The following is a 72,089-nucleotide window of genomic DNA, read 5'->3' on the forward strand; positions in this document are numbered from 1 at the left end:
AACAGCACCATGCGAAAAAATTCACTGAACAAAGGGGGTTTGGCTTCATCCGACATGGGTTACTGAACGCTAAGTCCATAGGGTGTTTTGATGAAGATGGGATACACCTGTCTAGAGTGGGAATGGACCTGTTCTTGCTTGATCTGGGGGAGGCCTTGGAATCAGCAGGCTGTAGGTCACTAGGCCTATTGTGGTGGGAGGCCCTGGGGTGATGTGGCCACACCCAGTGCCGTGGCGGAGTTACAGGGTGATCCAGAGGCTGCAAGGTACAGAGGGGTACCCTCTGCATGAGCACAGCCAGAGTGCTAAGGCCGAATTTTCCCAGGGAGGTCCTCGCGTTGGACCCTCGAGGAGCGACTGTGCACTCTCAGTCCTACGGGCGGTTGTGAACCTGAGCAACCGGGGGTTGCCTGGAATGCTCTACCCCCCTTCTGGGGGGCGTAAGTAATGGGGTGGACTGGCGGTCCACCGGTGGGAGGGGTTATCCCCTACCCCAAATCTGGCAAACACTGATTGGCTAGGGCCACGGTGTAATTTGGCTCATGAGGTGGGAAGGCGGCGAGGGGCTGCCTGCCCTCGGGTCACCCGTAAGATAACCCACCATGTTGGCATATTTGTCACGCAAATAAACCTGCAGCAATTTTCTCCATAAAGAAGGTGTCTGGTCTGTTTATTTCTCCAGGTTATTGTTGTGGGAGGAATGGGGAGTGTTGCCGATTTTGGCACAAAGGCATCCTACCGCCCTTGACCCATAAACGAGGTGAATCATTGCCATTGCTTGCGGGCAGAATCTTTCCCAATCCGGTGACACTAGCTCCGAGCCAGTGAGGCACTCAATAGCCTCCATTTGAACGACCACCAATTTTTATCACACACTGCCAGTTTCCAAAGAGAGTACAGAGATACAATTACTAAATCACACATTTGTAAAAAAGCACGTTTCCACTGATAATAACACTCACACTGTAGCACAGCAGACCCAAGAGCTTACAGCTGATTGGCTGCTCTTTCTCTCCCTGTCACCATTGTGACAGTGCTTTCTGCATCCGGTAACCCCCAAGGCTGACAGTCTGCACAACCGGCTTTCTGCTGCTCAATGGAGTTGTGTACATATTAATCAGCGCCATTTGCATGTTAAAGGCAGGCTCGGGTGGGGGTTGTGCTGCTTGTGTAACTGACAGACGTGCAGCTGTTGTCTTGCGACCTGTCCTGCTTCCACGCACCCGATATGTCATATGCTGTACTTATAGGAGTACAACATGTTTTTTGTTGATGAATCATGTTTATATATTATTACTGTTTTTTCTACAGGTTACTCTGCAAAGATAGTAGCCCTTGGCTGTTTGAAATTTCGAATGTAAAACAGAGTGAACAATCAAGGGCGCAACTTTCGTTGGTGCAGCGGGTGCAGTGGCATCGGGGTCCAAAAGCCTGAGGCCTTTCACAGTCCAGACCTTGGCCAGGTTGTCCGTTTCCTTCCTTGCACTAGGGCCCATGACACACTGGCTACTTCAGTGCCGCGCAGGCGCGGCAAGCGGGCCGTGACGGACCTGTTCCGTCATGAGCACAGCTCACCCGCGAGCCATGACGGAACGGTTCTGTCAATAGCGTGGAAAGGGTTAAAGGAAGACCAATGCTGATCCTAATGAATTTACTAACTACTGGCTTATCTCGCTCCTTCCCCTTTAGGGTAAGGTTTTGGAGGGGCTTGTTAACAAACAACTTTCTTCTTATCTGGCGGACCACCACTTACTGGACCCCATTCAGTCTGGCTTTAGAGCTTTCCACAATACAGAGACCACCTTGGTGGCAGTAGTTGATTCCATCAGACTTTTATTAGATGCTGACACTCCAGCTATGCTGACTTTACTCGATATGTCAGCTGCCTTCAATACTGTCTCCGATTTCATCCTGGTTTGAAGACTTTATGTGACAGGTGTTTATGGAAAGGCCTTGAACTGGTTAAAAAATGTTTGGGAAAATAGGACCCAGATGATCTCACTTGACCCTTTTAAATCTTGAAACATGTTCAGGGCTAGGGGTCCCTCAGAGCTCCTTTCTGAGACACATTCTCTTTAACATCTATTGGGCCCCCCTTCCCAGATTGTTAAATCTTGTAGCTTTGACAAAATATCTTATGCAGACAATACTTATTTAATGATCTCATATGGGCAAGATCCAGAGAATACCAAAATGAGATGCATGAGGAAGATAGCCGCTTGGATGACTCTCAATTGTCTGCAACTGAATGGAGACAAGACAGAGATTGTGCTGTTTGGCAAGGCACAAGCCTTCTGGTCTAAAGACTTGTGGCCTTCTGAGTTGGCAGCAGCTCCTCATCCTAGGAGGGCAAGCAAAACTGTGGTTATGTCCATCTGTGGCACTTGCACTAGCACTATGCACTTGCTTAAAAAGTGTTTCAGTGGTTCCCGTTGAGGTCTAGGATAAATTGATTCAAGCCCTCATTATGAGTCATCTTGACTAAGGCAACACCATGCTGGTGGCTGCAAACAAAATTCTTCTTTCCAGACTACAGGTAGTCCAAAACACTGTGGCACGCCTGGTCTGTAAGCTTCCTCCAAGCTCCCTCTGTGCCCCCACTTTAAAAGCCCTTAATTGGCTACCACTCCCTTTTCAAACCTCTTGGTCTTGTTTACAAATGTTTGGCAGGCAGGGATCCGGCATACCTGGGAGCAAAGCTTACTTAGTACTGCCCGAGCACAAATCTCAGATCAAAGGATAAAGCTTTGTCAACTTCCCGCCACATCCGTACTACGAGATATGTCGGTCAGTCATTCTCCTAACTTGCCCCCCACCATTGGAAGAAACAACCCCACCACATTCATGCTTGTTCCAACTTTAGTAGGTTTAAAAAACTTCTGAAGACTTGGCTCTTTTGATCAGTCATACTGTCTTGGTTCTGTGGAGCACCGACATACCCTTTCGGTAGTGAGTCATTTGCGCTATGCTAAGTGCTTATAAGATATCGTAACATAACCTTACATGAGAGGAGAGCACCCCAAACTGTTGAGCTGCTCCATTTCCCTACAGCTTATGAACTTCAAAGTGCAACACAGACCTGGGAATGATCCTGCCAATGCAGAGGGTCTTTCCAGATTATTCCACTTAGATGATGATAATTACCAGGGTGCAGGTTAGTTGCTTATCACCATTCATATTGAGGGGGCCATTATAGCGGGCAAGGTGTCAGATTGCTTATGCGTGACATTTTTACAAACTCAGTGTAATTATGAGTGACATTCAACGACTAGGAGTGAGACTTTCTCAGGAGCAAAAAACAAGTAATGAAGACGAGGGAAACATATACATTTCAGAAATTACACGCATATGAGCAATGAGAAATTCTAAGATCTTCAAAATTCTGCAAAGCACCAGGAATGGAAGGGCACTAACTGACATGACACACAGCAATGCAAAGAAATGCCTCTTTTTGCATGATTACCCCCATGTTTTTAGACTGATGCTGACTCTGAAAGTGCACGGAGTCCTGCCAAACAGGCCTCCGTGCCAGTGCTCTGACCCTTAAAAAGGTATATGTCTAATTGGCTCACCCAAAATTACTACACGTTAACCTTGCTTATAAGTACCTAGCATATGGTACCCGGGGTACCTAGGGCCTGTAAGTTAAGTGTCTCTCGTGGACTACTGCACTTTTTGTACCACCACTAATATGACAAAACAAAGCATGAATCCCAGCTCGTCATTGCAGAATGGCAGAGTGGTTTTTAAACTGCTAATTCGATTTTGCTATTTAAACTAATGGCAAAGCCCAGTACTTCGTTTTTAATATTTAAAGGTCACCCCTAAGGCAGGCCTACTCAGCCCTAAAGGTAGGATGCATTATATTAATAAGAAGGGCATTTGTGTTAATAACTTTACATGCCCTGACAGTAAAAACCCTGCATTTTTGCTTTTACTACTGCAAAGCTATTATCCCCATTAGCGAGTATGGAGTTCCACGCTGGCAACCCAGCAGTGCTAACTTACAAATGGGACTAGTTCAAGGTATCAAAATAATTTTTGCAATAAACCCAACTTGTAGCTCACGTCAAATATAATGTAACTTTAGAACAGATGTCAACTTTAGAAAATGGCCATTTTGTTGCCCAAAGTTTCCAGTGGCCATTTACAAATGCAAACAAGCTGCTTTCCATGAGACAGCTTTCTAAACCCCTGGGGAGAGGCCAGAATGATTCTCAGGAAGAGAAACAAAAGAACCGCAGTGGAAAGAGGTGTGACCTTATCCTGGCAGGATCGCTCTAGTGGTTCTGAGCCCAAACGGCGAGCCTCAAAAGGGAAGTCGCTCCTTTGAACGGCAGATGGTAGCCACACATAGAGGTGTCTGCTCTTTTGTTTTAGCAGATATTTTGGCATCTCGGACAGAGAGGGGGAAGCCATTATCACACAGGTTTTTCCAGAGGAGTGTAGCCTCCAGGTACCCGTATCTCTGGGTTAGGCTTTTGACCTCCAATTGAAGGGTTCTTCTATGTTGGGAGTGGAAAGAATAGTGCATTCTGGGCTAGCTAGATGTCACACCTCACAGAAAGTCATTATCAGACAGACAAGAACCTGGGAACCCCCTGGCTAGTTAGTCCCCACATTCACCTAGACTCTTATTGGACATACAAGTGGCACCCCTTGCACCCAGTTTTCAGATTAAATCTGTACTGGAGAGAGGACTAAAGATGGATTTCCCCGCTGTGCCCTGGACCAGCAAAGAGAGGCTGCACCAAAGGCTGAATGGCTCCTGATGCATCTTTGGCTTGCAAAGAAGGGACTGTGCCTGTGGTGTCCCACTCATTGAACAATTGTCCCGAGCCTCAGACAGAGAAGGTGATTCCAATTGGCTGACTCCCAGTTACAGAATTGAACCATAAAATATGAGAACCCTGCACCCTTGAGATCCCAGTGCCAACAAGTCTGACTGCTGCTGGATGGTGAGGTACCACCTGAGAGACCAAGTGCCAACCTTCAAAATTTGCACCTGAGTCTGCAGTGCCAGAGCAAATCGCTGGAGTGCAGTTCAGTCGCCCAGCACAAAATTACTGCAAGTTCAAGGGAACCATTTGTTTTGCTGTAACCGGAGACCATTTGACCAGTGGCAACTAGTTTTGTGCTGGACTTCACATGTACTTCATGGGATGTTGATCCCTGAGGCCAAAGTAACCCTCATGCTCGTGGACCAAGGTCTAGCCACAATAAGACCCTTGACACAGGCTCAGAATCCTTGAGCAGCTTCAATGGTCTGCAGCTCTTGATTCAGTACATTACATTGACTTCTATTGCGGTTCTCCAATAGCACCTGGAACTGGACTGGAGACTGCTTGAAGCAAGAAGTAACTGTTCTACTGGACCTGACCAGTCTCTGTCACTAGCTCCCTCTCAGAGTTATTCCCCACCATAATGCCCATATAGCTGTTTTCAAATCACTTTTCATGGCTAACACTAAACCGCGAGTTGTGGTAGGTTACAACAATTTATTGCATTGAGTAAAAAGCTGTTATTTATTGTTTGTTTGTAACTTTATTTCACAGGAACCCTTCGGTAGATTTTTTTCATTGAGGTGTCTATTTAAGGATAATAATCTACCTTATTTTGATACATTTGTATTGGTTTTCTTGGTATTTTATTGTTTTCGTACTTTTTAATGCTTTACGCTTGTACTGATGATAAAGCCTTGCCTGCTCTCAGCCACAAATAACCAGGACTGCACCAAGGCTTTACAAATGTTCCTGACTTTACCTGATACAGAATTGTGCCTTTATAACACAGTAAAGTCACGACACCAAATAAACCACTTTCCTCAGAGCAGGTCATCAACACGCGTTGTAGTGCTGCAGATATTCACACCCAAAGAACCAGGGTGAGTTCCGCAAGCTCCCTGGAGGACCACTGCATCTGGGCAAGATTGAAGCACAAGATGTGCTGGGAGTAGCTGCCCAACCCCACATGTGCTCTTCCACTGCACTGGAGGGTCCTGAAAGCAGCATGGCTGGCCCTCCAAACTCATCTGGTGTAGTGTAGTTCCTATAGTACCCCTGCAGGACCTGCGCTTTTGGATAGCATACAATGTGGGCCTGGTGGCAGACTGATTCTTAGCACCCCCAACACGTTTTTGGCAACCTTAGAACACGACAACCCCGATTCCTCAGACTTGTGGAAACAATGTACTACTTTTCGCTCAGTCACTTGTGCTTGCTCATTTGGTCTCAGATAATTAAACTGGAGAAACAGTTGAGAATGTTTACAGTAAGAATTTATTGCACAGTTGTTCTTCTAGTGTAAAATATATGTGCTGCGACAACTGTTAAACAGTAGCAGAGATATATGATCAGCAGTACAGTGAATAAAAAGGAATAATACAGTTCTACCATTTTGCTGTAGCCATGAACATATACATGAATTTAAAATGCATTTATAAAATAAAGTGCATACTCCTACGATGCCTGTCTAGATGTACCTGAGTGTACCATTGCATGTGAGTAGGTGCGAAAGAGCCAAGAATCCTGCTAGGACTGAGTCAAACCCCATTACCTGAATAATGAGAGTGTGGGACCTCATCCTAGTCTCGAGTTGGACACCCGCAAGGGATGATTAGACCACTGTTTGCATGCAGGAGCCTCAGCGTCTCTGGTCAGTGTGTCGGCCTGGAAGTCCCGGTTCCCTCTAACTACTGATAGCAAGAAGTGCTATATTTATACAGAAAAGTATAGAGTCCCTTTGTCCCTTGTGTCTTGTGTTAGCCATTGATGGGTATGAAGATGACGTATGGGATGAACCATTTACGTAGAGTTTATGCAAGTGGATTCTAGCCCCTGCCTGGTTTCCTAGACCTCTTATGAATATTTAATCATACTGGATGAGCACATCGAAGATGGTATAGGAGGCCATTGTTCAGGAAAAACCCTCCTTCTGTACCCAAATCACAGTTTAAAGAAGGTTCAGCCCTCAGCGCCCGTTATTGTGGAGAATAGGGAACTAATGTAGGTGAAAGATTATGCCTATATTAGGGCATCTCAAACCATGCCTATATTCGGGCATATATATGAAACATAACACCCACTCCTCTTACCAGTCAACAATAATAAACAACGACAGCAAACTACTAATTCATACTAGGCGGTAGCGCATATAATTGTCAGTGAGCCACATAAAAACATTTTCAAAAATGTAAAAGCCTATTAAAAACATTTCTAAGAGGGCAAAAATGTGTAAAATCAGTATTTGAATTTGTACCCAGGCTAAAGGTCTAACTGAGTTCATTTATAGAATGTAAAACTCTTACAAGCATTTTAGAGGGCCATGCTTACTCTAGCAATAGTGTCAATCTAGTAGGAAATGTTCCAAATGTAATCAGAGTTGAAATGAAAAAGGAAACTCTGAATTCTTTCCCAGGACACGATGAGCCAATTGAAGATTAAGTGTCCTGGCTGGGAGACGCAACATCACAGTCACTTGCTGTAGGGGACGGGTATTGTAATATTTCACACAGTACGTCAATGGAGCAGAGATGATATTCAGTAATGCCCATAGATGGCACATCAGCAGCCGGTGCTGTAGTCAATACCTCAGTGCCCGGAGTGCTAGTTGTAGCGCTTATTCTGGTGTCAGTGCTAGTGGTGGCTGAGCTGATGCTCACCCCTGTTGTAGCAAAAGGCACATGCGGGTTTTCAAGAAATGCATTTGTTAGGATAGGAATCCGCTGAGGAAGCAGCCAAGTGTGTGACCTCAGTGGTTCCAGCCTCATGTTCAAGTCCACTGGCGTCTCCGAACCGAGTGTCAGACAGATATCCAACACGCATTCTTCACCGCAAAACAGGCATCGAGGAACAGGTAAGATGAAGTCCATCCAGACTGGTCTAAACGATAAGAACAAAGAAGCACTCAGTTCTCGTCGTAGGCGAGGCACACCCAGATGTTGTACCATGCGCTCACGGTATCTATGCGCCAGAAGCGCTTTCACCATTTTATTTGTGATTGGGCCGTCTAGTGGGTATCAGGTAAATGACAGAGAGGATTACAGCTATTAAAAGCAGTATCAGAGGTACACCTCCAAAGATGTTTCCAAATACGGAGTGTATAAAATTTCGAATAACTCCGAGGACTGTTTGAAAGGTGCTAAGAAATCCAGACCCTATGGTCTTAAATAGGTGTACAATACCACTTGTATCTGACATATTAAAGATATGGCCCACCATTTCTGCAAAATGAATGGGGCAGTTTGTACGTATAAGCACCTGTATCTCAGTTGAGGTTCTTGCTATTTGAAGTTCAAAGGTTTCTCGAGCGGAGGTTAAGGGTACAGTTTGCTGTAAAAGGATGGCTTTCATTCTGCTCAAAGTGTCTAATTGTAAAAAAGAAACATTCAGCGAATACCATAGCAGCACCTCCCTGACTAAATTTGTCAAAGGAAACAATACTTGCATACAGCAAGTAACCCTGGAGTTCACAATGACCAGATAGGCAATGCCCGGAAGCATACCACAGCAACCTTGATCATTCAGCATCAAGCAACTCCCATTCGAGAGAAGCTCTAACACCAGTGTAATTATGGCAACTGGAGTTTCTTTCACGTGGCAGGACAAGTTAGCTATTGACCCATTACAAGGTCTGTGCAAAACAATATCTTGGTACGTGAGACAACCACTTAAAGCATTCTTGCAGTTTGTACCAATTAGAAACACTTCTCGATCCCCACTCTGGCATCGAAATCTATATGGTAATTCCCAGGATTCCTTAATGTATTCTTTACCAAATTTTTCATATCTGCCTGTCTTTACTCAAGGCAATAATGAAAGTGAAAGGTTGTGATTGGGAGAGTGATGTGGCCATAAATTAGCCATTCTGTTGATGGGATTCTGCCACTGTGAATGGTAGCCTGTCCAGTTTTTCAAAACGTAGCATTGTATATTTAGCTTCCCTGTGTGCCATATCTATCCGTGTGTCTGTTAGATTGTATTCAGAAAACAGAGACGTACTGTTTATAAAATGTCAAGGCACAAAGCCTGCATGCAAAGATTGCAGCGTCCAGCTTAATAACATAATAGAACATAACTGAGATTGGCCGTGTTGTATTATGGCTAAATTCTGTACCAGTATGTTGATAGCAAAAGATACAATGTTTCCCTATTAATATATCCTGGAGGCCAAAGTTGTTAAACCATTGTCTACCACAGCTAAAGCTTTTTCTAAATTTATATGGTCTATTTCCCGTATTCTCTCTGTGGCCTCTTGTTGGGAAATCTTCCAGACTTCATTATAGGCAGCAAAAATGCCTGCATATATGAAACATTTATGACGTGTTTTCCTGGGTCTAGTAAAAAGTCCCTAAGATCCATGTCATGTGAGAGTAAAGATAAGTATTGTCTCACTTCTGCAAGTGTTGAGGTTTCTAGCCAATCAAGGCACAACTTCCCAACAATATAGTAACTGCCAGATTCATGAAAACCCTATTCTGTGAATTCTAAATTGCGATTAATACCGAATCGCAATTTAGAATTCGCATAATGGGATTTATGTAAATCTGCGATTCGCATTCGGCCGCAAAAGCCGATAGCGATTTCCCTGAAATCACAGAAAATTCGCAAAACCGGTCAAATTCCGTGTTGAAATTGCGATCTCGCTATTAGCGAGATCGCAAAAGCAGGAAGTCGCATTTCGAGCACAGTGATGACATCACAACCAGGAAGCAGGCTGTTCCCTCCCTCATTCAGAACACTGAGGCAGAATTGGAAGCAGCACAGCTCACAGCTCCACTCCAACCACCTCCAGTTTTTGCTTTTGGATCCTGCAGGCTGCAGCTATGTCACAGGAAGCACCAGGGCCCAGTGACACAGGGAGAAAGCGTAAATTGAAATTCTCCGAACAGGAGCTGGAATATCTAATCGATGGAGTCTGTAAAGACCATAACAAACTTTTTGGCACGGACTCCAGGAGGGTGCCAGAGGCCGAGAAACGCCGACTGTGGTTGCGCATACGCGCGAAAGTGAACTCTGTTGGAGTAACACAGAGATCAATAGATGAACTCAAAAAGAGGTGGTACGACCTCCGAGGTCGTGCCAACGTGAGGGTGGCTGAGAGGCTGGGTGAGCGCCTTGCAACTGGAGGGGGAGAGCCTACAGTCCCTCCCAACACCCCATTGGAGGATCATGTTGAGGACACATTACAACCTGAGGCATGTGTGGGGGTAACCCGCCTGGACTCATCCCGACCCACCCAAGACAGCCAAGGTAAGTGCCATGCGACTGCGACCCTGTCCCCTAACAATGACCATGACCCTATAGCTACTAATAAACCCCAGCCATGCAGCCCATGCACACCAGAATATCCCTATAGCATTGTGGGACATGTAGTCTGACCACAATGTCCTAAATTCCCATGCAGCCAGACATGTCCTAATGTACTCAATGCAACAGCCACTCTGGGAATTGTAGCCAGCATGCATGTAGCAACCTCACATGTCAAAGATACATGTAATTAATCAACGTCCACTTTCCATCACAGGTGGCGCTGATAACACCAGCAGCGAAAGTGAGGGGCTGCAAATTGACGACACACAAGAGGATCCTGAGGGTGAGGAAGAAACATCCACACAACCAGCTCCATCTGCCCAAGCACTAGTGCCAGCAGGCGTACCACCACCTGCAAGGCCAGCTACAACAGGCGCACCACCATCATCAGCAGTGAGACCCATGCCAGTGGCATCGGCAATCCCAGCAGCTGCAAGACCAGCGACACAACGCACACCTACTGTGCCCACCCAGCCCAGCAGGCAGGTCAGGGAGCAGCGCCAAAATACAGCACGCACCGCCAGGAGGGGGATGACTGTGCGTGTGCCAGGGCTCTCAATAGAGTACCGCATGCTGTGCGTGCACCAATTACAGGCACGGCACTTTGCAGCTATACACCTGCAGCTGCACAATACAGGCAGGAATATTGCCCATCTGTCCGACCGGATGGACCTGATGACCACTGCTATGGAGGAAAACACTGCGGCCCTGGTTAGGCAGCGAAACCTATGCCGCCGCCGCCATCGCCAGCTCCTCACACGCCTCACGGCGTACACGCGCTCCAATTATGTTATTGGGAACGCCACTTCCCAGCTGGCCCGTAAGTCTCTGACCATGCAACTCCAGATGGTCCAATGCAATCAGGACGTGGCACGGGCACTGGAGCAGGTAACCACTGCTGTTCAGGCTCTGCAGCCAAATGGCCATGGCCATGCAGGAGGGGATGACACAAGTGTGGGGACATCTACTCACAGCAGCCTGTCTTCATCACATGGTAGTGTTCCACGCCGCAGCAGCAGGCCCACTGCGGCATCACGTGCTCAGCCGGAGGACGAGCCCGAGAGGCGCCTGGGAGCCGCGCGCCGGAGGCGCCAATGACATTGATGTCCATAGGGCAGGGACATGCTGCTGACATAAGCATGCCCCCTCCAAAATGTCGAGTAGTATGAAGCAATACTCCTCTAATGTTACAGTTTGAACTAATGCGATATTATTGTGCAACCAACAATAATATTTATTCTATGATAATACATCAGACTCATGTCATTATTTCCAGTGTCATGCAAGAGTGAAGTGTTGGGTGAGGGGAGTGGGTGCACTAGAAACAGTTCATTGTGATTTGGTTGCGCCGTCTGTGTCCTTCAGCAGGATTTTCCCCGCGTGCATGACGCGCATGTGCAGGTGGGCGTTGGTCCCCTTCAGACTCACTGCCAGAGATGTCAACAGGGATCCTGAACTTGGTAGCAATGTTGTGAAGTATTGCACACACGGCCACAATGCGGCAGCAGACCTCAGGACTGTATTTCATGGCCCCACCTGTCTTGTGCAGTATGCGGAACCTGCTTTTCAACAGCCCAAATGTCCTCTCAATACAATTCCTTGTGCGAATGTGTGATGCATTAAATCGCCGTAGCTGTGGTGTTGCAGGGTTGAGGTATGGGGTGAGGAGGTACTCACGTAGAGCGTAGCCGCTGTCACCTGAATGAAAGGAGCAGAGGGTGAGTGCCTGTTCTGCACAGCTACATGATCATAGTGTACAATTTTGGGGCATGTGTACTTACCTAGTAGGTGACCTTCCCCAAAGTCTCCCCTGGCCAGTCGTGTGTGGATGCCGCTGTGCCTGAAGATGAAGGAGTCATGTGTGCTCCCCAGATACTGTGCCACAATGTCCGTGATGAATGTTTTTGCATTGCACACCATCTGGATGTTGAGGGAGTGGTAGCTTTTCCGGTTGCGATACATGTACTCCGTTTCTGCAGGTGGGCAAATGTGGATGTGCGTACAGTCAATACATCCTATGACGTGTGGGAATTGAGCTACATTGTAAAATTGCAGCTTGTTCTCATTGAGGTCCTGTTGTCTGGTGGGGAATGATATATAGTGGTGTAGCCGGGTCAGCATAGCATCCAGGAAACTCCTTAGGAAGCGACACATGGTGGGCTGTGATATCCCCCCTGCAACAGCGGCCATCCCCTGGAAGCTTCCGGAGGCCAGGAGGTGCAGGCAGCACAATACCTGCACATGTGTGGGCACGGCATTGGTCCTCCTTGTTGGGTGCTGCATCAGAGGGGTCTAGGTCCTGGATGAGCTTGATTATCATAGCCCCACTCAGTCGGTACTTAGCATAGTTTTGCTCCCTGGTTTGGCCCAGAAGGGTGACCAGCTGGCGGAATATCCGCTCCTGTATCCTCCGTCTGTTCCGTGCAGCTCGCTGCAGCCTTCGCCGCCTCACCCGCATGTAGAGTCCAGGCATTGTGGGAATCCCCAGGCTCCAGCTGCATGTCCTTAAATGTGTTTGGCCAGCCCTGCACCAGTTGGGAGTTACTTAACCATTTTTTGAAAAAGCTTTTTTTTTTTCCTTACTGGTTACCACCTGATTTGAGTTCTTCTTAATTTGCGCCTTGCTATTTGCGATTTTCTCATAATTCGCAATTAGCGAGTTTTCATGAATGGCAATTGCGACTGTTTTGCAACTTCGCAATATTATTCGCAGAATCCATGGGTTTTTGCAATTTCCGATTCGCAAATGCTCATCCTCCAGGTTTCTGCGAATTTATTAGCGAAGTCGCAATTTTTTTTATAGCGAATTCGCTTTTTGGGAAATTTATGTTTCTTGAATTCCTTTCCGTCAAATTGCGCTCGCAATTGTGAATTCGCAGCTATTGCGATCGCAATTTGGCTTCATGAATCTAGCTGTAAGTCACTACCCCCGGATGTTTTCTCTGTACATACCGTGGGTTTGGCCTATGGATACTGAGTCTCTCGGTGATGCTCAGGAATTGCTTGTGACAGGTATTCGTGTCTAAGGACCAAACCAACCACTGTTTCCAATTTGGGTCTGTTCTATTGTACTGTAGTATGCCATCTACTGTTGCCCCTTCTTTTGTAGTTGAATTCTGCCACTCCCATATGTCGGTGTTGTAAATCTAGGGGTGTTCAGCTCCTTGCTCTTGGCTAGTCCAAGACAGGATGTCTGTTGCACAGTATCATTTAAAATGATAATCTACTGTGGAATGAGGCATGCTCTAAATAGTGCCTCTGTACCCTGGACTTGCCTTTCCCTCAAATCCCAGACTGATTTTAAGTCAATTTCGTCTTTCCATAGGTCGAAACCCTGTTCAGACAATTGGGACAAAAAGGAAGCAGAGTAAATCTGTTTAGTGTTTTGTCAACATAATTTTCAGTGCTGATGTTGGTGCAACCTTTTAGTAATATGAGGCTGGATCTGTGGTGTTAAACCCTTAAAAGTATTAAAATTTCTGTGCAAATGTTTGTGAACTACTTTTTGGTGGCGTTGGGCAATGTTCCTACTGATGGTACTCAAAAACATTCCTATGTGAAATGGATTTGTGCAGGAAATGATGACCATAATGTTGGTAACAGTACAATGTGTCATAATCTGAAATACCCTCTAACATTTCATTATTAGAAAATGATGCAGTTTTCTCTAAATCAGACAACATGCTATTACCTGATTCAGTGTCCCAATCATCAGAAAATGCATTTGAGGTAATGATATCACTTAATGAAATTTTAAATATATGATTAATTTTTAAAAGCTCGGTCGGACCGAATATGTTATAATCAACCTTGTCCCATACTATACCATCCGGTATGGAACCTGCTGTAATGTTCACTCATGACAAGTCTCTTTGCTCACGATGTGGCTTCAGTAGTATGTTGACCTTTTGGGCAGTGGAACTTCGTTGAAGATAGAGTCCATTAATAAACCTACTAAAAGTTAGTACTCAGCCAAGCAGGAAAAGAAAAAACAATATCCCATAAATTATCCAGAGTTCAATCCAAGGCGATACCTGATATGTCTTTTTTAGAAAGTGAAGAAAGTTCTTTATTTGTTGCGCGAATGGTGTTTTGGGTGCCGTCATTTCCGGCTCGCTTGGATCCAAAGAAAACGTATCAAAGTTCATGAAATACCCAGAAGCAGTTCGATCAATTTTTGGAATTGCATCGGGATTAGTTTAAATGTTATTTTGCTCTTGACGAGGCGTGTTGATGTAGACTTCTGTGTTAGGTCTAAGTGCAACTTGTGAATTATTCTAATGTTCATTTTGAATTTGAATGTATAGTTCAACTGGAACAAGTTCCATAGCATTGTTGCTTAGTTCTTCATTCCTTACAGGTAGCTCTTCAAACGTGATGAGTCTTTCTGTTTAAACTTCTTGGATTGTAGCGAGAGGAGAGTGTCTGCTACTGTGGAGACCACAAGGCCTACTGCTCATTATTGGCCACATAGTGTGGTTTGATTAAGGCAATTGAGACAAATCTTTTCTCCTTTTTCCAGGCAAGAGGCGGCAAAAGTACAGTTCTTTTTTCCTTGTACTGCAACTGGTACATGTGGTCTGTATGAAGGTCCAAATTCCTTTTCGTCTGCAATTTTCTCTCTGAGCAGATCCCCGACTTTTGGGACAGGTCTTGCTGTGTCTGCCTTGACTTCCCCAGTATAAGCACAGAACAGGAGTAAACCTGTTAACCCAATTGAGACTGGGTAGTAATTGCAGCAACAATACAACTTCTTAACAGTAATATCATCTAAACAGACAATTTAAAAAGAGAGTAAATCACATAGCACAGGGAATAAGAAACAAGGGAGACCAAATGATAATTCAAAGTTGTTATTTACATAGAGAAGCACGGAAGTACAACTAGATTGCAGTAACCATAACAACCAGGTGTGTACTGGCAATGTGTGAATGAATAAACGGCGCAGTGACACATATAGTTGTGAAAACAATGTGAGTCGGCGCAAAGTGACCAATAAAATGCCACAAATGGCGTTGCAGGGTTGACCCTGCAACGCCATTTGCGGCATTCTATTGGTCACTCTCAAAATAACAACATTTTATGTATAGTTGTAAATATCTTATTCTGACCTTCACTGATCATTTTCACTTTGCGCCGCCTCACGTTGTTTTCACAACTATATGTGTCACTGCGTCGTTTATTCACTCACACATCAAGATCAGGTACCCATATTCGTGTCCCAAAGAGGACTTCATATGGAGTGACAGCCCCTAGAGTTCCTTGGCTGGTTGTTTAACGCCCGCTGTATCCTATAAAGGTGTTTGACCCAACTACCGTCCTTGCCTAATACCCTAGCTGTTAAAGATTGCTTTAAGTCCCGGTTTTTCCTCTCCACAACCGGATTTTCCTCGGGATGGTACGGAGAGGACCGCAATGCTACGCCCCTTCCTTCCATGCCCTCTTTGTAAGCCCAAAAGCTAAATGCAGGGCTGCGGTCAGAATGCAACATGCTAACTGCGTATGTGAGGATAAAGACTTGCAAATCTTTGATAACAGTTTGAGCGTCAGCTGAACGCTGAGGCCATACCCATAGGAATCTCAAGCAGGAATCCACTGCAACCATGATATATTTGTAAGCCCCGTCGGTTTGTAAGGGGCCGCACTGGTCCAAGTTCACACATGCGAGTGGTTTGTCTGATTTTAATAATGGCGACTGCGCGGGTTTTGCTACCATGGAGCCTTTCATCTGCTGGCAGATGTCGCAATTCAAGACATAGTCTTCAGTTTGCCACCAATAGCGCTGTTTCAGTAAAGAAATAGTCGCTGTAAAGCATGTGTGCGCAGAGCCCAAACCCTTGTGTGCTGCTAGTATTAAACCTTGCCTACGATCCATATTTTCTATTACCCTATCCCCCACTCCAGGAATCTGAGCATATGGAATTTTTTGTGCATCTAACTTGTAGGAGTATTTGAGTGGAAATTTTTAGGTACTGCTGTGCTGCCTTTGCGTGAAGCAATGACAGCTACCATAATCTCACCGTCTATTCTCGTTTTGGAACGAGTGAGTTCAGCTACGGAAGCCGTGCGAACAGACCCCTATGCGGCTTCATCAGCCAATGAATTCCCTTCACCGTGAACGCCATCACGTTGATGACTCAGCGTATAGATCATGTGAGTCCTTGGCAGTTTGTTTTTTAACTCTGCTACCTATTCCCATGGCGTTTTATGCTTAATTGTGACACCTTTTGCATTTTTAAACCGGTTTTGCTCCCAAGGATATAAGTACTCATTGTACGACTGTACACAGTAAAATGACTCACACACAATTAGTGTGGGGAATTCATTATCCGTATATACAAGTGCCATTATCAGCCCTTTTAACTCTGCCAACTGTGCCGTGCAGTCTCCTAGAGATTGCGTTTTTGTGCAACTTGGATAGAACTTTCCATCCTGCATGCGACCTTTAACTATTGCAAATGCCGAGCTGTATTACTGCTTACTTTCTATGGCCGGGTGCGCAGATCCGTCATTGTAAATTATGTATTCATACTGATCTAGAGGCAATATTTCATTAGGTAGAGGATATTCTTGTTCGTATTGCAGGAATGCTTGTGTTTTTAAACTTGGATCAAATCTGTATTCAACGTCCGCTGCATATGTATGTTTAAGGTGAACAGGAACATGGTTGGAAAATGCAGGAGAAATTATACTTTCTCCCCTGGGGCACTCCATTATGAATGCTGGCGGCCAGTCTTGTCCAGCTAACAGGATGTCATAAGCCGATGATCATTTCTATCAAAAGAGACCTTTTACTTTCCGGGGCTCACCCTTTTATATGGTGTGAGAAGTTGGCCTGATGTATGATGTTCACTATTCTAGTGAGCACCTCGTATCAGTCCAAGTAACCCTCATGGTGGTGGTTGTAAGTCAACCTTATAGACAAGCTATCCTAGGGGTAGCATAGGCCTAAGCAGTCTTAGGCTTAACTCAAGAGGGCATGTGAAGCCAGGTGTTTTACCATATGCAATCCTTTTAATACCAAATGAAAGGACACCACACAAGTTACATATTATAAAAATATATGTATTTATTACTAGAATAATCCTCTGTCCTCTTTATGAGGACAGAGGCACAAGCGTTTAAACAAAAGCACAGTTAAAGATACAAAAGTTGCACAATTATGGATAGGGCCGGTGGCCACTTAAACCATATACTAAAATAGTGGTATAAGTACCACGTCTCGAACAATGGTAAGGCCTAGGGCCTTGGGAATCGCTGGGGCTACACTGGTCTAACAGTAGTTAGGACGGGAGAGGCCCGCGGCATGCACCAATGCAAAGTCAATGGTGCGTAAAAGTTACAAAGTTACTGTTTTAGAAGTCTTCCGACTGGAGTAGAACTTCCCCTCTTTAAACTAGGACACTAGAGATGTAAACCACTACAGGAGCACCGGAGTACTCTCGTTACCTCACCCACAGGAAGCGGGTGCATAGGTGTCAAAGTGTGTCGGGTTTCGTCGTGGAGTTCTATGGAGCCTGGAGATGAAGATGCTGCAGGCGGCCAGGAGAGAAGAGTCCGGTTGGATCCAAGGGTGGATCGAAGATGTAGAGTACCTGAAAGCAGAGGGGACAGAGTTTGGGTCACTAGCCAGTGACCAGGATGGAACCAGGAAGGAACCAGGCGATGTCGGGCGCAATCAGGTGGTTGTTGAGAAGCTTGTCTCCGCTGCCACGTGGATTTGGGGGCATTGACGATGACCAGGAGTGGATCACGGACTGTCCCACTAACGTTCTTGCTGTCAGCAGTGTCGGCTTCCAGATCGGAGCCAACAGGCCTTTGCAAATGCAACCCATGCAGGATTTGAAGATCGCTTCTTACTCGGACCAGCTAGGTCAGAGAGACTGCTCCTTTTCAGGGGAGTGAGGGCCAGTCTGGGGCAACCAGACCAGCAGAGTAGATTCAAAGATTCATCGTTGTAGAGGCCACTAGCCAATGGGCAAGGGACCAGACAGACATGTCAAGCAGGAAAATGCAAAAGGGCCCCACGCAGCACTCGGTGAGTGTGGAGGGGTGATCTTCGGTGCACAGGCTGCTTGGGACTGGGGCTTCTTAAACCCCAATACACAGCTTCGAGGGTGCCTCGGTAGCTGCACTGTCAGCAGTTCGCAGTCTTTTCAAGATGGCCGGTCCCACGTCTCACGTCGCATCCACGGGTCTCAGCTTTGCTGTGACTCTGGATCGGGCTGTTGGATGTCTGGGAATCTGGTTCTTGTTGATCTCTGTTGCTCGTGCTCTGGCGGGAGCTGCAACAAAGCAAACCATTGGGTGCTGGATGGTGCCAGTTTGCACCGGGTGGTCACTCCTTGACCACAAGGGAGATTCTTCAGTCTTCCACGTCGAGTGGGATGTTGAAGGGTCCATACTTTCATTTCAAAGTTGCAGTCAGGATTATCTAAAGTCTATGGACACAGCTCCTACCTTTATTCTAAGTCAAGGGGCTGGATTACCTGCTAGGTCACTCCTATGGGTGGGACCCAGGAAGGGGGTAGTTACACCCCTTTCCCTTTGTCCAGTTTCGCGCCAGAGCTGGGGCTGGAGTGCCCCAGCACCGGTTTGAACTGGGCTATGCATGGGGAGCCTTGTGCGCCACAGGCAGTGTCTAGTTTAACTCGCCCTGCCTACCTCAATCCACTATCTCCTGTCTGGGGTGATGTAACACCTCCCTGTGACAGGATACCATTTGTCCAGGCCTCCCCTGCCGGAGTTTTGGTCAGCAGCAGGAGGCCAGACTCGTGTCTGTGGCAGCAGCATCCATTTTATGATGCTGGGGCTCTTGTTAGATTTAACCGCGTTTAAGAAAAGTAACATGTCTTCTCCCTCTAGAAGGGTGGAATGCTACCCCCGTCACCAGAACTGGTGAGGGGGTAGTATTCCAAAGTGTATGGCACCTTACACGACATGTTTTGATAAAGCCAAACCAAAGTTAGCAATAACCGCGAGTATTATAATGCACTTAAGAGTGTATGGTATGGCAATACCCTGGAACAGCTATAAGTAAATGGTTCCGAAAGCTGCAGACAGGCTCAGCTCCTGCTGGAGCGCCATCTCACATAAAACCAAGCACTATGCCTCCAGAATTGTTAAGGCCTGCCATAGGAGTGACTAGTAGGTGTATATGTGTCCAGATATAGGTTTAGACATAGGTATACTATATCTAAGCAAGGGGTGATTACACGACCTTGCCCCAGCTGAGTGATCAGCCAGTTGTGTCTGTTTGGATGGCCAGCCAGGGGTGGCAAAAGATATGCTACAGCCCCTGGTAGGCCTTGGATGCACCTATGCCCTAGGTACCTGTAGTACACTGTACAGGGGCTGATAAGGTGACCCAATACCCAATTGGTGATGTACCTAAAGTACATGTATGTGAATTTAGAGAGAGAACAGCAGGCTGTGGGCCTGATTAGCAGGCCCACAGCCACATTAAGTCAAAAACCAGTGAAGCAAAAAGCAAAAATTGGGGTGACCATAGGAAAGCAGACCCTACTCTCCTACATCTGGTGTTTCCACCGTGATGTAATCATTCAAGTTCGCTGTCACCAGAAACAAATTCCTTTATGTTCTGGCGAGCTATTGTTACTTCTGCAGCACTGTCTAGCATCGTCAGAACTCATTCCCTGTTCAGAAGTTGTGTCCTCAGAATTCTGGGCGTGCCTGGTTTTCAGACCAGAATCTTTCTTTTACTTAAATTGAGGTTTTGATTTTGGCTTATCTTCTTTTTTGGAAGTCAAGTCTTGAGCACGCTGCTTGTCTCTGGACTGTGTGTGCTCCTCTCTGTGTTCTGACTGTCCTTCTCTCTCTGAGTTTTGCTTTGAGTCCTGAAAGGAACGAGAGGAACATGTATCAGTATCCTGATACCTGTCAGGTTTCCTAATATTATCCCAATTCCTAAAGTTGTACCTCTTTTCAGAGGGCTACTGTGGAGGAGATCTACCTCAGGACTGAGCTCTGGTGTCTTTAAACTTTTGTTCTTTTGTATTATCCCGTTTCTTTTTAGAAGAAGTCGGTTTCTGCTTAGAAGTGTCCTTTTCGGGACTGCCTATTAGTGGAGGTTTTAAAACTTTTCCCCCTAAACTATCCCTGCCTTATTCTGCATATGCAGTTTTAATTATTTTGGGTAGTTTGTGTGGTTGCTGTAAAGGATCGAACTCCCTTAGGTGTAGGCGGATTGACACTGATGCTGCTTCCCCTTTAATGTTAGCTAGTATTTTGGCTGATACCTGGAAGTAGTTATTTAATAACTTCATCCCTAGGTTCAGAGCAGGCTCTGCCCCGTACTAATTTTGCATTTGTCTTAATACATCTGGTATCATTGCCAATGAAGGAATACCATGAGTTTTGGTATATATGGCAGCAAAGACTGTACCCCAAGAGGTACAATCCTCTAACTGTGGTGTAATCCCCATGGGCAAGCAGATTGTTAACATTCAGGTTTTTTCAAATGGTGTGATATTTGGGAATACTTCTTACTGGGTTATTTTCTGAGCTACCCAGAAAGGAATTTTTTCGCGTTTTGTGGGCAATTTAGCCATTACCGCATGTAATGTTTGTGGAGTAATTTTAGTAGCTGTGCTCTGTGTAGGAGCTGCATTTAGTGTCATTACTGTTTGTTGGACCGCGAGTGTCCTCATGACGAATTTTGTCATGTTTCTGTAAAGTTTTATTAACTCTTTGTGTGGAAAAGCAATTCATTATTTCAGTCTCCTCAAACAGAGTGTAGACCGCTGGGACTTCTTCATGTGTATAAGCATGAAAAGATTTTGTTATAGCATTTGCTGCTGAGAATGTAACCCATGAATAGAACACATCTGTTTGGAAATCTTCGTGTGCCTCTATCACGAATATTACTATACCTCGTCTGGCTGGTAACCCATGTTTAACAAGTTTAAGTGTGAGTGTGTGTCTTACACCAGCTGCAATATGTATTGTATTGGCATCTTCCTACTCATCTGACTGAGGAAGTGCTCTGTCAGTGGGTCTAATTCTCCGTTTTCGGTAGTCATTGTGTTAAGAACACAGAATAACTTTCCAAGGGAATTGAGATTAGGTGTTTTGCACAATTTTGGGAAGTCCTTCAAGCTTGATTATTCAATAACCAAGAAATAGGATATCTCACCTACTCAGCTGTGGCGGAGTTTTTGTGCCCACCCACTCTAGACATCCCTGTTTTTTATGAGTAGGGGTCTCTGAGAACAAGCATGACTGAACTATGGGATGATTAGACCACTTTCAGCTGGAGTGAATGCATGCAGGAGCCTCAGCGTCTCTGGTCAGTGTTTTGGCCTGGAAGTCTAGGTTCCCTCTAACTACTGATAGCGCCAAGACGCCGCGGCATTCCAGCGCTTTATAAGTACTTCAGTCAGTCAGTCAGTCATAGCAAGAGGTGCTGAATTTATACCGAAAAGTATTGAGTCCCTTTATCCATTGTGTTAGCCATTGTTGGGTATGAAGATGACGTTTGGGATGAACTGTTTATGTAGATGTTTATGCAGGTGGATTCTAGCCCCTGCCTGGTTTACTAGAACTCTTATGATTATTTAATCATACTGGATGAGCACATCAAAGATGGTATAGGAGGCCATTGTTTGGGAAAAACCCTCCTTCTGTTCCCAAACCACAGTCTAGATAAGGTTCAGCCCTCAGCACCCGTTATTGTGGAGACTAGGGAACTAATGTAGGTGAAAGATTATGCCTATATTAGGGCATCTCAAACCATGCCTATATTAGGGTATCTATATGAAACATAACACTGGAGGTGCAAGAGCAGTTTTAGAGCAGTTTCTCATTGCTCCAATGTGTTGTGAGACCGCACGAAGTGGACAGTACATAGACTATATATTCAGTTTCCCAGTTATACGTTCCTCTAATTTTTTGCAGGACTTTGTTAAATAGTGCACTGAACAGTGTTTTTAACTTCCTATCGACACACCTTGCATTTACTACATTTTTTAAATCCTTGACTTTCCTTCAACCAGTTTTCATTAACATTAATTTCTAGGATACTTCTTGCTTACTCATCATGCATAGATCCTGCTCTTCTGAACGTGAACCCCAGTTTCCGTGGCATTAAAGCGCCTAAACAGGGGATCGTTTTCCACTAGGCACCAAAGTTTGGTCATTATTTTCTTGATGGCTCCCACCTCTGTGCTATAAGTTGTGATGAATCGAAGCCGCAACTGACCTTCTTCCTTTTTGGGTTTCCCCTATCCATACAGCACAACTTCCCCATTGCTTTTGCTTATCTTTTCAATTTCTTCTTGCATTAAATTAATCGTTCAGCATATCTCTTTTCTAGGACACTTGAAGCCATTTCCAATAGTGCCATCTCAAATTCCTTGTCTTCACCACAATTTTATCGCACCCGCAAGGCTTCGCCATAAAGTATACTAGATATCAAACTTCTGGGATGGAAGCTACTTGCGTGTAAAACAATATTTCCTGCCCTCTATTACCTAAATAATTTTGTCTTTAGTTTTTTGTTTGTTATGTAAACTATTAAATCTAGGAACTAGACTTCTGTTCTGCTTATGGTGCTGGTAAAAGGCAGATTCAGCTTTTTGCAATTAATTTTGGTTACACATTCTTGAACACTCTCTTCTGGCCCCTTCTATGTTACAAAGAGGTTGCCTAAATATCTGACCCACATAATTACATGCTCAATCCCCGCATCCCCATAAACGACATGAAGCAACTGCTCCTCCCACATATATATACACACATATGTATAGGTAAGCATTATACACATATTTTCTATTTGTTTTCATATTATTTTATATGTGTGTGTGTGTGTGTGTGTGTGTGTGCGTGTGTGGGTGTGTCTGTGTGTGTGTGTATATGGTGGATGCTTGTACATGTACATGACTTAGTTATTGTAAAGGTTTTAGGTAAATGTCCTATGGTTTCTTACAGCAATATTTTGATATTGTGATACACACATATTCTTGGCTTGACACATAAAAGATGACACACAGGTGAAAGGTAAATGCCAGTGGTATTAGTTTTTTCAACTATTTGGTTTATGATTAGTGAGGATGGATAACTAAGTTGTAAATAAACAGCTCATGAGGGTTGTGGTTTTTTAGGTCTCGCTGTTCCAGCCCGCATGCGCTGTCAGCGAGACATTTAGTAGCTGGCTTTTGGAAGTGCTTCCAAAGCGGCGACCAGCTTATTCTCACGCGCACAAGCACGCACGCGACGTGCACAACACTTTTTTTCGTCTCACGCGTGCGCACAACTCGCAATTATTATTTTTTTAATTATTTCATTTCGCGGTACGGCCGCACGGCCAATACTTATTTACTCTGACCCTCCCCTGTGCCTGTTTTTTCCCCCTGTCCACTGTCCCTGCTTACACGCGCTGTCCCAGATTTCTTGCCCTTTCTCTGCCTGCTTTCTCTGAGCTTCCTCTGTTGTTTGCTTCTCCTGTCAATGCTTTCTTTCCCTGTCTGCTTGCTTTCTGTGATGATCCTCTGTCCCTGCTTGCTTTCCATGCTTTCCCCCAATTCCTTGACCTGTCCCCGATTCCTTGCTCTGTCCTTGCTTGCTTTCGATGTCCCTTCTTGATTTCTCTGCCCTGCTTGCTTCACTGTTGCTGCTTGCATGTCCATGCTTTCTACCCCGCTGCTGTCCTTTTTGCTCTCCCACTCCTTCCTTGAAAACTCTGCCCTTACAGTTCCCTGGTTTGTCTTCTTTGACTTACTCTTCCACACCCCCTCCCTTCTTTGCTTGCTCTTTCTTGTCCTTACTTTCGCTCTTGGCCCCCGGACGCCCCATCCTTTTCTAATCCCCCTTTCTAGCTCTCCCCTGCCTCTGCTTGCTCATCCCTGCTCTGCCTGTCCTCAAATGTGCAGCGCTCCTGCTCTTTCCCTCTCAGGCCCTCTGTTTCTTCTCTCACTCTCCCTGCTGCACCTATTGCCCTGCCTCCTCCTACCTGCGGCTGACTGCTTTCCGTAATCCGGCCTCTTTCTCCGACCCGTCTTCGTCTTCCCCTGGAGAGATCTGATGCCAGCCGATCGTTCTAATGGTACTCCTTTCATCCCTTTCCCTCTGTGCCTGGCCAGTAACAGGGATACGCTGATCAACAAGGAGGGCCGAGTGTAGTTGTGCCTACTTTGCTGTGGCATGACCTACCTGTGACCTTGCATGCCTGCAACAGCCCCACACGGACTGGCATACACAGATGCATAGTCTAGTTCTTAATATAGCGACACAAACTTGCCACATGGCATTGTAGCACTTTACATAATTATCGAATTACAAAACACCACACAAGTTTCATTCATTTATAACTTTAAAAATACAGCTTCGTTCTAACTCCACTGAAATGCAACAGCCACAACTAATTATTGAACTCATCCTATTTTAATGTTTCTCTGATTTCATTTGCCAAACCTCTCTTCGCCTGTATGTTATCGGCCCAACCCTTATTTCCCATTCACAATTTTTTTTATGTTGTGCAAAATCAGCTCCACGTCTTAGGAGAATTTGCATAAGTGTCGGATTATATTACACAAGTTCGCTTTCATGTATCTATTGATTTCGTAGCACTACCGATGGCCATATTGGTTAATAAAGTCCTTCTCCTATCTGTACGTAAATTGAATGTCAGTGCCCTCACTCAATAGATCCATGTAGGCGGCAGCAAAAGGGGAAGCAGGAAAATAAAAGTACAGCTTTGTTTTTAGCTGAAGCGTGACAGCCACAAATACTTAAGCAAACCCTTTCATTTAATATTTTTTAATTTCATTGGCCGAACCCTCCTTTTGTGAAAGGCAAGGGCAGCTATAATGGAGGTTTTGGAAACTTCGCAATTACATTACCATATTCCAAAAATAAGTAAATAAACAACATATTCTATATAATATGACTGCAGCTCACGGTCTTCGCGCCTGTAATGGGCGCCAATCCTCTGATAGTCCAAGTCAGCCAACCTTTAAACGGGGTTTAACCTATTTCTAACCTCCCTTCCTCTCGTTCCAATTTTCAGTCCACCATGCTCAACATCGCTGAGTGGATGCTTCATAGCCAACTAAAACTAAACCCAACAAAAACTGAGCTGGTACTAGTTGGGGGCTCCACCAATCTGTGGAATTCTAGCTTTTGGCCCTCCTCTCTGGGTACTCCACCTGACCCGGTTGGCACGGTGAAGAGTCTGGGGGTGATCATTTCGGAGGACCTCTCTATGAGGCCACAAATCAATGCAGTCACCTCATCCTGTTTTTTTCACCTTAGACGGATTCGTAAGATCAGCAGGTTCCTCACTAGAGATGCTCTGATCCTAGTCATCCTAGCATTGATCACCTCCAGACTCGACTATGCTAACACGTTGTATGCCGGAATTCCATCTATCCACCTCCACCGGCTGCAACTTGTCCAGAATCAGGCAGCTCGCCTCATCTTCCGCCAGCCGAAGTACCAGCATGTCACTCCTCTCCTGCGTAGTCTTCACTGGCTTCCCATCACCAAACGCTGTCTTTTTAAGCTTGGCTGTGTCATTTTTAAGGCCTTGTCTGACTCAGCCCCAGCATTCATTACCTCCTGTTTGACACGGTACGTCCCTCATAGAGACCTCCGCTCCGCCACCCTCAATCTCCTGGTCATTCCCAAATCCAGGCGGAAAAAGCATGGCGGCCTTAGTTTCTCCGCCATGGCACCTGCCACCTGGAATTCCCTTCCCACTGCACTTCGTCTCTGCCCTACTTACGATCATTTCCGTAAGCTCCTTAAAACTTTCTTATTTCAACAACTACCTGAGTAACTTCCCCACCCTAGCTGCTGTTACGTCAAGAGCGCCATGAAACCGTTGGTGAACGTGCGCGGTACAAATATTTTTAACGTAACGTAACGTAACGGTAACTACAAGAGCCATCTAGATTATGTACTGGTCTCAATTCCATTTTGGACTATGGTAAGTGACTTTGTAGTGGATGACCGCATAGAGAGCAACCTTCACCCCTTGTGCCTCACGTTTCGTGCCTCCCTTTTCCAGCTAACTGCCCCAGAGAAAAGCAGCTCTACACACACCAAAATCGAACCTCGGGTGTCAAATAACCGTAGAGCACTTAAATGGCCAGTAGTATTAGGGAATGAAGCCACGGTCAGGAAGATCTACGAGACATATGTAGAAATAGTCTCCCCGTATATTTATCTTCCAGAAAACAAGATCCTGATCATGCAGATACATGATAACATGGTAGAGAGACTAGGTCAAATATTAACCAAAGTTCCAAAGCCCTCCAAAAAGGGGACACTGGATCCACCGCTCAATGGCATTCATGGTACAATAAAGAGTGCCGAAATGCCAACAAAGATTTAATAGAGGCAGTAAAAGCAATGACATTCCAGAACTAAGGGATAAAAGGAGGTGCTACAAGGATGTAGTGTCTAAGACAAAGAAATGTTGGGATGAGAATATCCGGTCTGAGCTGCTAGACGCGTGCAAAGCAAATAATCAAACTATGTTTTGGCGCCTGGTTTCTAAGTGTAACAGAAGTGGGATCTGCCATAAGGATTTATTCCTTGATGCCAATACTTGGGTATCCCATTTCACACACTTGTATTCAGCTCCCGTAAATGAGACTATTCTCGGAAGCGACAATGTAGTTTCCAATACAAGCGAGGTATCGCTGTCTTTTAGCATGCTAGAAACTAAGGATTCAATTAATGCAATAAAACCAGGGAAGGCACCTGGGCCAGATAGGATGCCTGGGGATTAATGGAGACATGATAAAGAGATATGGGCTCCGTATATCAATCTTTTGTGCAACACGGTTGCAATGGGTGCTCCCATCCCCGAATCATGGCAGGGAGCAGAGATCGTAGCTGTTTTTAAGAAGAGGGACCGTATGAACCCGGCGCATTACAGACCGATTAGTCTAATCGACGTCTTACAAAAGGTTTTTGCAAGCCAAATTTTAAGTAAATTGAGTTCTTGGATTTCGGAAAATAATATTTTAATCAAGTACCAGGCAGGTTTTAGGGAAAAAATTAGCACAATCGATCAGGTGTTTAAATTCCTTTTCATTATCTGGAAGTATATTAAAATCAAAAAGACGCATCTGTACATTGCATTTGTTGACCTCAGGGCAGCTTTTGACCTGGACCCAGAAATGGACTGTGGGAAACACTAAGGGACCAGGGTGTTCCGGGGGAAATCCTAGCACAGATTATCAGACTGCATGAGGCCAACTTTGCGAGGGTCAGATGGGGCCCCAATGGTGAATTGACAGACCGTATACATATTAATATTGGTGTAAGGCAAGGGTGCGTGCTTGCCCCCACACTCTTTTCTTTGTATGTGAATGATATACCAGAACACCTCTTGGGCTGCGAACATGATTGGGGGGCTTATGTACCTGCACTCTTGTTTGCGGACAATACAATTTTAATATCCCAGACATCCATAGGCCTTCAAAGTTTACTGAACACTTTTAGATCTTACTGTAAAGTCAAAAGATTAGAGATTAATTAATCTAAAACCAAATATATGGCGGTCAATCCACATAAAACCTTTAAAAAAACTCTGACTGTCCTAACAGAAAGGATTGAATATGTGCATAATTTTAACTACCTAGGCATTACACTAGACACCAAGTTAGAGTGGAAACCCCAGCTGGATTGAAGTAATACAGCTCTAACCCAGAATTTAGCCCCGATAGCAAAGAGACACAAGAGCAGCCAATCAAAAGCGGTTTCCCCAGCACTGGAGCTATATAAATATAAGGCACAATCTTCTTCCCTTTATGGTGCTGAACTATGGGGCTACGCAGTGAAATATACCTTTATGGAATAAGAGAATATCTTTTTTAGGAAACTACTAAGTATACAAAACGTACTCCTTTACTTCCCCTCATAATGGACCTACACATTTGTCGTACCGATGACCACACGGCTCTTCGGCCACTATTGTTCTGGGTCCGACTGTGGTCAACGGACGAGCTTGTTGATTACAGAGAGGCCTTACAGGAAATTCTGAGAATAAAAAATAACACGAGGTTGGCTTGGCTGATTCACATCGAGGATTGGTTTACCAAGTTGGGGCTGAGACACTTTTGGGAGAACCCCGAAGTTTTGACCTTGAGTTCAAAAAAAGTGTAAAAGCTAAGCTACTGGGCGTTTATTCAAAGTTCCCGGTGACACAACCCCAAACTAGGCACTTTATCCCTGAGGTATCTTTCTACGAAACCAAACAGTAAATTTGAGTCCTTTATGGATGAAATTTTACCAGGTCTTGCAAAATCTTTGTATCTAAAATTTCGCTACCCCATTTTGCAAATTAATGCAAATACTACAAAGTGGGTGTGTAGTACAGGAAAGCAAAAGGACGGTATTTGCGAACTCTGTAATTCGGGTGTCAAAGAGAATGAAGTTCACATACTATTTTTCTGCTCCGCCTACGTTTATGCTAGGAGAAAATGGATCAAACCAATTTGCTGTCTTTTGGGATTTAGACGTTGCAGCGAGGCTGAAACAATATTGCAAACGGATACTACCCAATCCATCGTCTTCAGTATAAGTAGATATCTTTTTTGTGTATATTTACTAAGGAGGAGAAGGGGTCTTAAATTTTAATTATTTCTGTGTTTAATCTTGTGCAAAGAGCAGAATAGTAATCCTCAAAAGGTATTGATATAGGTTTTTTGTATGTAATGCCGATAGTTTTAAAACATATTTTAAAAGGAAATAACATCATGTAAAAAACTGTGTTTAAATGAATTGGTAATATTGTAACTATGTTAAATTAATTGCGATGGAGGTTACATATTTTTAGACTTTCAAATTGTATTTATTGTTTTATCTGTTAGGAAAAAACGTTTTTTCGACACCGATTAGTATCTAATGATTAAGTCTATTGTATGCAATCTTTTATGGTTTTTTATAATCGAAATAAAGATTATTGAATTGAATTGAATTGAATATTTTCCTTGTATTTTAAATTCTTCCAAAACTGCTGAGAAAATGTACGCCAAACCAAAGACATGCACTAAACTTCTGATTTCATGTGACATTTCATGGCGAGCTGTGCTGGCTGCAGTTTTTGCTCTCTCGCTTCTTACAAATTGCCTGTGGACTTTAAACCTCATAACCTTTTGCTCTCCCTGTATAACTCTTCCTTACACACTCTGATTGACCAATCAGCTTACCTGGAACAAATTTAGGTGGAAAAGCATTGTTTTGCGAAATATGTATACAGTTTGAAGCAATTCAAAAATGTACTGCTGTGAAAAATATTTGGTTTCTTTCTTTTTTTAAATAGCATTGAACTTTGACTACATCCTATTACTGCTCTAGCAAACGGGACTGCTGTAAGCACATAGATCATTTTACATTTGGACATCATTTTACCTAAACATTTGAGGGCGGGACTATAACTTTGCAGTTCGTATTTGACTAAGCTATATGGTGTATTTTTTCTAGGTTTGGGGAGTGCACGTCCACTGAATAGCAGAGCACTAGTCCACGGACACCATTATATGAACCATAGGCGTGTCGACTGATAGGCAGGTATGGATGTAATTCGCCATCATCCTTAGAGTCACTGTGCTGCCTCGTGAGACACTGTGCCTCCCTCTTGCACCACTGTGACTCCCTCTTCTGCAGGTGACACTCCCACTTGCGCTGCCGTTGAATACAAACCCCACAGCTGTTGGTTCCTGTGTGAAGGGGAAAAAGAAAGGGAGTACCCTGCACTTCTTTGTTTCCAATTCACATTATGGGAATAAAGAGAGGTTGCATCTTCAGAATGAAATTAATTGCGTTATGTTATCTTACTACTTCTTTTATGTTTTTGGTGTTTAAGCAGTGTGCACGGAATGTCTCTCACCTGTCTGCAATGTGTTTTGCTGTACTACTCTGAGATGCCTGATCTGAGGGTTGCTGCTCACACCAATTAAGTGAGGACCAGTGTGCAAGGGTTATAGAAGTGGGGTTGTATCCGTTGTATGCGTGCTTTCGTATGCATGTGTTCTTCAATACTTGCTCTTTCGCGTAAATCATCTTGCGCGATTGTTGAACGTGTTTGCTTCTGTGGTGTGCTGCTTTGGACGAATTAGTGTTCATTATCTACACAGTTCCTCTCCACACATTTCCAATCCACACCACATAATTGTACGCCAAACCACATAATTCAACTCAAAAACACAATTACAACACACACATCCAATCCACACCACAGAATTCCAAATCATGCCTGTAGGAGTATGGATATCTGACTATGGTTACCCCAGATTTTTTTGCCTTGTGTTTAGCTGGTTTTCGACTTAGTTGACCTGGGACCCTTCTAATCAGGGCCCCAGGCTATCTGCTCTCTCTGTAAAATGGACTCCATGTACCCTAGGTACATAACTAATTGGATATTGAGTAACATTATCAGCCCCAGTACAGTGTACTATAGGTACCCAGGGCATAGGTGCACCCAAGGCCTACCAGGGGCTGCAGCATATCTTTTGCCACCCCTGGCTGGCCATCCAAACTGACACAACTGGCTGATCACTCAGCTGGGGCAAGGTTGTGTAATCACCCCTTGCTTAGATATAGTATACCTATGTCTAAACCAAGAGACGTCTTGTTTGAAGGCTATTTGGATTATACCGGGACGCGAGGCTGAGATCTACTGTTTAAAGTACTGGCGACACAATTGGAAGGTCAGAATTTAGCGCGTATGAGATTGGAATAGTCAACGCAGATCAGGGCAATACATTTCAGTTCTATCTAGTTTTACTTGAGGAATTAACGTCCACCAGAGATCAGCCCCTGATGAAGGCACACCCTTTGTGCCGAAATGCATTGGGCATGATATGAAAATGTGAAAATCAAGTACCACATGTTTTGCGTTGTGATAATTTGAAAACAAAAATGTTTCATGTATTGAATTGAGAATCACAAAATCACATGTTCAGTTGATTTATCATTGCATTTTGTAAAAACGTTCAGATGATCATATAAGCATTAGGTTATGAATTAAAATAACTGAAGTTTTTGTTTGGTTTTGTGTTTACATTGATGTGTGTTGGATAACACATAGTGAACAGTGCGCAACTAGCTGAGAGTCCTTCTCACCTAAACTAAACCTATATCTGGACACATATACACCTATAAGTCACTCCTATGGCAGGCCTTAACAATCCTGGAGGAAGAGTGCTTGGTTTTATGTGAAATGGTGCTCTAGCATGAGCAGAGCCTGTCTGCAGCTTTCGGAACCATGTCCTTATAGCTGTTCCAGGGTATTGCCATACCATATACTCTTAAGTATATTATAATCCTCGCGATTATTGCTAACTTTGGTTTGGCTTTATCAAAACATGATTTGGAATAAAGGTAGGAGCTGTGTCCAAAGACTTTAGATAATCCTGACTGAAACTTTGATACATAACTCTGGACCTTTCGACATCCTACTCGACGTAGAAGACTGAAGAATCTCTCTTGTGGTCAAGGAGTGACCACCCTGTGCAAGCAGGCACCATCAAGCGCTCAAAGGTTTGCTTTGCCGTTGCTCCCGCCGGAGCTCGAACGACAGAGACTGTCAAGAACCAGACTTCCAGACATCGAACAGCCCGATCCACAGCCACAGCATAGCTGAGACCCGTGGAGGTGACGTGAGACGTGGGACCAGCCATCTTGGAAAGTCAGCAAAGTGCTTCCCGTGCAGCTCCCAAGGCACCCTCGAAGCTGTGCATTGGGTATTCAGAAGCCCTAGCTCCGACCATCATTTGCACTGAAGATCACCTCTCCACACTCACTGAGTGCTGCGTGGGGCCCTTTTGCATTTTCCTGCTTGACGCGTCTGTCCAGTCACTTGCCCGTTGACTAGTGGCCTCTGTGATGATGAACCTTCAAATTTAAAATGCTGGTCTGGTTGCTCCAGACTGGCCCTTGCTCCCCTGAAAAGGAGCAGCCCATCAGACCTTGCTGGTCTGATCCAGAAGCCATCTTTGATTCCTGCGTGGGTTGCATTTGCCAAGGCCTGTTGACTCCAATCTGGAAGCCAATACTGCCAACAGCAAGAGCCTCTGTGGGACAGTCCGTGTTTGACTCCTGGTCATCGTCGATACCACGTGGCAGCGGAGACAAGCTTCTCGACAACCACCTGATTGCGCCTGACATCGCCTGGTTCCTTCCTGGTTCCATCCTGGTCACTGGCTAGTGACCCAGAATCTGTCCCCTCTGCTTTCAGGTACTCTACATCTTCGATCCACCCTTGGATCCAACCGGACTCTTCTCTCCTGGTCGCCTGCAGCATCTTTTCTCCAAGGCTCCATAGAACTCCACGATGAAACCGGACACACTTTGACACCTATGCACCCGCTTCCTGTAGGTGAGGTAACTTGAGTATCACGGTGCTCCTGCAGAGATTTACATCCCTGGTGTCCTAGTTTAAAGTGGTTAAGTTCTAGTACAGTCGGAAGACTTCCAAATCTGCAACTTTCTAACTTTTACGCACCATTGACTTCTATTGGTGCACGTGTGTGCATTTAGACACTGCACCGCATCCTGTGGGCCTCCCCCGACCTAACTGCTGTTAGTCCAGTGTAGCCCCAGCGATTTCCAAGGCCCTAGGCCTTACTATTCTTCATGACGTGGTTCTTATACCACTATTTTAATATATGGTTTTACGGGCCACCAGGGCCTATCCATAATTGTGCAACTTTTGTATGTTATATAAGTGCTTTTGTTTAACGCTTGTGCTTCTGCCCTCATAAAGAGTACAGAGGATTATTCTAGTAATAAATACATATATTTTTATAATATATAACTTGTGTGGTGTCCTTTCATTTGGTATTAAAAGGATTGCATATGGTAAAACAGCTGGCTTCACATGCCCTCTTGAGTTTAGCCTAAGACTGCTTTTGTCCATGCTACCCCTAGGATAGCTGGTCTATAAGGTTGACTTACAACCACTCACCGTAAGGGTTGTTTGGACTGGTACAAGGTGCTCACTAGAATAGTGAACATCATACACCCGGCCAACTTCTCACATTGGTGTGCAGCGGTTGGGATTTGAGCTTGCTGTTGTTTTACCAATTGTAATCTTTGACAAATATAATTTGAAAGATCACATCAAGTACCATAGGTACATATAAACAAAGCTTTAAATACTTAAGTTCTACTGAACTTAGTAGTTGTAGACCAAAGGGCTTAGCACACCCTGACTACAACTCACTAGTAAGGTTCTAGTAGGTAAACACTTAGTGTAGGTAGGTGCACACACCCACACCTCACTAGTCATGTCTGGCACAGGTGAACAGTCCAGTTCTCTACCAGTGGAAAGTGACCCTCCCAGGGCACCCTCCAGCTATGAAAAACTCAGCTTCAGAGAATTGAGTGCCTTGTGTACCTCAAGGAGGCTGAAAAAGGGTCATAACCCTACCATCCCAATCCTGATACATGTCCTAGAGACAGCAGATCTTGAGAAGGTCCTTGAAACAGGTCCCTCAGGTAATTCAGGAGAAGGAGTAACCCCCATGGATGATGAGACCATCACCTCAGAAGTCAAGGATGAGGAGGTAGATGAGGATGAGTCAGATGATGGAGGGGAGGGCCAGGTTCAGGTCAGAAGGCTTAGCCAGGCTAACCTAAGTTTACATGGGAATGGAGAAGGGATTCACCTTCCCAGGCCTAATAGTAGACTTAATCCAGGCAATAGACGAGATAGATCCCCTTCCAGGGAGTCTCTCCTTTCTAATGCCTCAAGAGGTTCTCAAAGGGGAATGACTTCCCCTCAGAGAAAAGAGCATGAGGCTAGGATGAGAGCTGTCCAACTTCAGATAGAGAAAGAGGAAACAGCCCTGGTCCAAGCTAAACTTGCTTTAGCAAGGGAAAGAAAATTGTGTGGATTGGATTCCACTGGTGGCAGCAATATCCCTAAGGATAAAGACAGGTCCTATGATCATAGAAACCTGAGTAAGAGTGTGCCCCCCTACAAAGATGGGGATGACATCCACAAATGGATGACTGCTCTGCAGAGAGCCTGCATGGTACATCAGGTTCCCCAAGATCAGTGGGCAGCAATCTTGTGGCTTTCCTTTTCAGAAAAAGGAATAGACAAGCTCCTCACAGTTAGACATGAGGATGCTAAAAACTACACTGTCCTGAAGAGTGCTCTTTTTGATGGGTTTGGCCTAACCACTGAGAAATACAGGTTGTTGTTCAGAGATACCCAAAAAGCTCAGACTCGGGACTGGACTGATTTTGTAGATTCTGCTACTCAGGCTCTGGAAGGTTGGTTACTTGGCAGCAAAGTACATGACTATACAGGATTGTATAATTTGATTATGAGGGAGCAGATCCTTAGTAATTGTCAAAACCAGCTTTTACACCAGCACCTGGTGGACTCTGATCTGACCTCTCCACAAGAATTGGGTAAGAGGGCAGACAAATGGGTCAGAACCAGGATTAGGCCTAAGAATCAGGGTGGTGACCAAAAGAAAGATAATTCCAAGACTCAAGAGAAGGGTGGGGATAAATCAAAAGACACGTCCCCCACAGGGCCCCAAAACTCCAATGGTGGGGGTGGGTCCCAAAACACCTCCTCTGTCAAGAAACCTTATTGCCATGCCTGTAAACAGCCTGGCCACTGGAAGACTGATAGCAGTTGCCCAAATAATAACAATAAGGAAAATATTCCTCCAAGTAAGACTCCAACACCTCCTGTTACTATTAGTAGTAATCCCCCAGGTGATGGTAGTACCCCCAAGAATTTGGCTGGGTTTACTTTTGGAACTCATGTGGACTCTGGCCTAACCAGGTCCCCTACTACAGCTACTCTTGTCTGTGAAAATGGCATGGGGTTTGCCAACTTCACTGCTTGTACGAGAGTCTAGTCCCCTCAATGCAACTTTTCCCTGGAGCCTCATACCAGATGACTAATATTGATGGAGTGCAGACAAATCATCGCATTGCAGTAGTAAATCTCAGCTGGGGTGGTGTCACAGGCCCAAAGAGAGTGGCAGTGTCTACAAACTTGCCTGTAGATTGTCTACTGGGAAATGATTTAGAGATCTCAGCCTGGGCTGAGGTAGAGCAAATAACCCATTCCAAAATGGTAGGTCTCCATGGAAAGGTTAGTATGTATGTATGTATGTATGTATTGGTATACTTTTATAGCGCGTGTCTGTCACCCAACGGGTATCCTGGCGCTTTGACTGAAAAAATCCTGCTGCGCACCCTACTGATTTGGAAAACTAAAAAGAAACAGTTCTAGGAAAGAGATGTGTCTTTAGATTTTTCTTAAAAGAAACAAGATCATTCATACTTCTCAATTCTAGCGGAAGAGTATTCCATAATCTGGCTGCCGTAAAGCTGAAAGATCGGCCGCCCAGCCGTGCTCTCAGAACTTTAGGCACCACAGCAAAGTAAGCGGAAGCCGAACGGAGGGATCTAGACGGAGTATACCAATGAAACATGTTCTGAAGTGGTACTGGGCCTTGTCCGTGCAGGGCTTTAAATACTATACATAAAGATTTAAAATCGATCCGTTGAAGGATCGGTAACCAATGAAGGTCTCTTAAAGCCTGGGATGAGGAATCGTAGCGGCGGCGAGCGAGCGCTAATTTGTCTGCAAGATTTTGCACCCGTTGCAGTTTTCCTACCAGAGTGGCTGGTGCTCCAAGAAATAGAGCATTACAGTAGTCCAGGCGGCTTACGATGATACTCCTCACCACCTCTGGCCTACTGTCCATGGGAAGCATCGGGAGGACCTTTCTCAACATACGAAGCAATCCCATGCAGGTGCTCAATGTTTTATTGACAGCTGCGTCCAGTTGGAAATTGGACCCAAACATCACTCCCAAGTTGCGAACCGAGGTGGTAGACACAGTCGTACTTTGGAATGAAGGTGGCCAGAAATCCGGCGGAAGAGGTCTAGGGACGCGGTCAGTGGTACAGTGTAAGACTTCTGTCTTAGAGCCATTAAACTGCAGCGAGTTCTGATTCAGCCAGTCTGCAGTTGCGAGCATACAGCGGTGGAAGATGTCAAGTGTCACTGCTTCCTTGCCCTCAAGAGAGAAGACAAGTTGAGTGTCGTCTGCGTAGTTTGTCACCGCTATGCCAAAAGATCTAATCTGCACAACTAGGGGCCGCAGGTACAGGTTGAAGAGGATAGGGCTGACGGCCGACCCTTGTGGAACACCTTGCGCCACTCTTCTGATGTTAGATTTAAACGGTGGCAGTGCCACTACCTGGTGACGGTTTCCAAGGTAAGATGTTAGCCACTGTAGGGCAAGGCCGGTTACCCCTACTTCCTCTAGCCTGTTAATCAGAATTGCGTGACTGACTGTGTCGAGCGCGGCCGACATATCGAGCAGCACTAAGAAGGCTGCTCTTCCATGGTCGGCTCGCGTCCTAAGGTCGTCAAGTACAGTCACCAGCGCAGATTCAGTCCCGTGGGCCGGTCTAAACCCGAATTGGACCTCATCCAGACGGGACCCGGTCTCCAGGAATTTAGACAGATGTTTTGTGACCCACTTTTCCAGAATCTTTATTGGAAACGGGAGCAGGGAGATGGGTCGATAGTTTGCAGGATTTGCCGGGTCCAAGGTGGGCTTTTTAAGTAGAGGGGAGACCACGGCAAGTTTCCAGCAGTCTGGTACCCGTGCTGAGACCAGGGACTGATCGCAGATGGCAAACAATGGAGGGAAGAGTTCATCCCGAAAAAGCTTCAAATGTTTATGCGGTAGTGGGTCAAGAGGAGATCCCGACAACACACTGTTGGCTAGGGAACAGAATTCCTCAAAAGTTGGGGAAGGGATACAGTCCAGCTTGGCAATGCTGAAGGTGGGAACTATAGGAGGCCCGGAGTGCTTTTCCGTGCGACTCTGAGGATTACCGCCAGATGTTACACCTAGATTATTCAGAATGGCTGTGATTTTATCCTCAAAAGCCTGTGCCAGTGAGTCGCACAGAGACTGGATGCGGTGATGGTATTAGTCGCACTGGCAGGGCATGACAGATCCTTCACGATCTTAAATAAGGTCTGTGATTTGTTAACTGCTGCCCGCAGAGACTCTTCCAAAAACCTGGCCTTTGCACATTTGATCTGTGCTTTATAGATGGACAGGGCCTGTTTATAAAGGTCCCGATCTGAGTCCAGGTATTTCTTTCTCCATGTGCGCTCAGCCCGCTTGCATTGGAGTTTAAGTTGAAACAACTCCTCGGAAAACCATGGCATCGCCGGTGTGGGCCTGTTTCTTATTTTCCGTAAAGGGGCCAGAGAGTCAAGAGAGGACACAATACTTTGACTAAGTTTTTTCGTAGCTCAGACCTACGTTTTCCTCTAAGGTAAAGCCCTGCAAAAGTAAAGAGGGTAGAGGGGACTGGCTCAAGAGTTTCGACCATTGTCTTGTGCTTTTAACCCCACCTAAGTTCCTGTTTCTCCGCTGTCCCGTCTTGGGCGTGAGAGAGAAAAGGACTAACGCATGGTCCGTCCAGCACTGGGGCAAGATATTTCGAACAGTTACATGCTCAGGGTCTGCAAAGATAAGGTCTAGTATATGGCCTTTTAGGTGGGTATGAGTAAGGACCAACTACTGCAGTTGAATACTCCGACAGGTCTGAGTCAGGTCTGTAAGTGCAGTATCTCCAGAGCCACCCAGCCAGAGATTGAGATCACCTAATACCATAAGCCTTGAATGTGAAGCAGATAGATCGAGGATTAGCTCAATCAGCCCCGTCACCGCTGATAAAGGGCTTGATGGAGGTCTATAACAAAGTAGACCAGTAAATAGAGCGCCCCCCTGTCCGTTTAGAGAGAAAGCAAGTAATTCATGACCAGGAATGGTCTTGATGTCAATGAGGGAGAGGTCGATAGCCTCTCTAAATATTAGTCCTAGTCCGCCCCCTCTAGCACCGATTCGGGGGATGTGCCTGATTTTGTATCCCGAAGGGCAGGCCGAGCCTAGCTCAACAGCACAATCCGTGCTGGTCCATGTCTCCGTCATGAGTAAAATATCCAGCTCCTGTTGTTCAATCATGAAGGCGATCTCTTCATGATGAGAACACAGCGACCTAACGTTCAAAAGGCCGCAACTAAAGGAGTCTGTCTGAGTTCCTGAGTATGCGGCTGTACCCCTAGACGGGGGGCAAATGTTAAAACCTAAAAGTTCATCATTTGTATAGATAATGGTATCTCGCGGCAGAGATCCAGAGGTACCGGCCCCCGGCGCGTCCGTTGCGCGAACGGGCGCAAACGGGCTTACCTCTGGTGCCCCTACGGCGCGCCCGCTGCGCGCCGTCGCTGCGCGCTTGTCTGGCAGCCATCTTAAGAGCCGAGGCCGAGAGGTCACGTGGGTCCTGGCAGGGCGAGTGGCTCTCCCTCACCCAAGATGGCGCTCCGTCAAGAGAAACCTTCCCCCAATCCAAAATGGCGCTCTCAAACCGGCGCGAAGAGTATGCAGTGCCCCCGAGTCCCTTCTACCCCACAAAGTGTGGGTGTGCAGGCGTTTAAATGCGGGTAAGTTTCTCCCTATAATTCCCACTAAGCGGCGCAACAAAGGAAATATAACAGAGCAAGCGCTCGGCGCAAATCAAGAGTAATGGTTTTAAAAGTAATTAAAAGCAGGGTAAAGCGTTTTACATGCAGCGCGAGTGCAGGAAGCTAGTAGTCTGTCAGCGCGAGGTAGGAGGTCCTACTTTTAATACCTCCTCCTCCAATGCGTGGGTCCTGGCAGGGCGAGTGGCTCTCCCTCACCCAAGATGGCGCTCCGTCAAGAGAAACCTTCCCCCAATCCAAAATGGCGCTCTCAAACCGGCGCGATGAGTATGCAGTGCCCCCGAGTCCCTTCTACCCCACAAAGTGTGGATGTGCAGGCGTTTAAATGCGGGTAAGTTTCTCCCTATAATTCCCACTAAGCGGCGCAACAAAGGAAATATAACAGAGCAAGCGCTCGGCGCAAATCAAGAGTAATGGTTTTAAAAGTAATTAAAAGCAGGGTAAAGCGTTTTACATGCAGCGCGAGTGCAGGAAGCTAGTAGTCTGTCAGCGCGAGGTAGGAGGTCCTACTTTTAATACCTCCTCCTCCAATGCGTGGGTCCTGGCAGGGCGAGTGGCTCTCCCTCACCCAAGATGGTGCTCCGTCAAGAGAAACCTTCCCCCAATACAAAATGGCTCTCTCAAACCGGCGCGATGAGTATGCAGTGCCCCCGAGTCCCTTCTACCCCACAAAGTGTGGGTGTGCAGGCGTTTAAATGCGGGTATGTTTCTCCCTATAATTCCCACTAAGCGGCGCAACAAAGGAAATATAACAGAGCAAGCGCTCGGCGCAAATCAAGAGTAATGGTTTTAAAAGTAATTAAAAGCAGGGTAAAGCGTTTTACATGCAGCGCGACTGCAGAAAGCTAGTATGGCCACAGGGGCTGTGATGGCCACAGCCCCAATCCAAGATGTCCTCCCTGAACAGGTTGGTAGGGCTGTGCCAGTCTCAGCCCAATCTCAAGAAGATTCCTTCCCTGAACAGGTTACCAGGGCTGTGATGGTAACAGCCCACACCCAAACTGAGTCCCTTCCTGAAAAGGTTGGTGGGGCTGTGATGGCCACTGCCCAAACTCAAACAGATTCATGTGTTGTGAAGCCTGAAACTATGGATCACGCCACACAAAGAGGGAGCATTGAGGAGGAAGAGAAATCTCCCTCCCACCAGACTTTAGGAAAGGATCAGCTTCCTCAGGGAACTGATCTTACCCCTTGTGAAGGTACTGCCCCAGAGGTAGTCAGGCCTAGCCTGGCAGAGCCCCTGATGTCAGTGGACCCTTCCAAGGTGGGACCCAGTCTGGAGCAGGTAACCTGCCCCTCTCTACCCTGCCTCAGTCAGCCCAGGGCTGCAGAGGTCAAGGAGGCCAGTGGACCCCAAAGGGCCCCCTGTCCAATAGAACACCCTCATCAGCAGATTGGGGCACCAAAGCTAGCAGCCCTAGCAAGGTAAAACCTTCAAAAACTCCTGAGGGATCTCCCTTACACCTAGTTAGGAACCTCCCCCAGATGGACACTGTTGTGCCCAGCCAAACCTGGGACCCAAAGGCCCCAAACCTGACCTGTCCCTTCAGTAAGCCAACAAAACGGACCCAGCCTCCAGCTGTAGGCAGCCAGAGGTTGACCCTGAGAGCACAGTGCAACTCAGACATGGAAAGAAAGGTACCCATGGTGGATAGTGATTGGAGGAAGTTTAGCCCTACATTAGTGGAGCCTCACTTCAGTACTCCCTCTCAACACCAGCCTTTTACTATGCCAAAACACACTACAGGTAGTAATTCCCTATGGTGGAGACCCTCTGATACCCCTAGGGTGAGGGATTGCTTAGTGGACCATGAGATAGGGGGTAACCATGCCAGTGCAGGTTCCTCCTTATATGGCCACTCAGGCAATATAGGCTTACCTGGTCAAGGATAGCCTTATCTCCTTTTGTTTGGGGGTGGGGTTATGTAGGAGGATGGATATCTGACTAAGGTTACGCAAGATTTTTTTGCCTTGTGTTTAGCTGGTTTTCAACTTAGTTGGCCTGGAACCCTGCTAATCAGGGCCCCAGGCTATCTGCTCTCTCTGTAAAACGTACTCCATGTACCCTAGGTACATAACTAATTGGATATTGATACCCAGGGCATAGGTGCACCCAAGGCCTACCAGGGGCTGCAGCATATCTTTTGCCACCCCTGGCTGGCCATCCAAACTGACACAACTGGCTGCTCACTCAGCTGGGGCAAGGTCGTGTAATCACCCCTTGCTTAGATATAGTATACCTATGTCTAAACCTATATCTGGACACATATACACCTATAAGTCACTCCTATGGCAGGCCTTAACAATCCTGGAGGCAGAGTGCTTGGTTTTATGTAAAATTGTGCTCTAGCATGAGCTGAACCTGTCTGCAGCTTTCGGAACCATGTCCTTATAGCTGTTCCAGGGTACTGCCATACCATATACTCTTAAATGCATTATAATCCTCGCGGTTATTGCTAACTTTGGTTTGGCTTTATCAAAACATGTCGTGTAAGGTGTCATACACTTTGGAATACTACCCCCTCACCAGTTCTGGCGACGGGGGTAGCATTCCACCCTTCTAGAGGGAGAAGACATGTTGCTAACAGTAAACGCGGTTAAAACTAACCAGAGCCTCAGCATCACAAAATGGATGCTGCTGCCACAGACACAAGTCTGGCCTCCTGCTGCTGACCGAAACTCTGGCAGGGGAGGCCTGGACAAAAGGTTTCCTGTCACAGGGAGGTGCTAACACCACCCCAGACAGGAGATAGTGGATTGGGGCAGGGAGGGCTGAGTGAAACTAGACACTGCCTGGGGCACACAAGGTGTCCCATGTATAGCCCAGTTCCAACCGGTCCTGGGGCACTCCAGCCCCAGCTCTGGCGTGAAACTGGACAAAGGGAAAGGGGTGTAACCACCCCCTTCCTGGGTCCCAACCATAGGAGGGACCTAGCAGGTAATTCAGCCCCTTGATTTGGAATAAAGGTAGGAGCTGTGTCCATAGACTTTAGATAATCCTGACTGAAACTTTGATACATAACTCTGGACCCTTCGACATCCTACTCGACGTAGAAGACTGAAGAATCTCCCTTGTGGTCAAGGAGTGACCACCCTGTGCAAGCAGGCACCATCAAGCGCTCAAAGGTTTGCTTTGCCGTTGCTCCCGCCAGAGCTCGAACAACAGAGACCATCAAGAACTGGACTTTCAGACATCCAACAGCCCGATCCACAGCCACAGCAAAGCTGAGACCCGTGGAGGCGACGTGAGACGTGGGACCGGCCATCTTGGAAAGCCAGTAAAGTGCTTCCCGTGCAGCTCCTGAGGTACCCTTGAAGCTGTGCATTGGGGATTGCAAAGCCCCAGCTCTGAGCATCATTTGCTCTGAAGATCACCTCTCCACACTCACCGAGTGCTGCGTGGGGCCTTTTTGCATTTTCCTGCTCAATGCATCTGTCCGGTCACTTGCCCGTTGGCTAGTGGCCTCTGTGACGACAAACTTTCAAATTTACAATGCTGGTCTGGTTGCTCCAGACTGGCCCTTGCTCCCCTGAAAAGGAGCAGCCCATCAGACCTTGCTGGTCTGATCCAGAAGCCATATTTGATTCCTGCATGGGTTGCATTTGCCAAGGCCTGTTGACTCCAATCCGGAAGCCGACACCGCCGACAGCGAGAGCCTTTGTGGGACAGTTTGTGTCCGACTCCTGGTCATCGTCGACACCTCCGGGTCACGTGGCAGCGGAGACAAGCTTCTCAACAACCACCTGATTGCGCCCGACATCGCCTGGTTCCTTCCTGGTTCCATCCTGGTCAATGGCTAGTGACCCAGACTCTGTCCCCTCTGCTTTCAGGTACTCTACATCTTCGATCCACCCTTGGATCCAACCGGACTCTTCTCTCCTGGTCGCCTGCAGCATCTTTTCTCCAAGGCTCCATAGAACTCCACGACGAAACCCGACACACGCTGACACCTATGCACCCGCTTCCTGTGGGTGAGGTAACTCAAGTATCACTGTGCTCCTGTAGAGATTTACATCCCTAGTGTCCTAGTTTAAAGTGGTTAAGTTCTAGTCCAGTCGGAAGACTTCCAAATCCGCAACTTTCTAACTTTTACGCACCATTGACTTCTATTGGTGCACGCGTGTGCATTTAGACACTGCACCCGCATCCTGTGGGCCTCCCCCGACCTAACTGCTGTTAGTCCAGTGTAGCCCCAACGATTCCCAAGGCCCTAGGCCTTACCATTGTTCGTGACGTGGTTCTTATACCACTATTTTAATATATGGTTTTATGGGCCACCAAGGCCTATCCATAATTGTACAACTTTTGTATGTTATATAAGTGCTTTTGTTTAACGCTTGTGCTTCTGCCCTCATAAAGAGTACAGAGGAATATTCTAGTAATAAATACATATACTTTTATAATATATAACTTGTGTGGTGTCCTTTCATTTGGTATTAAAAGGATTGCATATGGTAAAACAGCTGGCTTCACATGCCCTCTTGAGTTTAGCCTAAGACGGCTTTTGTCCATGCTACCCCTAGGATAGCTGGTCTATAAGGTTGACTTACAACCAATCACCATAAGGGTTGTTTGGACTGGTACAAGGTGCTCACTAGATTAGTGAACATCATACACCAGGCCAACTTCTCACAATGCCACAAAATTAAACAGCACACCACATAATTAAACTCCACTACATACCACTCCACAAGACAAAATACTATTCCAAATAATTAAACTCCATAGCACAATCTCACTCCACCCAATTCCAGCACACTCAATATCACATATTTACTGTACACAATTCTAATGCATACCATGCCACACAATTCCACAACACAAAGCCACTCCACACCACACAATTCCATAAGTAACAATTCCAATCCAACCCACACCACTGACATACACTCCATAACACATAGGTAAAAGACATTGTCGTTTACAATGCCAATAGCTTTAACTCAATCAAATGTGAGACCTATTGCATTTTCAATGCTCGTTTGAGATGGCACTGCAACTGTACATGCAAAATTGACGATTTTTCTGAGACAAACCTGCTCATGACCAAACTGAGAGATTGAGGCTACCCATGCAGACAAGTTCAAACTGCCTGAGGAGCATGGTTCTCATCTAGGGAGCATTCACTACAATAAACAAGCATTGGCATTGCCAATAGGTCTCGCCTTTGGGACCTTATAAGTCTTTAGCCATGCAACACTTGATGTTGTTGCACCAAGGATATTGTGCTGGATAACTAAACACTTATAAGGTCCCAAAGGCGAGACCTATTGGCTATGCCAATGCTTGTGTTCACATATGGGGGAACATCTGAACATCAGGTTGCCCACAGGTGGTTGATGGTGGCATTGGAGTAGGTGTGTTCATGAGTGCTGCTGGTGGGCTGTTGGAAAGGTTAGTGGAAAGGGTGGGTTTTGCAGACTGCTGTTGTGCCACAGTTGACTGAGGCGTAGGGGTTGGCCCTACAAATTGACACAGGCATCTGTGTAATATGTTCTTTATCATCCCCACTTTGCATTCTCCTACCTTGTCAGATGGTGGTGTTCCTGGTGCAACTTCACCATGCCTTGACACATTTTCGTAATGTCTTCCAAGGCATGGCTTTGTCTCTAATCAACATTGGAACCTCTTTCTTGTGGGATTTAATGTTGCTTAAGGTCTCCCCTATTTGTGAATAGCACCTGCACATAAGAAATGAATCCTCCCAGAGGATAGTATTGCTCATGTCAACCGACTCCCCCTTTCCCTATGCATGGCCAATCTAACCATGCCATCATGTTGTTCACCCTATAAGAGCGTTGACATTTGGGAGGTTGTCAAGGAGGACTGTTAAATGAAAGAGACGTCCTCTGTACCAGGGGTTTCGTCTCCCTCAGAAGGTTGAGAGAAGCCTGGAGCTGCACCTGAATTGGAGGGTCGAGCAGGGAAGTCATCTGTGGTACCGCTGTTCAGAGAAGTGGACAGTCCTGCATAACTGGTAAGAGAATCAGTGGCTTTGTAGCAGTGGCCTGTGAACTTGCAAACCTCAGGTGCTCTTTAGAAGGGGGGGCTGCAGGCTTGTCTTGAAGTCCTTTTAGAGAGGTTTTTCTGGCTGAGAAGGATTTTCTTCCTGGATTGCACTTCTGGGTGGTGGTGCATCATCCCAAGCACTTGGTCCACGTCAAAAAAGGAAAAGGGTAATATATTTAGTATGTTTAAAAGGGGAGATTGTGTATATGCCTTAAACAGAGATGTATAGTGCTGGAAACAATAGATGACTCCTTAGCATGGAGGAATGGTGCATTAAAATATGATCAAGCATTAGTTGTGGCTAATTTTTGATCAAAGGAAACATTTATGGTAAAGCCTTGCCTGCTTTTCCCACAGTTGCATGATTTCTGTACATAGCCCTACATATCAGCTGCTGAATCGTTATCATAGAAGAAGGTGGGGGACATGCTTCCTTAGATCTAGCAGCTAGTGAAAAAGGTAAAAGGAAAAAATCAGTTTGGTGACAGTGGAAGCAGGGATAAATCTGAAAATGTTATCAAGACGCAACTAAATAAAAGTTATTGAAAATGACTTAAGATAGTAGTACATGTATTGTTGTCATAGACTTACCTAGTCAACGGATGGTAGAGCGAGGAATTGCTGCTTGCAGTATATCCCTTGATGTAGTATGTTGGCAGGGCATAGTGTGGACAAAAGGTTCCGTTGTGTAACTGAAGATCAGAAGAGGGACGTATACAGAATTAAACATGCCTACACACATAAGGCCTGCTTTCGAGTTTGGCGGTCCTACTGCCCAAGAATCACGTCTGCTTTGCCGATGTCACCACTTCGCCAGAGATCTACCACCCGCCGTATTACAAGTTGTGCTGTCTAAAACGCAGACCACGGCCACGGCAGTCTACCCTGGGGGACTGCAGCGCTCTACAATATCGGTGGTGCAGCCACCTGCGTGAAGTGTCCATCAAGGAGCGAGGCAGACAACAAAGTGGATGTGATGAAGATGATTTATTTCAGAGAAGAGATAGCGTTAACCAGAGCCCACGCCAACCGCTGCACAGGAATAACTGGAATGCTTGGGCACAGGATTCCACATTCCAATGCATGCGGCGAGGTGAGCACAGCAGGGAGAGCGAGGAAGCACGAGGATACAACACATCCTCCTTTCTAGAAAAGAAAGAATTAATCTTAACAGAATATACATACAGGCAAAATAATATATGCAGACATATAACATTGAGATCAATCTGGAAAGGAAAAAAAAAAGTTATTTATCAACAATGTAATCTTTATGCCACATAGGAGGTTTTCTCGGACGGGAGGAAATTGGATGAGAGGAGTGGAGGGGAGTGGACCTAATAGAAGGTGAAGAAACAGGAGAATGACTTGAATTGAAACCAGTAGAAAAGGTCCTAGTGTGGTTGGGAGCAAAAGAACTGCTAAGAGAGAAAGGAACTTTGACAACCTTAGAAAGGCTCCACACATTGCCGTCTGACAACTCCACAACCTGCTTACCCACTCTAACAACTAACAACGGGTCAGAAAAACGTGACACACCAGATCTAAGAAAACCAGACTTTTTCACACGTACCCAATCACCAACCTTACAGGGATTGCTGGAAAAGGAAGGCACTAAAGGGGAACGACGATTAGCACACTTGCCCTCGACAAGGTCATGCATCCAGGGTTGGCTCAAATTACACACACCTTTCCTCCCCCGCATTATTTCAAAAGGAGAAAGTTCACCATAGGCCTTAGGTGTATTCCGATAGCTCCACAAAAGCTTTCTAACAGTCTCGTAACAATTCTCACCATTGCACACAGCTAGCTGTAGACCTTCTTTGAGCACCCTGATCCATCTTTCAACCATGCCATTCCCTTGAGGGTAATAAACAGAGGAACGTTTGTGTCGAATACCATGATTGCTACAGAAAAATTTCATCTCGGAAGAAGTAAACTGAGGGCCATTATCAGAGAGCAAGGAAGAGGGAAAACCTTCTTTTTCAAAAATCGAATTTAGGAAATCGATAACCACCCTAGAAGATACAACAGAAACGAACTGGACTTCTGGCCAACTAGAGAACTGGTCTATCAGGACAATGGCGTACACAGGACCCTGACCAAAAGACATAGGACCAGCAATGTCTACAGAAACGCATTCCCATGGTTTTGACGGTCTTGAGATGGGATCGTGGAGGTACTTAACAGGCTTTTGAGATTTGTCACTCACACAACATTCAACACACGATCGTACTTTTCTCTCGATCAGTTTGTCGACTCCAGGCCACCAAAATTCACTCCTAATCCTTTTTTTCATACTGGACATGCCTGGATGACCCTCATGAGCCATGTCCAAAACAGTGTTTCTTAAGTTATCAGGAACTACCAACAGTAAACCTCTCAAGAGGGTTTCCCCTTGGACTGAGAGTTCAGGAGCCACATGAGAATAAGGCAAAACATTAGGGGATAGACTATTTTTAGGAGGCCAACCATTTTTGACAAAAGATATGACATCTAAATAAACTTGGTCACCGGCACAAGCAGAATTCCAAACATCTTCACTAATGCATCCATTGGATACCTCACAAATAGATACAACTTTGTCAGGGTCATCATCAGGTGCAACAAGATTATCATCATCGATGGGAAGTCTTGAAAGAAAGTCAGCAAGGACATTCTTAGCACCGGGAATGTACTCAAGAGAAAAATGAAAATCTTGAAGTTTATACTGCCACCTAGCAATTCTAGAAGTGGCTTTACCGCAACCTTTGGTTGTGAAAAGATCTACAAGGGGCCGATGGTCTGAGCGTACTACAAAGTCAGTGCCATATACATATCTACGAAAGTATTCAATACCCCACCAGCAGGCTAATGTCTCCTTCTCAAGAGTGGAATATTTCGTCTCAGCACCCCGTAAAGGCCTTGATGCAAAAGCAATGGTAACAAGGCCTCTGTGTTGCTTTTGCATCAGAACCGCACCAATGCCAACATTGCTGGCGTCAGTCACAATAAAGGATTTACAATTAGTGTCGAAAGGTGCCAAAGCAGGAGCAGAAATGATACATTTTTTGATAAAATTGAATTGACATTTACAGTTATCGTCCCAAACAAATTCCTGATGGTTCTTCATTAAGTTGCGAAGGTGAGATGTTTTATCAGAAAAAGATGGAATGAATTTGGCATAATACTCGGCTAAACCGAGGAAAGATCTCAGTTGATCTTTGTTGCCAGGTTCAGGTGCATTTTCAATTGCTTTGACCAGACTGAATTTGGGAGAAATGCCTTGTTTGCTAATGGAATGACCAAGATAATCTACAGAGTTTTTTCCAAATTTACACTTTTCTTTGGTGAGAGTGAGACCGTTGTCCTGAAGGATGGAAAGAATTTTAAACAAAATTTCAGAATGTTCACGTTCGTCCTTACCAAAAACAAGGATGTCGTCCTGAAAATATAACACATTGGGTACATTCTTAAACATGTTGTGCATTACACGCTGAAACACTGAGGATGCGGATACTAACCCAAAAGGCATTCTTTTATAACGGTATGCGCCCTCAGTGGTAATGAATGAAGTCAAATGTCTACTATCTTCATGCAGAGCAATCTGGTGATATGCGTTAGATAAATCCAAAGTGGTGAAAATGGATGCATCCTTCAGCTTAGCAAACATTTCACCAATATTGGGTAAAGGATGCCTATCCACCCACACGCTTGAATTTAAATCGCGCATATCAACACATAGACGAATTTTACCGTTAGGCTTGTGGGCAACAACTACTGGCGAAAGCCACTCGGAGGATTCAATTTCCTCGATTACATCTAAGTCACATAACCTTTGAAGTTCAACTTTTACAGATTCACGTAAGGCTAAAGGTATGTTGCGTACCTTATGTACTTTTGGAACAGCATTGTGCTTGAGAATAATTTTATGTTTGAAATTTTTGAGTAAACCCAAGGTAGGGGAAAAAACTTGGGGAAAGATAGTTTCCCATTTGTTGTCAGGAACCACATCAATAGAATTGATGAAGTCAGAATATCCTAAAACTTGATCAGGGTGATTGGGATCAAGTTTTATCATCAATTCTTTTTGTTGTGGCCAACCAAGTAAACATGACCCATCTTTGGCAACATAAACCTTAGCCTGAATCGATTTGCCCTTGAACGATAAAGTGGATGGAAAATATCCAAAAACATCGATAGGTTTTTTCCCATATCCCCTTAATTTTATGTCAGAGGGAAATAATGAAACAACATCAGGAAATTCATTTAGTAATACGTCATCGCCTATTAAAGTATACTTTGCACCAGAGTCGGCCATGACTTTTATCGACTTGGACCCAATTTGAAGCATACAGAAGGGTGAGTCTTTCTTTTCCCCTCCAACTTCGTAGACAGTACTGATGTCGTCGTATTCATCGTCATCAATGTCCACAGGTTGGACTTCAGAGAACCTGGGGCGTCTGGGGTCAGAACTTGAATATCTTGATTTGTTGCGATTCTTACACATCCTAGAGAAATGGCCTCTAGACTTACAATAGTTGCAAAATTGTCCAATAGCGGGACATCTCTTATCCGTAGCTACATGGCCGGGAAAACCACATTTGAAACAGATAACATCTTTTCTGAAGTTTTGATGAGATGTAGAAGTGAACATAGGTTTGTTGGAAGCAAAAGAGGTTGGATTCTTTTTGACGTTTTGGACAACTGATATACTTTGATTTTCCAACGGAAGTTCTTTAGATTTCTTTTCAGATAGTTCTTTTATTCCAAGTTTCATATCCTCAAATCGGTGAGCGATGTCAATTGCTTTTGAAAGAGATAGATCCTTCGCGTCAAGTAACTTTTCTTGAAGTTTCACATCAGAGACGTTGTGCACGAGTTGGTCCCTTAGCATTTGATCTTGAAATTGTTGATAGTTGCACTTGGCTGCAAGGATCCTTAAATCTTTGATAAAGGAATCAACTGGTTCCACTGGAAGTTGTTTTCTGCTAAGGAACTTGTGACGTGCCACGACTTCATTAACTTTCTTTATGAATTGTTTGTCGAGTTGCATAATTGCATTTTCGTAGACATCCGCTTCTTCTTCCTCTTCATCGTCTACTGTGATAGGAGGGAGATGAGAGAGTATTTGTCTCCCTTCTGCGCCGAGTGAATGCTTAAGAATTGCGAATTTGCGTTTGTCTGTGAAATTCTCGCCTCCTATAGCTTCAAGATAGGCCTCAAATCCTTCACGCCATTGTTTCCATTCCAATGGTGGTTCACCGGGACTTGCCAAAAATGGCGGAGGAGCATTAAAGCTTTCCATAGAGATGTAAAGAATATGACAAGAGAAAAAAAAAATTTTTTTTTATAGAGAAAGAATTCCAATAGCGTGTAAAAAAAAATTTTTTTTCACTTGGACATTGTGATGTCATAAATATGGTGAACCTTTCCTTGAAGAGTAAATGAGTAAAGATTTTCTGTCGTCACAATGGCAGTTAGAGCAATTACTTTGAAGAAACCCTTTGTGATGTCACAATAGCAGCATGTGGAGCGCTGATGCTGTGCGATTGCTAGTGCTGACAGATTGGAATGCTGAGAACGAGGTGCGCGTGAACTTGCTCGCGCAAAACTACGAAGGCGCGTGGTGGAGTGTACGCGTCAATTAGTACAGTCAAAATTAAACGAAAGTCATTGAAATTGAAAATAATCTCACCGCTTGGGTTGAAGAAAGCGGGATTTTCACCAAATGAGCGTTGCTACGGCAATGAAGACTCGAAAGGGGTAGACGAAGAAATTCAACACTTTCGAACAGCAACGGTAATCGTGGTCCGGGAAAACCGGGGCTGCAGGCTCTGGAGTCGCGTAGGTTCGTTCACCTCAAGTCGCCAGTGAAGTGTCCATCAAGGAGCGAGGCAGACAACAAAGTGGATGTGATGAAGATGATTTATTTCAGAGAAGAGATAGCGTTAACCAGAGCCCACGCCAACCGCTGCACAGGAATAACTGGAATGCTTGGGCACAGGATTCCACATTCCAATGCATGCGGCGAGGTGAGCACAGCAGGGAGAGCGAGGAAGCACGAGGATACAACACTGCGCTGCCAGGTTCACGGTCCATCCACTGAATGTATTACGACTACACAGTCCTACTTGGGGTCTCCCACCAGTGGTCAACAAATGGTGGTTACCCAACGCTGGTTGACCGCCATGGTACGTGCCAAAAAAATCAACATAACAGTGACCATTGGATGGATTTAGAAACTACACTCCTGATGTGCTTTGGCGAGTGGACACGCCTGCAAATCACGGTATAAAACACACCCTATTCTTGACCAGCATCCTTTGCGTCTCAACTGAAGCACAGCAGGACAAGCACCACCATTTTCTGCATTTTCAAGTAGGGCACCCCTTTTTTTATCTTTCCATTTAGCCCTCTCCACCACCTTTAATTTCTGTTTTGCACCTTTTAACCTGTATCACTTGTTTGTTTTTCATTCATATACTCACTCACATTTTGTATTTTCACCATGCCTGAGGAAAAAAACAAGCTTCACTAAGCAGAAGTTGACAGTCATGGTGGATGAAATCATTAGATTCTAATGCTATTAGGTTCTGCATTCCTCCATGATGACTTGATTGCCAAAATCGAAGCAACTCAACAAAAACAAAAATCTATCTCAGCCAACGGATTTCCAGCATATTGGCCGATTGCCCAGTTTAGCTGTGCAATGCAGCTGAGAGGAGACGAGCTCGGGATTCACCATTTGGGGTTTTATCCCTTGGCTATCACCCACCTTCCGGTCTTGGCCACTATTGCTCTGCATCCCGCCACAACTTCTTCCCACTGGCAAGTTTTCACTTGGTTTTCCTTCCAGATGGCAACCCCTCACGCCTTTCCGCCGCAGCTGCCGTGGTCTCCGTGATCATTTGCCCCGGTCGGAGCGGGGAGAGCGCATTGGGTTCCAGACTTCTGCCCCCTCTTTCTGTCCAGGATTCGGGATAGCCTTTTATCCATGGGTGAGTCGTTTTGAGTCTGGGGTCTCCTCCCTACCTACTTTTGAATGGCCGAGGTGTTGTGGGACTGGCGATCACTGACGAACTCCTCCTTCATGGAGGTTGGAGGTTTTTCAACTGGATTTTCACCGCTTGCTGCCTGCCTCGTTCTTGATTATGTTTTCGGTGGCTTGGTCTTACTGTTGCTCCCCCATCGCCTTTTGTTCTGTTTCCTGTCGATGAAGATGGTGGGTTCGAGGCGGCCATCTTTACCTTCCTTGATGGCCTCTCGGTGGTCTGCTTGTCTTCAGCTCGGCGAGAGATACTGTCCCACCGAGTTGCAGTGCCGCCTCCACAAACCCTCCAGTGGGTGTTTACACCATCCTCTTTTTGGACTGCCTTCGCTTAGGGCCCGGTGGTGATGGACTGGATCCGACGTGCCCTGGTTGGTACAGTTCTGCCGAACTTGATTATTTTCCTTCTGCCGTCTGCCTGGTTCCTGTTCCCCCTCTGCTCCTTGCGGAGTTTGACTATGTTCATCCCTCTCTCCGCTTTCACCTTCCAAATGTTTTACATTGATGTGATTATTTACTTTAACTTTTATGTTTATTGTGTAACTATTCACGTTCTCAACCTATATAAAGCGCTCTGATACCTCCAGGTCTAGCCAGCACTATATAAAACTCCCAATAATAAATAGATTAGAGTAGAGCCACGCATTTTCCATTGCTCAAATGGGAGCAATTTCTGATATTTATATGTTTCCCTCATCGCCATTGCTTGATTTTGCTCATGAGAAAGTGTCACTCATAGTCATTGAAAGTCACTCATAATTACACAGAAATTCTAAAAATGTTACACATAGGCAAACTGAAATTTGGCAGCTATGGAACATCTTTATGCCCTTGTTCAAATCATAGGCTGATATGATGTCAGACACATAGCAAATAAGACATGACTCAGTCATTCAGGGTCAGTGATCACATAACTACTTGCAGACTTTCACAATATGAAAGGAGGAGATAAATCAGTCAATATCCCACACAACAGGCAACAATAGATTAGTTCTACATCATCAGCTGGAGCCATACTACCTATCTCACAAAAGGAATCCTACATCAAATAAATCAATACACGGACACGCCAGTACAACTGTTTCTGACCACACAGTAATTTCAATCCAGTGTTGCTTACATCTGGTGGAATGTCACAATCAAATATCAGTGATGTGCTACAAGCACTATGGCCTACAATGAGAAGACACATCAACAGCGACATTCAGTTCATAACCAATGAGGAATTTGCCAGTTCATAGACCATGACGAAATAACCAATGAGAAGGCAGGATAGCATGAACTGAGCACAACACAGCATTGTGTTGGGGCACATGATAGCACACATATTGCTTTAGGATCAATGCACCACAAGGAAAAACTTCAATGGAAGCCACATAAGTTCCATTCTATCGCTGTGCAAGCTGTCTTGGTACCAGCTTTGTGCACCCAAACCTTGTGTCAAATATTCTCAGGGCCAATCCATGTACTTTTAGTACGTCTGAACAGTATCATATACCTGCTAATGCCACAACTCTGAAATGTCCAAATGAAGATAACATGGTGAAGGTACCTAAAACAGACTAGCACAGAGAGATTACAAAAGAACACAGACATAGGACCAGTGGTGGCTCCTCCATTGGGGCATGAGGGTCACTCTACTGCTTTCTCGCAGAGTAAGAAGTGGAAACATAAAATGGAAAAACTACCATTTTATGTTTTTGCTTCTCGCTCGAGAAAGCAGAAGTGCCGAGTTTGGGGTGGAAGTGGGCGGACCTGCTCGAGGGCAGGGGAGAGTGGCTTGCCCACTGTTGTGGGTACTGACTGTTTGGTCAGCCCCAGGGCCGAACCAAGCATTCATGCGCACTCTACATTTTCTCTATATAGGCTGCATGCAGCGTACATAGAGAAAATGGCCTCCCCGTGGGCGCCTGGCTTGGGTGCTGTCTGCTGCACCCCACCAATCACAACACTTCTATTGCAGCGTTGTGATTGGCTTAGGGGAGGGGAGGGGAGGGAGGCTGCCTAAAATGCTGCCTGTAGCAGCAGGAGCTGAAGTGGCGGCGCAGGATCTGGAGGACGGTAAGTTTTTTAATTTTAATACCCTCCCTCCCCCTCCACCCTGCGACCCCACCTGCCCATCTTGCAGGCCGCAATTAAGCATTCGCACAAGTCTGGAAGGCATTGGCTACCATATACAGTTACTGGCGTTTCTACAGAGGAGCAAGGAGGCGTAACAGTGGATTTCTGGACTTTGCAAATACAAAGGAAGAACAACACGCCAGGTAAGGTGCGTACTATGTGTGCATGTTTACAGCGTTAACACTGAAGGGCAAACATCACTCTCAGACTGCTGACACTACACGTGTTTGGGGCTTTTAAGGGGTGTCCGCTAAGGTATGCATACAAGGCTCATAATATTATAGGTACATTTCCGATCGATGGCATCAAAAGACTTGAAAGTAATGTGTAAGGTGACTTGAGGGCTGTGAGAAAGCAAACTATGGACGTTGAATGAAAACTCCAAAATACAGACCAGATGAAAACCGGTAAAATGCTCAGATAACTGTAAACACCTGAGCCATGTCATAAAGGAATACCTGAGGTACCCAAAGATTAACAAGGCTGATACTGCTAACAAACACTGCGGGCTCTTGTTGTCAAAGTGAGTTATAGCATCCGTCAATGATATTTTAACGCAAAATAGACTGTAAAAAAAGACAGTAATTTTCCTGCTAAGGCTGTGAGATTCTAAAAACATGACAATTCAACTATTAAAATAAAGGCGCTTTTAAATCCCCCTTGACCTATTCGGGCTCATAATCTAGGCGAGGTGTGACTCAATGCTTCTCTAGTCATCTATCTAGTCATAGAAAAGATAGGGGCGCATGTTTCCAGAATCCCGAACTTCGATCCTCTATCTGGTTGAACTTGGTTGTGAAATTTGATTTACTCCCTTTAAGTTCTATCCTATCAACAAGGTGAGAAGTATAAAGACTACTGACCCACCGGAGAGGAGAGGCTTTCTAATCAGAACGCTGGCAAACAGAACCGAAAGATAACTGTCATGGGAGCCACAGTAACAATCACAAGGTGTCATTTTTATAGGGCTGATCTATTTCTGCCATGCAGAGTTTGACTTAGGAAAGAATAAGCAATATGAATGAAACATGTAAAAGACAATCTTGGCGCGATTTGGTTTCTGTCGACTGCTGCTTTTGCATGCACTGTTTCAGTTCACCAATTTAAATAAATGATCCCAGGCGGTACGGTATTATAATTCATTATTCCGTCCATGTAAACTGATGAGGTTTTCAGTGGGTGGATTTAAGGGTGCCTGTAGTTGAAACATAACTATAACACGAGCCATTTCATTTCATGGTACCAAAGCTTGAATGATGTAGAAGAAATAGGCGTGTTAAGAAAAATAACGCACCATTGTCTTACACACCTCAAAGTTAACAAAGTAAAAAATGAGCTCCTGCAATTGGGGACATCTTGTCTACTGTATACATCTATGCAACACTCGGATAGCAAAATCCATATTTGGGGCAGAGTCGTATATCGTGTCTACACTAATCTATATTGTAATCGCTTTCTCGCAAACCCTACCTCTCCAAAGTGCATTCACTTGTGGAGCTATGAAGTTATCTCCCTTTGGAGCATTCATGTAGTCTTGTTTTCCTTAGAATCCTGGGACTTGTAGTTCCGGAGTTCACAGTAACAATATCGAAATACTTACCTGCATTTTTAAGGGGAAGTTGCACTAAAACAGCTAGGCAGCTGGTATGTACTTATAAATACCCCTTAGGGTCTCTACGCAAATTTTAATCACTTCCTTCAATATATCTCCCCGTCCTTAGTTATGTTTCCCCAGTGAATGATTTCAGTTGCGCTCAGTTGTTGGGCGCCCTTTCTCACGGGTTGTGGTGTCTGGCAGCAGCCTGTGTGGTATGTCAGGAGCATGTCTAGTGCTGTGTTTCTTGTTCTATGGAGCACATAGCCTGGCTAGTGCTGTCTCAGGGTAGTAAGCGGGCAGTGCCTATTGTGTCAATATCAGCAACACACCCATCCCACATACAGCAATATTATTAGGAAATAAACCACACAACAACTTGTTTGTGGAGAAAATTGCTGTAGGTTTATTTGCATACCAAATATGCCAACATGGTGAGTTATCTTATGGGCGATCCAAGGGCAGGCAGCCCCTCCGTCGCCTGCCCGCCTGATGAGCCAAATTACACCGTGGCCGTCGCCAATTGGTGCATACCAATTTTGGGGGAGGGGATAACCCCTCCCACCGGTGGACCGACAGTCCACCCCCTTACTCATGCCGAGGGGGCGGAGCATTCCAGGCAACCCCTGGTTTCTCAGTCTTACAACCGCCCGTAGGACTAACGGGCACCGTCACTCCTCCAGGGTCCAGCGCGAGGACTTGCTGGGGAATTTGGCCTTTGCACCCTTGGTGCACCTGAACAGGGTACCCCGAGTACCTTTCTGCCTCTGGATCACCCTGTAACTCCGCCTGCAACACAAAATAATAAGTTAGAACACCTCTCCCACTCCACCCTTGCACTTACGCCGGGTAAGCGGTAGGGAGGTAATCAGCGTCAACTGCAGCAACAAAAAGGCCGCCAGGTGGGCCGGGAGAGGCACTTATACCTCATCACCCAACCAACGCCCTCCCGGAAGTGATGCTGCGCGCCGACCCCTAGGGAGTCCCACAACGCTGGATTGTCTTGTGTGCCCTCATGTGGCACTAAGGCGGACGCCCTCTCATGAGGGTAGCCTTCGTGGACTACTGGCAGCCAACATAGTGCCAATATCAGCAACACTCCCCATCCCACATACAGCAATATTATTAGGAAATAAACCACACAACACCTTGTTTGTGGAGAAAATTATTGCATGTTTATTTGCATACCAAATATGCCAACATGGTGGGTTATCTTACGGTGATCCATGGGCAGGCAGCCCCTCTGCCGCCTGCTCACCTGATGAGCCAAATTACACCATGGCCGTCGCCAATCGGTGCTTACCAATTTTGGGGGACGGGATTGAAGAACTGGGATTTCAAGTACCCAGCGGCGCCAGGGACACGCCCAAAGTCCTCTGGGTTCCCTTGCCTTGGTATACAGAGACACTGAATACTTCTAGGTGGCGTCAGAGATCAAATTTATTAGCTGCAGCCAGTAGCAGAAATCCCAGTAATACAACATGGTGTACAACTCAAGAAACTGCTCAATTTTACTAAGGTGAGACATCCCTATTTATACACAAAAAGGTACATTTAAAATGCACGCCCCTGCACCAAAATTCAACCAATAGAAAATACATGACATCACACAGCATCATATAGTAAAGCTCATTTTACAGTGTCCCAACCCACAAGTTAATATTTAGGCATATCTAAATAATAATCTGGAAGGCCAGAACAAACCCTTAATTGAAAGCGTAACCCATGAAATGAAGAAACAGTAAAGAAAAGTAGTTTCAGATAATGTGCAAGATAACAGAAACGTAAAGAAACTTAAAAGTTAACAAATGTCTTGAATGGTGATTGGGAAAGTGGATAACAAACTTGCAGGGAAATTGGCTTGGCAGGGTCAATTCCAGGTGAAAGGCCAGCTTCTGAAATTAACTCCGGCGCACAAAGGAAACCTTAGTTAATGTACACATGACCCACAAAAGGTCAGACTGCTTTGCTCGCAGACTAACTTCTGAGGCCTACGTAAAAGGCAACACCAGATGGCAGTCACGACGCATGGCAAAAACCCATGTTTGGAAAAGAAAGTCGTGCACTTTAAAAGCACGCAAAATTACAGAACCTCAGGCCCTCCTTTTGCCATTACGTAGGCAAAAGCCTAAACTCATGTCAATCTGAATCTAGGTCTATATCTATTCTCATCAGGTCATCAAGGTGTTGCTGTAACATCATCTTATTATCCTTCACTTCTCTCGGGACTGGTCTTCTCACACAGATCGTAGCACAAAGACTACAAATGGCGGGACCACACTGGATGCATAAACAACACCAGAAAAGGATAGCTTACGCCATACCAAGGAACATCAGAATCTTCCATCCCCATTTGGACAACAATTCCCATAACCATCCCATCAACGACCAGTCTCCTTCCTCCACATGAATAGACTCAGAGATCTTATTCAGTGTAGAGATGCTTTGGTACACTGTCGGGGCATTATCTGGTATGAAAACGCAGCAACTAGATCTAATCAATTTACATACCCCCACCTCTATCTGCAAGTATAATATCTAAAACAAAACGGTTCTGTAATGTCATAAGGCGATCCGCTTGAAGCTCAGCTGTAATATTGCTAAGGGCACCTGCAGTCTCATTTATAGTGGCCTCAACCACTCCTGTAAGCTGACGAATATTCCTACTATTAGCCATAGAACCCCAAAAGGGTAGGAAACCCTTAAAGAAGTCTCCAGCTTCTTGTGCGACAGTATCTTTCGCATCGATTACACCTCTACCATATCTTGTCTTATGGTAATCGGAAACAGCAGTGTATGTAGGGGGAAGCAAAAATGCCACAAAACATGTGCCGGAAAAATCAGATGGAAACCATGTGTATGCTCTATCATAACAGACAAAATACATGCCTTTAGCTGGCACGAACGGAGGAGATTTCTGGGACGTATAAAGGTATGTGTGAGCACACACACTCTTACCAAGCTGAGCTCTCGGATTCTGACCATTACCTTGCAAACAAAGATGACCTCGGTGGGGTACAATCCAAATAGGAGGAGACCTTCGCTGCCTTTCTTTCTCTGTCAAGCTAACACTATATGTCGTCTTATTCCAACCGACATATGCTTGTGCCTCATCTTTAGGGATAGCATTATACGCGTTAATATCTCTAATCACATCGACTATTCCCCGTATCGAAGCATTCTTGCTCACGTTATCGTTAACAGAACGCACTGGAGAGGCTTTGTTCGCATAGATAAACATCGATTGGAGTGCCCAAACTGACCCATTAGGTGAAAAAGGCAAAACCAAATATGGCATTCCCTTGTCTGTAGTATGTGGCATAAGACCACACACCCAACAATTCGTGGTATTTATGACTAGCTGATGCTGATGCAACATCTGTATAAACGAATTATTCACAAATTCTGATCTTCATGTCTGTTCATGTTCAGGTAAAGTATGAAACTCATGTGGAGAAACAGTAGAAAAAGAAAGAGTAGGTTGGGAGGTAGATGTAAGCGGCAATTGTGTGACATAGAAAATCCAACCCACACAAGCTAACATAATATTCACAAGCATAAGGAAACACATTATTAAAAAACATTTGCTACGAACCAATATACATATTCGGTTTTTAGAATCCACTTTCCTAACACATTTTTCAGACTCAAGAAACTCCATCCTCTAACGTGCTGCTCACTGAATTTTCCTTCTTCACTTAAGTGTGCGCCAAGATCGCACTAACGACCCTGAACCACAGACCTTGTGTCAATACGTGGCTCACCCCTTAAGAACTTCCTACTGTGACCCTGCAGCTGAGTCCGGATGGTGACTTGAAAAAGGAAAAAGAAAAAAAAGTTTCTTGATCTGCCAAAGTGTAAATTCACTATCTAAAAAAAAATATTCCAGTTTCACGTTTATTTGTCTATATGTACAGTCTTTTGCGGTCTTAGATTGTAGCGTTCTTTATTAGGTACAGTTGGGTCCTTAAATAGAAGTTCCGGATTGGTGGTGTCAATCTTTAGATGAGGAGGCACAGCAGCTTGCAGAACATCATCATCCTCAGGTTCTGACCGAGTCCATGTCAAATGAGCATCACTAAATGGAACAAATCTAAGAGATTTTTCACATTCAGAATCGGCTATACCTCCCCTCACCCACTTGTCATATGGTAAGGGCAATGGAACTTTTTTACAATGGGTGGCATGCACCCAGTTCTTTTTGCCAGCTACTCTAACAGCGGTTTTAGTAACCAAAAGGACTAAGTAAGGACCAGTCCATCTAGGTTCCAAGTTCTTGGTACGCTGAAAGTTCTTGACGAGGATGTATTGACCAGGTTGGATTGAATGTCCTGGATCTGTAGTAGCTGTCGGCAAACTGTCATAGACCTGTTGGTGGAGAACACGTAATTTAGCAGTCAAGTCATGTAAGTAATCCACCAACATAGGGTACTCAATACTGCTGTATTCTTTAGGACGAGGCACACCCCAAACATTCGCAGGACGACCAAACACGATTTCATACGGACTAAGTCCCACTCGAAAATGCACAGTCGTCCTTGTTGACAAAAGGGCCAACGGCAAGGCATCCGGCCATGTAAGACCAGTGCTCGCTTGTACCTTAGCTTCTTTCAGCTTCAAGGTACCATTGTAACATTCAACAAGTCCAGCAGACTGGGGGTGATTCGCTGCATGGAACTTTTGATTTATTCCCAATCCAGCACACACTTTCTTCATGATTTGACCCACAAATTCACTCCCATTGTCCGACCATACAATTCTCGGTAAACCATACCTAGGGAAGTACTCTCTCAGCAAAACCTTGGCTGTAGACAAGGCAGTATTATCTTTTAGGGGGTAGGCCTCTATCCACCTGGAAAAGGCACAAACAACCACAAGGACATACTTCAAATTATTGCATCTCTCCATATGAATGTAGTCTAACTGTATCACTTCAAACGGATACGTTGGAGGAGCAAAATGACCAGCTGGAGTTGGAGATCCCTCACCAGGATTATACTTCAGACAAATCATACAATGTTTCACCACGTTCTCTGCACATTTCGGAATTCCAGCATTCTGCCAAACTGGAGCCAACAACTTGCATATTCCCTTCGAACTTATGTGAGCCATTCCATGAGCCATTGTAACCACTGGGAGCACATACGCATCAGGCAACAACCATCGCTGGTGTTCTGACAACTCAACCCAACAACCTGTCGAATCCAACATACCCGTAGTTTCTCTCCAAACACTCACTTCTTTCTCAGTCGCTTCAGCCTGAATCGTTTTCACACTTTCTATTGTGTCTTCACGCATTCCACCAGCCATAACCCAATTAGCTGGGCCTGCAACATACATACGGCTCATCATGTCTTTCGCCGTTTCCTTCGCAACTTCATCTGCAAACGCATTCCCTCGACCAACATCATCCACAACTTTCTTATGCGCACTACACTTCACAATTGCAATCTGCTTTGGGGGAGTGAGAGATTCCAAAAGTTCATTCACCAACTGCCCATGCTGTATTTTTGTCCCATGCGAAGTAAGGAACCCACGCTCTCTCCACAAACGCCCAAAACTATGGGCAACACCAAACGCATACTGGCTATTGGTGTAAACATTCAATCGCTTTCCTTCTGACAACACGCACGCTCTAGTCAGTGCAATCAACTCTGCTGCTTGGGCAGAATTCTGTGGTATGCGTGCTGTCTCAACAACTGTATGTAAAGTTGTAATAGCATACGCTGCAGTCGTTTCACCATTCGGAAGCTTAAAACACGAACCATCTACCCATAGGGTACCATCAACATCCGTAAGGGGAGTATCCCTTAGATCGACTCTAGCTTTCGTTTCTTCCTCTGTACGAAGAAAACAATCATGCTGTTCCTGAGGATCCGTCTCTGTAGAGATCGGTAACAACGTAGCTGGATTCAGCACATTACATCGTTTAATGTGAACATGACTAGCCAACAATGTCAACTCGTAACCTGACAGACATGCACTAGTAAGGTGCTGTGTCTTAGTCCTGTTCCATAAGGTATCCACTGCATGTGGGACCATCACAATCAATGTATTGTCCAATACCAAACCAGCAGACTGTCAAATAGAAACAGCCGCTGCAGCTGTAGCTCTCAGACAACTCGGCAACGCCTTAGCAACTGGGTCTAACGTTGCTGAAAAATACGCGCATGGACGCTGCTTGTCCCCAAATGGTTGTGTCAACACTGACAACGCACAACCTTCTCTCTCGTGCACGTACAACGTGAAAGGCTTACTATAGTCTGGAGTACCCAACACAGGAGCCAAACACAATGCATCGCGTAGTTCAGAAAAACTTTTCTGACATTCGTCAGACCAAGGAAGAGGATGCGGAGTATCTTTCAGAGTCAATGCCAACAGAGGTTTCGCTAGCAAGGAAAAATTGGGGATCCACTGTCTACAATATGATGTAATACCTAAAAAGGCACGCACTTCTCTCTGTGTGGATGGTACATTCATTTGCGCAATCGCTTGAATTAGTTCTGGGGTCAATCTCCTTCCCTTCTTCGACAAGAGATGACCTAAGTAGGTCACTTCTTGGCGACAATATTGCAACTTTGAAGGTGACACTTTATGATGAAGGTCAGACAAATACCGCAACAAAGAAAGAGTAGCCTCTTTACAAATCTTTTCATCATCAGCAGTAACCAACAAATCATCGACGTACTGAATAAGAGTAGCACCAACAGGTAACACAAAACCGTCAAGCTGAGTTTTCAACGCTTGACTATAGATGGAGGGACTTTCACAATAACCTTGGGGAGCTCTCTTAAACCGGAAGCTTCGGCCTCCTAATGAGAAGCCAAAAATATCCCTACTCTCCTCAGCAATAGGAATACTGAATAAAGCATTTTTCAAATCGATGACAGAAAACCAAGCTGCCGAAGCAGGAATCAAAGTCAACAAAGCAGTGATATCAGGTACCACAGGAAACTGTGGCACTACTATCTTATTGACCTCTCGAAGGTCGATCACAAACCTGTACACAGGTGGCTGAGAAGCATCAGTACGTTTAAGAACAGGCAAAACAGGACTGTTACACACATTACCTCTCGTTTCCTCAACTACACCCTTCTCAAATAGATCATAGACAATCGCTAAAAGAGCTCTCTCACCATCGCTCGAAATCTTGTATTGGGGAATACGAGGTAGCCTAGCATTTGACTTAAGGGTGACAACATAAGGTGGAATCTGCAAAAGACCAACATCATTTGGACCTGTAGCCCAAAGTGTATCAGGAAGCGAACGCAATTCACGTGGCAAACAATCCTTAGACAAATACATTGGAGAAATCACTTTCTTACCAAGGGTAAGTTGTACTCCCGAAGGAGAACAATGCAATGTCGCATACAATCTTTTCAGCAAGTCCAAACCCAACAGATTCTCACCACAACCAGTCGTTAAAATAAGTGGAGCTTCCAACAGCCGCGGTGCGTCCATTTGGGCGTAGGGGCGTAGGGGCGTAGCCCCACCAGCCCTGCTTGGACCCGCGGCTGCCGTAAAATAATTAAAATAAATGTTCCTGACTCACTGTGTTTTTTAAAATAAATTATCATGATATTTATATGAGCGCCGCCGGGCAGCACCCGACTGAAACGGGAGTGCGCGGGGGGGGGGGGCGGTGGACTGGTGTGATTGACAGTGAGTCGAGTCCTCCTCCTCCATGTATTGTATACGCGCAATGTAGTGCTTGGGGCAGCAACTTGCCCGAGCATGCGCATGAAAGTCCCCCCGGGCCCCACATAATCCACATTAGCTAGTAGGGGGTGCAGGTTTAATCGTGCGGCAGCCCCTGGCATTCAAAGGGCGACAGGGCGAGCAGTTAGTGTGCCCTCCCAGCCAATCCTGATTGGCCGGTCACTACGCAGCAGAGCAGGGGCAATCCATATTGGATGCCAAGCGTGGGTGGCTCAGCCGCCCTGCACAATGGCCAATCACTGTCTCTGACTTAATGTAGTCATGCAGTGATTGGCCATTTTGCGGCGCACGGCGCTGCTGTAGTTGGATCCGGTTTACTCGCCTCGTGGTGTGTGGAGTGGAGACAGTGCCTTTGCTGCCTGTTGCCTTTCTTTCTGGATTGATCTGGACCCGTCGTGACAGTCACCATTAAGTTCTTCTTCTATAGTGTGTGAGTAGAGTATCAGTAGTATGATGGATGTTAGTTAGTGTTACAGAGACTGTGCGGTGCGAGTGCGACTGTGCAAAAGAAGCAGTCATAATCGTTCAGCAGCCCCGTTCTGTACATTTCTCATTTCGTCTTGCTGCAGGGTTATGTACAAGCTATTATTAGCTTCGTCCACGCTGTGTAAACGATTAACCAACTCCGGGATATTTACTATGATAGTATGATGTAACGCAATGTCACGTCAGTAAATTTTTCATTCTGCCTGCTGCACTCGCGTGCCATGCGTGCCATTTTAATTCATTTATCTTCATATTTTTTAACTGTTGTGGGGAATAGAGGCGGAAGTGCTCGTACTTTCTGCACTTCCACCTAGCACCTGCCTTAATCTGGTTTTATTTGCCAACACTTCACTGCACTCTCCTCAGACGTCATTTCCTCTGCCCTTGTTTCCCGGTGCATATTTCCCCTCACTAATAAATCTGAGCTCCTCTTCCTGCTCTGGCATTCCGTTATTCCCTAAATATTGTAGCATGTATGACGTCACGTGCACCTGTACACCGGAGAGCGCAATCCTGGGCTCTCCACCAGGAACATATCGCAACCTTTAGAGTATTTGTTTATAAATAAATAATACTGAAAATATCACAGTGCACAACGCGGATTCTGTGGCGTAGGATATTTCCTTTCTGTCCACGTCCTGCTTTCATCCGTGGGACCCCCCCGCATCCCCCCCAAGCTCCGAATCCACGCACGACAAAATACCACAACTGGCACTCTGGTCTTTATTGGAATATTTTATGAAAAATCCACATCTTTTATATTGGATCTTTAATCTACAGTGGCGCCAAGGACCTCCATTGTCAAGTGTGTGTTTTTTTTTTATCTGCAGTGACGCATTTATTTGGGATGGAAAATGTCTACATGGCAGGCTGGCACTGAAGAGTTGGCACCCCGCCCTACCAGTTCCAGAGCGAGTCAGAGGGTTTTGGGATTTTTGACTACAGGGCACACACAGCAATATGATGTGTGCGCTGAAGGCACAGTGTTGCACAGAATCCGACCTGGAGTTGGGCTCTGGGGCTGAAGGGGCACACTGTATATATTTGCTTTCATGTTACACCGACCAGTATAAGCCGATTGCCACGTGTAAGCAGTGGTGTAAACTGTAAAGACGAATGGTATAGATGTGTGTGGCCAGCGTGCACGGCTGTGGTTCGGGCCGTGCAACATCAGGAATCAGGTTTTCATAGCCATTGAGGAAGGGGTCATCACTAGTGGAAAAAGAACTCGGCTTGAAGTGCCTTTTCTTGCGGTTGCCGGTTTTGTGTGGGATTCTCTGTTTGTCGGCTTGCTCGCTCTTTGCTGCACTCTTCCTACTTCAGCCCACCGCAAGCAACTTAGCATTCCATTAAAAATTATCGAGGGCAGAAAAAGCACTTCAAAAGAGGCATTCAGAGCTGACAGTGGGAGAAAAGGACGCATCAACACTGCACCAGCCTAATTGATTCTGTCATTGTGTGGTCCGGGGAGCAGTAAAAAAGCACTCACCTTTATATTTTGACTGCGGGAACTGCGCTAAATGTAAGGAAAGCGGGGTTAGCTCTTTGATTGGGTAGTTGGGCGCCCTGGGCACCGCACCCACACCGACAGACCACGCACGCAACCTGGGCTTCATCCTGGACTCCTCCCTCTCCATGACCAGACAAGTCAACGCCGTCTCCTCGTCATGCTTCAACATCCTGCGCATGCTACGGAAGATCTTCCGGTGGATCCCCATCGAGACCAGGAAGACGGTCACCCAGGCCCTCGTCACCAGCCGACTGGACTACGGCAACGCCCTCTACGCCGGAACCACCGCCAAGCTCCAGAAGAGACTCCAGCGGATCCAGAACGCCTCAGCCAGACTCATCCTCGACATCCCCCGACGCAGCCACATCTCCGGACATCTGAGAGACCTGCACTGGCTCCCCATCAACAAAAGGATCACCTTCCATCTCCTCACCCACGCACACAAAGCCCTACACGATCAAGGCCCGAGCTACCTCAACAACCGCATCAACTTCTACGCTCCCAAACGCCACCTCCGATCAGCCAGTCACGCCCTCGCCGCCGTCCCCCGCATCCGAAGAACGACAACAGGAGGAAGGTCCTTCTCCCACCTGGCCGCCAAGACCTGGAACTCCCTCCCGACCGACCTGCGCCTGACCCAAGACCACCTCTCCTTCAGGAAGAAGCTCAAGACCTGGCTGTTCGAGCAGTAGCAGCACCCCCCCCCCCCCAAGCGCCTTGAGACCCTCCGGGTAGGTAGTGTGCTCTATAAATGTCCTTGATTGATTGATTGATTGATTGATAAACAATTTGCTGTACAAATAAATTGGTTGAAGGATTGCCCATGATTTAGGAAGTAACATAGGGAGGGGCCTAAGACTCCAGTCGACATCACCAGCGTGGGCTTTTTCACAGCACGGAGCTAGCAACACCCCCTCCCCTCGAGAGAGCGTGTTTTAAATCACATCTCCTCTTCGTGCTCTTTCAGGGATGGGCGTCATTGTGCAAGCGTGGCGCTTTTAAACATAAGCAACCTGGGATGCTGAAAAGCAAAAACATACAGAAAAACCTCCAAGGGGCTAATCACACACTGCAAGGTTTCTCTTTTTACCATGGTGTGCTGCAGGAAGTTTCCCTAGGTCCTACTCCTACATGAATTTCAGTTGGCAGTAAAGAGCTATGTGACCATATGATGTAACCACCGATTTTCCTCCCAACTAGATAAATTAGCTGAATCAAACATTTGTGAACCACCTCTAATTAAGGGAGAGGCTCAGAGGATTCATGAGCCCACTTTAGGCACTGCTGCTCCGCTTTGACTTCAGCTGGTGTTGGGAATCAAATCTGTAATTAATTAACTAGCTATCTGGTCAAGGTTAAAGTGTGCTTCACTGAAGCCTGTATTTGCCATCAATCATAAGGGGTTTCGATGTGCCTCATTAATATTCATTAGGCAGGTAATCTTGCGACACTCTGTGGAATGGGACAACGTGATAGGGAGGGGGGCATGTGAGGAAGAAGGGTTGAGAGGGGTGATAGGGAGAGAAATGGTGGAACATTGTCCTTGGTAAAAAAGAAATGATCAAATAAATTTGGTAAAGACGACGAGGCAGGATCGGGAATGGATGAAGTAAAGCGGCGGGTCACGGGTGGGGTATTGGGGGAAACATCATTTTATGGAGGGAGGCGGGCAAGAGGCTATTAATTGGGGGGGCTCAGGGTCTGGCAGAAAAGAGGAAGCATAACATGGAAGAAGTATGGCAGGGAGTGGAAAGCGGGAGCATGTTAAGAGGTAGGGAGGAGGGTGTTACCGACCGTATAAGCCTCAGACAGTTAAAAAGTCACCCCTCTGTCCACTCTGCTGCACTGAGAGGTGTGTGTGAGGTTTTCTTCAGTTTGAGGGCTGGGCAAGTAACGTTGACTAAGTGTAAATGTTGCTGCCGTGCTGTGAATAGGTTTCCTGAAAAGTAACGTGCGTGCGTTACACATTTCGGAAATGTCTCGCATAGATCGATTGAAAGACATTTTGAGCAGGTGAAAGTTCGAGTCAGGCCCATGTCAGGCAGAGCTAAACACGAGTGTCTCTGCCCAGCCCCACCTGCCTTTCAAAGGCATGTTGTTGTATTATTAAGCGCCAGCGTGGCCACTGATGTGTTCTAATGTTGATTTAGGCAATAATGGTGATGTAACGAAACTGGTGCTCAATGTCATGTAAAGCGCTCTGATACCCGATGTCTCGGGTCTACTACGCTATATAAAACAAAAAATAGAAACATCAGTTGTTGGCCTATGTATGTAGGTGCTTTGGCAGTCTGCCAGACTATGTTTGTGGTCCCAGTAGTGAAATAGCAGCAGGCGGCAGCGCAGAAGGTTAATGTGCCTGCTGCAAAGAACATATACCTGATGCAGATCACAAAATGGTGTTTGCTTGTTTACATTGTGCGTAAATGCACCTGCTGCCGCGCTCCAGCAATGTCCAGACAGCTATTAAAATGTAAAAAAAACTCCGGTGATTAATGTTCTTCCAGGCGAGATCGGAGTTTTGTCTAATAGACGTTTTGACTCGTCGAAGTTTTAATTCATGGTAAGGTAGTGCAGAGCAGAGGGTTAATATGCTTGCTGCGAAGAACAATCTACCATGCATATAACAGTGAATGTAATGTAAACAGGTCAGTGGGTTACTTCTTTTGTCAGAGACTTCCTTGTGTTAGTTGTAGTTTACAGTGAACTATTAACTGTCATCATCAAAGAACTGCGTGCAGACTTCAAGGTATAGATTAGTGTGTATGGATTTTTCCCCCAGACTGTCATTAATCCAATGTTGGGAAAAGGGTTCACTTGGGTACAAATCAGTTCTTGTTATTAAAGAGAGCATCAATCCATTGTGTTACATTTTAAATTCAGAGTTTGTGCTTCTCCAGACCAAGTACTCTTTAACTATACTGCCTATCAATATGGATGACATGTGAATTCCCCCCTTGTTGTCATTTGTCTTATAAAACATGTCCTATACACTGTTTTACACACCTATGATTGCTAGTCTCTGTGTAATGTGTGCGTTATGTACAGTGCTGTTATGTACAGTGGTGTTCATTCGACTTCCTATGTTGCTGGAGTGCATTTGTTTTTTTTTGCAACTGATTCTATGACTTTTTGGGGTGTATCCTCGAAAGTTTCCTGTTAATGTGGCTGAACTGCTTGCTGAAGTGCACTTTATACTTGCTTTTGAGTGACACCAAGTATTGCTGGTTTAATTCGATTCCGTTTGCTGACTTGTGATGCACGGCTTGATGGGTGCATGCGTTTGTTTCCCTGTGACTAGTTTGTTCTGATATAATTGTCTTATTTGCAATAGTTTTCAGTACACAGTTTGCTCAATCAGTTATGATTTTGTGTGACTACCTGGATTCCTGGAGTGCCTCTGACTTCGTTCTGTTTCTTTAGTTTTTGTGACTGTTGGTCCTGCGGGGAAACATTTTCAATTTATGTTGTCTTGTTTACTGGGAGCATTGCTTTTATTTTCCTTTAGTGTAATAGGCTGGCTGGTGAAGTGCACTTCCCATAGTGTGCAGTCACTTCAATTTGCCTTTAGGTGACTACCTGGCTTGATGGTGGTTTTTTATTTGATTTCATGTAACTCCTTGTCTTGATGAGTGCATTGGTTTTAGTTTGTTTGAGGTAACTGCTTCACAAGCTGGTTTCATCACACAGCTGACACCCACCCTGAGAAAGCCAGAGCTGCCCTGTTAGTGGTATCAACACCAGTGCGCTTAGGTTCCTTACAGCTCCTTCACTTGAAGTGGGTTACCACCTACCCGTTACTTTTTGTATCCTGCTCGTACCAAGTCAGATCCAGACCCAGACCAGTCCCCACAGTTGCTCCGGATTAAGGGACATTGTCATGTCATCTCAGGCGCGATGTAAAGACTCCCAGTGAGCTGAGGATTCTTTTGGCTCAAGAACCAACTAGCTTGAGACCCTTGTGGTTGTTTAAAGATTTAAGATCAGCCTGTAACTCAGTCTTGAGCTGGGTGGGTGACCTCGATTACAAAGTGGCTGTGCCAGATGTCCCATTATGACCCCTTTTGCCTGTCTCCCCTTCAGACGCAGAGGGCATAAAACTGGGGGGTGCTCAACCCTGCCAAAAAAATGAGGGGTGACCCTAAGAGCACAGCTGCCATCCATTCAGGGGTGGGATGCTTTGGTGTGCTGGTCTGGTTTTCTGGGTGCATTGGCCCAAGTTTTTCCCATGTAATTGATTGGGTGTCTTGGTAAGTTGCTTTTATGTGAATGTCTGACTTATGACTGCGCATTCCTTTCAGTGTCCACTTGCTTCAGTTTACTTTTTGAGTCACTGTCTAGTTTGCTGGATGTATTGCTTTCATTTTTCTTTCATTAAACTGTTTGACTTGCTTGGTGCTTTTATGTTGGTGCCTGCATGCTGAGGTGTACTCTTCTTCAGTTTAAATGTATGTGACTGGCCTGTTGACTAGCACCCTGCTTTCAAAGTGAAGGTTCACAGGTTCACACTTGCTTTAGTTTACTTTTGTATGGTTGACTGCATGCACTGTTTTGCTGGATGCATTGCTTTAAGTTACTACTTGATGCATTGCTTTCAGTTTGCTTTCAAGTAATTGCCTCTCATTTTCCTAATGCTTTGTGAATGCTGTTTCCCAACTGCTGTGCAACTTCTTCTACTCTTAGAGCTGAGATTTTCATGAAAGTCTTATAGTCTGAATTCAGCACCTGAGCGTAATAGGACGGAATGTATGAAGCTCTGTGGTTATACTGAATAAGCAGCTACCTATGTTATGCCATCTATTAATGTAATAACTGCACTTTCACAATTGCTTTATTAACCTTCCTGCTTTCTCAAATTTGCTTGCAAATGCACGATTTTTCTTCTTTTTTTTCAAACTTTTCTTGGGGGGGGTAATCCCACCAAACCCCCCTTTGGGGTTCGGGCTCGCTCGCTGCGCTCGCTCGCTACGGTGCATTATGCAAATCACTTTGCACCCCACCACTTTGAAATGTCACCCACAGCCCCTGGCTTCCAATTCACAAGGGCCAATGGTAAGGGACAAAGGACTAGAAACCGGATTACGAACTGGGGCGCCTGAAAATCCTACTGAAACATTGGTCAAGCCAGACAAAGGTGCGCCAGGAAGTTTAGAGTGCATAATAGAACTCTTCATCGCACCAGTATCCAAAAGAAAAGGTTCTACCACACCTGATGTAATCACTTCAACATAAGGTCCACTCTGGTCTACTGGAACTGACACTACTCCCTCTCTTTGTCCTTGGCTGTCCTAGTTATCATTATTATCAGAACTCTCACCTTCGACATAGTAATCCTCAACATAATACTGGGCAGACTGACCACTCGGAACATTCTGTCTGTCAAAATAATTCACAGAATTCTGTAGGGAAGAGGAACGCTGATTCTGAGGGATCACACCACGTCCCCTACCCCTAGGAGCTTGCTGAAAACTACCACGACCTCTCTGACCAGATACACCATTCGCACGCTGTAACAAAGCCGGGAAACTATTCTTGTAATGATCTTCCTCTCTGCAATAAGCACACTGATTAGGGCCAGGAAAGAATCGCTGAACATAAGGCTCAGGCTTCTGTAACAATCTCTGAAATTGTGGAGGTTGCTGGAACTGAGGCTGATTCTGACGAGGCAGATGAGCTTGCTGCAAAAGAACTTTCGTCTTTAACTCTTTAGTTTTCTTCTCCACTTTATCCTTCTCATCTTTATCCCTATTCTCGTAATATTGTGCAGTAGCCAATATCTGGGCCGACGATGAGACAGCCCATGAACTCTCAGAGTCCTTTAACTTATTAGAAAGTTCGGGAAGCAAATTAAAGACAAATTTATCCACAAACAATCTTTGACCACCCTCTGTACTCATATCCTGACCACTATGATCAATAAACGTCTCTTCAAACCTAGTGAAGAAATCAGATACACTCTCGTCTCTCTTCTGCTTACATGCTGCTAACTTATCCCAATTTACTCGTAAAGCAGGCATCATCGTTTTCATCAGATTAATAATTCTACTTGGTAATTCTGAAACTAGAGGTTCAGGTTTAGCACCTCCCTCCTGTCTACCATCTGCGGCAACAATATTCGCCCAGGTATCACCTAATTCAGCAGCATGATTCTCTGACGAATCTTCGCCCACAAAGGTTGGGGGACTACATTATCCATCAACATATCGATGTCAGCTAAATTCATAATACACGCTTCAACTCTCTGGGACAACTCCTTGTAATAACCAGCAGGATTCTAACGAGGGTCAGGTAAGGTCTGCTTAAGAGCCAAGACCTCTGCTCTCTTCCAAGGGACATGTACCCATATTCGCTGAAAATGCGGCAGAATAACTGGATTAGCGTTTGGGTCCCCTTCCTTCCAAATTGGGGGAACTTCTCTCATTGGATACTGTCTCGCTTTTCTTCTAACAGAAGAATCAGGTTCATACAATGTCTGAGGCGGAAGGCTAGATCTAAAAGCCAGTATCGTCTCTACGGCATCTGTAATATCAGATTCTACTATCATCCCTTTAGCAAAATCCGACTGAACATCAAGTAATTCCTGCGGGATCAAACCCAAATAATTATCTTCCCATTCCTGACGCAAAAACATACACATCACATTAAAAACATACCTTTGCTTAGGCGGCTCCCACTGAAAGAAAACATCCATAACCGCTGGCAAACTATACCTTGAGGCATTTATAATCCATTTACGAGCCAACAAATCCAACACAGCCCGTTCCTCAGAACCAGGAAGCTGACTACGACT

This window comes from Lissotriton helveticus, chromosome 9, assembly GCF_964261635.1.
Source record: "Lissotriton helveticus chromosome 9, aLisHel1.1, whole genome shotgun sequence".
NCBI lineage: Eukaryota > Metazoa > Chordata > Amphibia > Caudata > Salamandridae > Lissotriton > Lissotriton helveticus.